This window comes from Brachypodium distachyon, chromosome 4 (assembly GCF_000005505.3).
Source record: "Brachypodium distachyon strain Bd21 chromosome 4, Brachypodium_distachyon_v3.0, whole genome shotgun sequence".
NCBI lineage: Eukaryota > Viridiplantae > Streptophyta > Magnoliopsida > Poales > Poaceae > Brachypodium > Brachypodium distachyon.
In genome coordinates this window covers 24,141,691-24,202,638 of record NC_016134.3, presented here as the reverse complement: position 1 = coordinate 24,202,638, position 60,948 = coordinate 24,141,691, and the positions used below count along the sequence as shown (strand labels likewise).

Sequence of the window (60,948 nt, the reverse complement as noted above, 5' to 3'; positions counted from 1 at the left end):
AACGTGGACAATTCGAAAGAGTTACGCTTATAGATATGCAAAGACTTGCATATTTATATATGTAAGCCTTTCGGACGGGAGACGCATAGGGTTACGCGACTTTGACATTTAAACTACAAGTGTCATCGGCTCGATGGCCGGGACAGAGCAAAAGGGGAAGGCGCGATAGAGGGAGATGCTCACCAAGCTAAACCGGAGACGAAGTAGTCGAGGTCGATGTCACCTACATGAGCATGAACATTTTATAAGCATATAGTTATACAATAATCAAAAAATCACCAACATTTATCTAACTAAAAGCTAGCATATCCAAATACTGACTATAATAACTACAAACTATAAATGCACAAGATTTATCTTACAAGCATACAAGCTAGCAAATTTATCAACCTAACACAAGCATACATGCACATTCACAACAATTTATCAAGCATACAAGCATACATGCATGCACATTCGCAAAGAATTATCTTACAAACTATACAAGCATAAGCTACTATATGCATACAAACAATATGCATATAAATTAAGCTACCATATGCATACAAATTAAGCTACTATAGTTACTATATGCATACAATTAAGCTATTATATGCATACAAACTATAGTTATGCATACAAACTATACAAATTAAGCTACTATATATATGCATACAAACTATAGTTATGCATACAAACTATACAAATTAAGCTACTATATATATGCATACAAACTAAAGTTAGGATTATACATTTTATATGCAAAAATAAAAGAAAAAAATTGCCTGCGGTTGGGGAGGCGGGGAGGGAGGGTGGAGGCGGGGGCCGACGGTGGGGGGAAGCGGGGCCGGCGGGGAGGGAGAGGGGAGGCGGGGGCCGGCGATGGGGGGAGGCAGGCTCGGCACGGGAGGGGGGAGGCGGGGGCCGGCGGGGAGGGGGAGGGCGGAGGCTGAGGCGGCGGAGGCTGAGGCGGCGGCGGCTGGCGGGGAGGGGGGGAGGAGTCGGTGGCGGGGGGCGCGGGGGGAGGCAGGGCCGGCGGTGGGGGGAGGCGGGGCGGGCAGTGTGGAGGCGGATCCGGCAAGGGCGGGGCCGGATCCGTCCGCGGGAGGTAGGCGGCGACGAGGAGAGCGGCGGCGGGCGAGAGAGGTGGGGAAAGAGAGAGCCCGGCCGGGTTTTAACTAAAAAAAAACTAAAAACCTTTGCCGGCGGCCCGAAATAAAGCCGTCGGCATAGGTCTCTTTGCCGGCAGCCCTTACTAAAGCCGCCGACAAAGACCATTTTTCTTTTTTTTTCTTTCCTTATTTATTTACTTCGCAAACTTGGGATTTCTTGCCACTTTAATTTGTCTTAATGTTTTACTAGGAAATGTGTGCAAGGAAAACAAAATTTTTAACTCAAGTCCTCGCTAATTTCAGCTCCGTCGATTCTAAATCAGACGTCACCCTCTCCTGCGGGCCTCGTGACGTCTGCGGGGTAGCTTTTCACAAAAACTTGGGTTTTCATGTCACTTTACTCTATCATAGTGTTGTATTAGGACATGTCAACATGAAAAGCAAACATCTACCCAAGTCCTCAAAGGATTTTGCTCCGTCCGTCCGAATTGCGACTTTTCCCCCCCTAAGTCCGGAATGTTCGTGCGGGTTAGTCTAGTTTGTGAAGGAAGTGCAACCTCAGATTCTTGGATTGTGTTTTCCTCTTAACACCACCTTTATGTACCCATTTGATGACATCATCCAAGATTTCAAATTCTGTAGACCATTCGTTGTGTGATTTGAGGCATCGGCCGATCCTGCGGGCCTCGTGGCGTCTACGGGGTAAATTTTCACCAAAACATTGGTTTTCCTAATGTTTTGCTCTTACTTAGTGTTCTACTACCACATGGGCACATGTAAAACAAAAAATCTACCCCAAGCCCTCATAGAATTCTTCTCCCTCGGTCCGAATTGCGTGTTTCTCTCACTCTAGGGCTTGGGTTTGAATGTTCCTTAGTGTTTTGTTACTAGCTTTTCACCAAAACTTGGGTTTTCATGTCACTTTACTATATCATAATGTTTTATTAGGACATTTCAACATGAAAAAGCAAACATCTGCCCAAGTCCTCAAAGGATTCTGCTCCGTCCGTTAGAATTGCGACTTTTCCCCCTCTAATTCTAGAACGTTCGTGCAGGTTAGTCTAGTTTGTGAAGGATGTGCAACCTCGGATACTTTGATTGTGTTTTCCTCTTAACACCGTCTTTATATACCCATTTGATGACATCATCCAAGATTTCAAGTTCTCTGAACCATTCGTCGTGTGATTTCAGGCATCGCCCTCTCTTGCGGGCCTCGTGGCGTCTGCGGGGTAGCTTTTCACCAAAACTCGTGTTCTCAAGTCACTTTACTCTACCTTTGTGTTGTACTAGCACATGGGGACATGAAAAACCAAAAAGCTACCCAAGTCCTGCAAAGAATTCTGCTCCGTCCGTCCGAATTGCGACTTTTCTACCCTAAGTCCGGAGCTTCCGTGCGGATTAGTCTAGTTTGTGAAGGAAGTGCAACCTCAGATACTTGGATTGTGTTTTACTCTTCACACCATATCTATGTACCCATTTGATGACATCATCCAAGATTTCAAGTTCTCTAGACCATTCGTCGTGTGATTTTAGGCATCGCCACCTCCTGCGGGCCTCGTGGCGTCTATGGGGTAGCGTTTCACCAAAACATTGATTTCCTGATGTTTTGCTCTTACTTAGTGCTCTATTGCCACATGTGCACATGTAAAACAAAAAATCTACCCCAAGCCCTCACAGAATTCTTCTCTCTCGGTCCGAATTGCGTGTTTTCCTCACTCTAGGGTTTGGGTTTGAATGTTCCTTAGTGTTTTGTTACTAGCTTTTCACCAAAACTTGGGTTTTCATGTCACTTTATTATATCATAGTGTTATATTAGGACATGTCAACATGAAAAAGTAAACATCTACCCCATGGACCGACTAAATTATGTCCCGTCGGTATGAATTGAGACTTTTCCCTCAAGTGTGGAACATTGATGCCCATTCGCTAGTATTGTTTGCAAAGGAAGTGTCACATCAGGGCGATGGATTTGATTTTACCATTAACACACCCTTCATTTACATATACATGGCATACCATGCACAAGGGGAAAGCCGGGAAACCATTTATTTCGTCATTTCATGCGTCGATGAACCGATCGTAACCAATTAACTCACAGCCATGCACATTTATGATTTTGGAAACTAAATTTTATAAGTGCAAATTGGGTTCAATCTAAACAACAATATATATTACTCTATGTGTTTACAATATGGTTGATTTACATCACAACCAAACAAAAAAAGGAAAAAATAATATGCTTTGCCGGCGGCTAATATTAGAGCCTTCGGCAAAGCATCCTACGCCGGCAGCTATTTATCGTGGCCGCCGGCAAAGGGTTATTTCTTTTTTTTTGGTTCCGTTCAATTCGAACGGGGGATTTTTGGCAAAAAAAAAAATTTGGGCTTGGCCTTCCACACGGCCGCCGGCAAAGAGTAATTTTCTTTCTTTTTTTTCCGTTCGCGCCAGTGTCCAAATTTGAATGCGACGCGCGGAAAAAATTTGGGCTTTGCCGGCGGCATTTCTCGATGACCGCCGGCAAAGAATTTTTTTTCTGCCTGGCGTTTCGCCCGCCGTTTACCGTGCACGCGGGCCCACGTGCAGGGTTTTTTTGCCGTGAGCTTTTCTTTGCCGACGGGCTTTCGTAGGCTTTGCCGGCGGCCCATCCTATGCCGTGGGCTTTTCCGCCGGCCCACGGCATATCAGCTTCTTTGCCGGCGGCCTGATAGAAAGCCGCCGGCAAAGAGTGTTGCCGCAACGCCACGTTTTCCGGTAGTGCTCTGCCGCCTCGATCCAACGCCTGGAGCAGCGCCGGCGGAATTCGCTCAGCTGGCCGCATCAATTCTCTGCACGCGCGCTCCTTCCTGGCTCCCCTCTTGCCCTTCGTGCTGCTGCTAGGGCATAGCCATGACACCAAAAAGAACAATAGGCCCATCTGCTCCTGATCTCCCCCTCCCTCCTGATCCTTGCACTGGTACTTGGATTTCAAGGTCTCAGCCATGGCGCTGGACTTGCTGTATGTGTTGAGGAATTTCTACGATGGATAGGAACAGATAAGGACAGGCTTATATTTTCTTTCACTTTTTTAGTTCAGTCGGTTTGCAAATGACGTGGCCTCGTTGCAGCACGGTGGCTTGTTCTCAGGTCGCCAGCGCATGCTAGTACTGTCCGAAGCCTCGGCTACAGGTTATGTGAAAATCAAGCTGGTTCCCCCAAATTGATTGCTACTGTACTGGCAAAAATGGCAGAATATTTCCTGGATTTATCTTATACTTCAACCTGTATAACGCCTATGTGACACGCAATTTAACCTAATTGACGACTGTTCATTTACTTGTACATGCTGCTACTTTTATTATGCCATTCTAATTTAACTTAATTTCAAATGCTTACGAATATATGCCCGGTATGTTCGCAATATATGCCACGATCAAGTCTGTAACTATCTAGCAACATGGCACGACAAACACCATCAATGTATCGATAATACCACTAATTACTATAACGTGGGTGCTAATGATTACTACCTTCTTATACCGTGTTAAGGATTACATGACATATTCACGTACATGAGTAAAAATGAAATGCATAAGAACCAATAGTCCACACACATACGGATGGTTATCACCAAGTTCATGGTTCGACCAACACTGCCCCTAGCCGGTGTATCAGACCAGTGCTATGGTTAAACCTAAATAAAATATATTTAAATAAATTAGAAACGGAATTTTCTAGCTCATCTTTTCGCTAACTAAATATATCTCGAGTACTTAACTCGATAAATTATCTTTGTAAAATTCCGGGATTTTACACCAGTGATTATTAATAGTGTACAATTTCGTAAGTCATTTTTTCCCTCTCAGCGTCTCACCGTGGATGAGAAAAAGAATCCGTGGTTCAGTACGCTGAAATCCTAACGAAGAAAGAGGAGTTGTACACCCAGATGGCTGACTTCCAAAGGAAGTTCAGGATTCCTGGGAGGGTAGGCTGGCAGGATAGGATGCTCCTGCAGCAACTTTCTGGACACGTCAAGGCTAGACCTGATGATTCACACCGGTAAAAATCATCTGTACAGCTATGTGTCATCTTTCTTTCTTTTTGTATTTCTGTTTTCAGATCTTATAATCATCATCTGATGTCCTGCAGGCTCCTGCATCAAAGATGTCAAAGCCGACGTCGGTTTTTTACGTTTTCTGGGGGCGCTGTATTTTGTCCAGGTGTTTCCCGTGGGTTTGGGTTGGTTGACGGAACATCCTGAACCAGCTAATTTACTGCTAAATACAAAATAAGTGTTGTCGATTTTTTTTACTGCCGTACAAATCACGTAAATAGCTATTTTTATACTCATTCCATCTTCTCAAGCAAACACAAAATGGAACCATTCCGTTCTATTACGTCAACCAAATAAATTCCACCGTCATTCAATCTCCTCAACCAAACACCAAACTGAAAACCATAGGAATGAAATTCCACCCCATTCTGAAACCAAACACAACCTTAGCCTTGGGTTTTGGTGGGTTGAAGAAGCGAAATCAATGAAGTCAATATCTTGTCTGGCAGATGATAAATATCATGTTGTGTTGATTGACTTTCAGAAAACTAGCTAGGAATTGTGCTGGCATGCACTGAATTTGAGTATGCATGAAGGTCATTAGTACTGCTCTTGTGTATTTATATATGTGATCCTTGGTCGCATGACAAAAAATGGATGTATCTATTTCTAAAAAGTGTCTAAATACATGTAAAATTTCGACAAAAATTATGAAACGGAGGGAGTATAATTATAGATCTTCTGACTGGACGTACGGAGGACCCTGATATTAAAAACGTACGGATTATTTCAACTCATAGTTCTTGATTGTTTCGGATTATACTTTGTCCAAATTGTTTCTATTCACATTCTTTGCTTACGATCGTAAATTCTGTGTCAGCTGGGAAAAAATTATCCCGAACCATGAACCAAATAAGTCCTTGAGTTTTCAGTTTGGCTAAAAGTAGGGTCAAAACTGACGAAACTTGCTGTCCGTCCCGTAAAAACAAAAAGGGAGTGAAAAAAAATATGGAAACCGAAATGCGTTGAATGGAAATATAACCAGCGGGCCCGTAGAAACAAAAAATTTCTTTTCAGCACGTAAATGTAGCCCACTTCATCAGCGTAACGGTTCAAGTTAAAGCCACATCCCTGTACCTAACTGTGATATCTGCCTATCCGTAACTCACTCACGCCGTGGCATTCTACCGTACCAACCAACAAGCCACGACCTTGTTCACGATCCCCTCCTGTTTAGGCATTTCCAGGTCTGGCTATTCGGCCACTACGATCTCAACAATCTTGGTTAAGTCAAGCTCTCTAACTACAATGACACTATTGCGTGGTGGATTCCTGCCTCCAAGGCGATCGACAAGAACAGAAGACATGAATTTAATGGGGTGACTACTTACATCATGTGGAACATTTGGAAGGAGCGCAACAGGCATATTTTTCAAGCGGTGGCCGCCTCGGCTTTTGCCGTCGCCATGATGGCCCTTGACGCTATCGACTCTCATAAGCTTGCTTTCTCTCCCGTGACAGCGTAGTCGGGTCGGTTCGGTGTTTTCTCTGCCCTATCGGTCAACTGCGCTTGTTCCGATGGGACGGCGGTTTCTCTCTCATTTTTGGCTTTGCCTTGTGTTGAGACCTCGGTCTCTTGTACATATACTTTCTTCTTTCTCCTAATATCGCATGGCAGAGCTCTTGCCTTTCTCGGCAAAAAAAAGGTCTGGCTGCTTCTGTATGATTGGCTCTGTTTTCTGATGTATGATACTATATTCGTTAGGTTGCAAAAGTTTCAAGTGTAAGCACGATAGTATACTTCATTATGTAACTAAGATATATGATAATATATGTAGTGCTCTTGACGAACTGAACAAGTTTGTCGATTTTTGGTGTATTTTCTTCTGCATTGTCCATGGGGTTTTTCTGTTTTGACAAATATTCGCTTTTGTAACCATGTCCGCACCGAATTCATATTTGCTTTGTATTGTTGTTCTAAAAAACAACAGGAGTACGGGGTGCCAATGCTCAATGTCACAACTGCGAGAATAATATGTAAGGGGTGTACGTCGGCCTTATAGCGAAGGTCGTCGTACACTTGAGACAAGTTGACACGTCGATATTTTGTGAATATGTTCGGTCGACCCTGCGGGTACGACTTAGTCCAATGTTAGGAGAGGCTTCGAGAGGGTCATTAGCCAAGTGGTTGGGCCGAACTCGTCTTCCCAAGTCACCTATGGCGAGAGATCTCTAGGGGCCGCCTCGGACTTGGCCCGAACTTGTCTTCCCAAATAGCGAGGTTGGGATACCCTCGAGACTCTAACCCGATCCCTCTACTTCGAGTCGAGGTCGTACTAGACGGCCCGGAACCTCGAAACTAGGCTTCCCAAGTCGCGTCCCCAAGGTCGAGTCGAGACTAGACTCGACCCAAGCACTCGAGAGCGGGCTCCTTGGGTTGCTCTAGCCCTCTCCCCTTTGATCTTATTCCAATGGAGAGTGAATGATACATGCCCCATGGGGGGGTATTTATAGACTAGGGTTCCATGACAAAAGATCATGGCAACCCTTGAGGGAGAGCGAAAGTGAGGGTAAGGTGGTAAATTTACTCCTAGATCTTTCTTGGCCCCTACTCTAGCTCCTTTGACCATGGCATGGGGGGCTTGACCCTTTGACTCCTTTGATCGGTGCTTAGTTGGCATGGCTATGCCTTGTTGGCAATTTGACCGTTCTTTGGGATTCGTTGACTTGGTCGCCGCCACGTAGGATTGCGGCCCGGCCCATGTAAGGATTTTATTATATTACAACAGTAGCCCCCTTGAGCCGGAGGTATTGGAAATGCCTTCGGGTCAACCCCAATGATGATGGCGTGCCGAAGTTTTTCATTCGATGCATTGAGCGTGGCTCTCCTCGGGGTGAGCTACCGGCTAGGTAACCTTCCTCGAGGAGGAAGATAGACCTAGGTGGGCCTTGTTGCACAAAATTTGCGGCTTTGTGAATTTTGACGCATTCCAAGGGCTCTTGTGAATTTTGACGCATTCCAAGGGCTCTTAGGAATTTTCACAAATTTGCGGCTTTGTGAAATTTGCGGAAAATTATGGTCTTGGAGTCTTCGGTGCGGTGAACCACCGGCTAGGCTGGTTTGTCGGTGAGAAACCAAGCCTAGGTTGGTTCCTTTGCGAGGCTTCGCCGGTCGTGGGGTCTATCTCCGGGGAAATAGACACTTATGAGGTCTTCCTTGCGATATTCCGAGGTTGGGGGACTCCCTTTGCAAGATAATTAAGCTGCAAGGGATTTTTTGTGAATTTTTGGCCTTCCGAGGGCCTCGGCGCGAAATTCCTGTGCCGCCAAGGGGTAGCTTGAGATTTTCCGCGTCCTGGGGGGTTTTTCTGTGAAAAATCCTTCCCTTGGGCCGCTCAACGCACACTGGAACGCTCCCGGGCCACGCTCGGCTTCATGGGCCTCCTAGGCCTGCGGGCTGCGCCCGACCGGGCCTGGGACGCTTCCCCCCCACCTTTTTTTTATCTGCGTGATGTTGGGCCGGAGCCCACTTAACCTTGCCGGCCGCATACCGGTTCGCTGGGTTAAGTGGCCGCATCGGACGGACGCGGGCGCGTCTGAGCCCTAGATCGGATGGCCGGTGCTCTTCCTCTTCCTTTGTACAGGACCAAAACGGAGGCCGTCCTCCCTTCTTCTTTCGTAGGGGGCACCGATGCCAGGGATGACGCCGGCGGCCATGGGGCTCGGCCAGGACAGCGCGGACCGGTCCCGGTCGGCCAAACGGCCATTTCCCGTCCTTCCCCTCTACTTTTTCCCTTTTCTTCCTTGCTTTTGCCTTGGCTTGGCACAGAGCCTGCCCCCAAGCCGGCGACGTGTCGATTTTCGGGTGGTCGGACCCGGACGTCGAGGGGGGCCATTGGCCTATAAAATGGAGCTGATGGAGACTTGGGAGGCCATGCCCACTCCCGTTTCCTCCCCTTCCGATGCCGAAGACGAGCTCGGCGGCACCCGAAGGACGGGACGGGACCGGTGGCAATTAGGAGCTCCTTGGGAGCGCGTAGCCCATCCAAGAGGTCGGCCAGCCCGCCGCGGGTGTTGAAGATTGTTAGAGCTTCGTGGGGGTCAAGCTTCCGATGGGCGTCGGGCTTCGAAAGCTGCCGGCACTGCTTGCAGTTCGAGCCTCGTCGCGGCAGCGCATGGGTGCTCCTGTGTCCCTGTCGGGGTGAGCCGTGGCCGCGACTTCCTCCTTGCCGCTGTAGGACGCCGTTAACGTGAGCTTCGGTGAGTCGCCGGCCGGGCGTTAGGGGCGCGAGGGCCACAGTCGTCGAGCATCTTGTGCGCGCACCTAGAAGGTGCGGCTAGATAGCCGCGAGTGCTGCGTCAAGGCATGTTCTAGGTGCGGAGGTCGTGGCGACGGCGCGCATGGGCATGGCCACGACGCCGGCGGGCCGTCACGGCACCGTGGCCGGCGGGGGCACGTCTGGGACGCGCATGCTACGCCGGGCACGCTAGGCGCGGCGAGGGCATTGCCAGGGAGCGCAAGGCTCATGCCGCCTGGGCACATGGTGCATGCGCGGTGAGGGCGTGTGAGGCGCGGGGCGACAATGCTCGGGACACGCCGGTTGCGGCTGGTGCCGAACATTGAGGGTGACGCGGGCGAGGGGTTGTATGGGCGCCCGGGGAGTGCAGCTGGGGCGAGCTCGGGGCGCCCGGTCGTTTGGTCAAACACCTTGTGTGTCGCCTTCGGGCTTTTCTCTGCTCGCCCTTTCTTTTTTGTTGGACCGTCGCTAGAGCTGGAGGGCACCGGGCCTTTGGACAGCTTGGCGGGGAGCGGGGCTCCCATTTTGTCCATGCGCCTTGGGCTGGCGGGCTGCGGGGTTAGCCGGGCTCCTTCCCCCTTTCTTTTTTGTTTTGCCACTGGGGTAGGTCCGGCCGGCTAGGCCGCACTCGGGCTTTGGCCTTCGGGGGGATTCTCTCCCCTTTTTTTTGGTAAATGGCGACCGAGCGTGACCTCGCGACGTGGATTTTCCCTAGTTGCTTTCCCTAGGAATTTTTTTTGCAACTTGTACTAATCCTTTGGCGTCTTTTTGTAGGCGAGATGACGGGATCCGACGTGGAGCGTCGCGACGGCGCTGGCGGGAGCGTCGAGAGGGAGGCTTCCCACGGGAGCGGGGGCGAGGCGCGGACGTCGGGAGGCAAGCCGCAGAGGTCGAAGAAGGTCACCCGCCCGAAGAGAGGACCTCGGCCTGAGCCATTTCCGGCCGTGCCGGGACGGGTTCCCGACATCCTTCCGGCATCGGTGACGACCGAGAAGGACTTGTCGGACCTTGTGGAGGCGGGCTACTTCCGCAAGGGCCTCACCTCGCTTCCTAACGAGGGTGAGCTTCGGCTGGAGCCGCAGAGGCGTCGAGGCCATATCGTCGTGTTCACCAGCCGGTTTCACGTCGGACTGTGCCTGCTCGTACACCCGTTCCTACTGGAGTTCCTGGATACCTATGGTATCGAGCTGGCGCAGCTGCTTCCTTCGGCAATCCTACGTCTGAACGGGCTTTGCGAGACCGCTTTAAGGGAGCCTCCGACCATGAGGTTGTTCTTGTTGCTGTTCACCGAGAGCACTTGGAGTGCTTTTGGGTCGGTCGCCGTGAGGCTCCATCTTGGCTTCCACGACGAGTTCCCCCTGATGCCGGTGAAGAGCACGGTGCACCTGTTCGACGGGTGGGACTCGCAGTGGTTCTTCCTTGACGTTTCGGAGACGAGCTTGCATCACTCTGGCAGGCTCCCTCGACACTCTGAGCCTAGGGGGCTTTGGGATGTCGTCCGTCCCATGGGCACGTCCTTGGTCGAGGAGTGGGAGCTTGCCGGGATCAAGTCGGCTCGTTCGGAGCGTTGCTTCCGCGACCTTCTCGAGGAGATGGTGATGGCGGGCCGCTTCATGATGAGGGCGCGACCACAGGCGGAGCTGGGGATCCCCTTGGCCTTCCGTCACCCACGCCGCGCGGCTAAGCGTGAGTTTCGCGATACTTGAGTCGTTGCTTCAGTTATTCTTGTTTGCTTGACACTAACCCTGGCTAGTGCTTGTGCTTGTTTTTCAGCGGATTTTTCTCGAGAGAAGGCGGTCGAGTGGGCTTCCCAGATGGTCGGGCCGTACAACTCGGTGGAGCATCGGGCTTACGTCGATACCATCAGCGAGGGAGGATGCCACAACGTTGTGGCGGCGTGCTTCGACGACTCGGTACCTATACGCCCGGATCCCAAGTTCGGGAAGCTCATCAAGGCCGGCGAGCGGTACTCTCGTCTTGCGACTCTGTCGATGATCGCCGTTGGTTCTCACCTCAGAGATACTTGTGCCGAAGGTGAATCCTCAGGTCGTGCTTGGGTTGGGTGTGCCGGTGGCCCCAATGCCCAAGATCCCTCGTCCTCCGAGTTCACGCAAGAGGAAGGCTCCTTCTCCTGACCTAGCCGACGTGGCTGAGTCGAGGTCTCCCTTGAGAGAGTCCATGGACATACACCTAGCCGGGAAGATCGACATTGAGAAGATCCTGCCTTCGTCGCCTCATGACGTGCGGTTTCACCCGGAGGACTGGGCTTCAACTTGTGGTGGATACCTCCTCGGAAGCCAGTGGCGCGGTGTTCCGGTGTTCTCTTTGGCTCGTGGGCCTGTGGAGGAGGAGCTTCCCGTCACCGGTGAGTGCACGCGTGTTGAGCGTTTTAATTCCCTTTCGGGAATGTTCTCACGGGGTTTTCTTGTCTTGTTTCAGGTACGGAGCCTGCGGCGCCTATTGTTCCCGAGGCCGAGCCCCCGATTCCGGAGGAGGGAGAGGCGCTTCCGAGGACCGAGGGAGGAGTGAGAGATCCGCTCGAGGCGTTGGAGCTTGTGAGTCCGCTTTCCTCGTCTCCCTTCTTGCTAGGTCCATTTTGCCGGCCAGCGCTCACGATTTTTCTTCCTTTGCCAGGTGAGAGGCTTGGTCGAGGCCGTGGGCACTCTTCCCGCTCTCAAGGCTCAGCTTGGGGTGCTTTCGGTGGCCTTGGATGCCGAGACCTCGAAGGCCACCCTTGCCCTGAGTGAGTTGGCTTTGGAGAAGGCGCGGCGGGAGGTCGTCGAGGCTGAGCTTTCTCGGGTGTCGGGGGAGCTTGCGGCCATGGAGGCGAGGGCTCGCCTTGCCGAGGAGGGCCAGAAGGATGCGATCGCGAAGACCCGTCGTGCCGAGGAGGACTTGGTGGTGGCCGGCCTCAACGTGGAGCACGCTCGAGCGGAGGTTGCCTCCCTCAACGCGGAGTCGGAGGATGCCGGGTTCGGACCGGTGTTCGCCCCTCGTGCTCGCGCCCCCTCGGATAGCCGTCCGGAGGTGGTCTCGCTCCTGCTCGCCCAGGCTTCAGAGACTCGAGAGATGATACTTTGTTTGAAGGGCTCCCCTCAACTGGATCTTCCCCCGTGTCGTACGACGGATGAGGCGAGTAGGGTACTTACTTCACAGCTGGAGCTCCTTGAGCCCGCCGTGAAGAGGTGCCTCCTGAGTATGAGTGCTCGACTTGTTTCGTCGGCAGTCCCGGCTGTCCTGGACGGTGGTGCCGGGACGAGTGGACTTGAGGGTGTGATGACTCACGGGGCGAAGAAGTTTCTGGCGGACCAGGGAGCTTCTCTTCGCGCGCTGGCTCGACGCTTCGTGCATTGCCTTGAGCCCGCTCTTCAGGAGAGCGACGGTGGGGCTTGAGTCTTGTTGCCTTTCTAGGCAACAAGGTATTCCAGTTGCTTACTTATGCGATGTTGCATATCCACTTATGACATAGCGTCATCATAACTTGCATGTTCTAGGCTTAGACATAGAGGTTGTAAGGCAGCTTTTTTGATGTGTTTCATGCTTCGCTATGTAGTCAACATTGTCGGAAATGTCAACCTAGCTCGGCATGTATTTTCTTATGTTTTCACCATGTAGCCAACATTATCGGAAATGTTAACCTGGCTCAACATGTGTTCTTGCGAGTACTATATTTCCTTCTTGGCGAAGTACTATATTTACTCAGTTTATACAGCACGCGATCGTTCGCTATGATCACACTTTTGCGTAATCAATTGATGTCGTCGTTGGGATACGACTTGGCTTCGGTGCCTTAGGCCATGGTTACGAGCCACGGATCCTAGTACCCTTGTGGGGGTCGCTATCGATACGCCGGTAGTACCCTTCAGGAAGCTATGCTTTCCTGCGATTATTATGGAGCCTTAACTCGGTTACTATCATGCAGGCCCGTGCGCGACGTCTCGCACGTGGGTAGCATGGTTCTCCGAGGTAAGTAAGCTCATGCATAACTCGCTTATTTACGGTTCTCCTTAAATGCGTTTTAAGGAGCTTCCGGTCCTCGGGGGACTTGGTTCTACTTGGCGGATGGCCTCGACGCACGCTAGGATCCACCAAGGAACGAGTCACTGGTGGCGATTTATGTCCGAAGACATTTTTAGGTAATGCCTGAGCCAACGTAGGCCTTTCGGCGTCCCTTGGTGAGCGGCACTAGGGCAGCAACTCGGTTTTGGGGATCGTCCCTTCGTGACATTGCTGCTCGATGGGGTTCCCTTTACGACGGTGGGCCGCATGAGTGTCTCGTGTCACTCTTTATCAAGGACTTGTTTTTATTGATCCCTCGCTTGCTTGTCTTAAGGTATGGCCCGATGGGCACTTACAAGCCTTATGTAGACGTGGCCCCGTTGGCGCTTACGATCCCCCGAAGTTTCGTAGGGAAGTGGCCGGTTGGTCATCCTTGAACTCCTTAGGCGTAGAAACGCCGGAGTTTGTCGCCGTTCCAAGCATGGACGAGGTTTTTCCCTTCCATGTTCTCGAAGTGGTATGCACCATTGCCCAACACCGCGGCGATGCGGTATGGTCCTTCCCATTTAGGGTCAAGTTTGTGCTGGAGTTTTGGGTCGACGTTCTTTTTCAGCACGAGGTCTCCTTGGGAGAAAGCTCGTTCCCGCACCCTCATGTTGTAGAAGCGTGCGGCGCTCTGCTCGTAGATGGCGTGCCTCATGAGGGCTTTGTCACGAGCTTCTTCTCCAAAATCGACGGCCGTCTTGGGATGCTCTTCATTTTCGATGAAGGCGAGTGCAGTAGCTTCTTGGAGTCTTTCGACCCGAGGTGAGCGGAACTCTACCTCGACGGGAAGAACTGCTTCGGCACCATACACCAAAGAGAATGGTGTTCGGCCCGTGGAACGGCTTACGGAGGTGTGTATGCCCCAAACCACGATGGCGAGTTCGTCCCCCCATGCTCCTCTTGCCTTGCTGGCCGTGTGTTCTACCCTTCGGCGGAGTCCCTGGAGGATTAGTCCATTGGCTCTCTCGCATGCGCCGTTGCTCTTGGGGTAGGCCACGGATGCGAAGTGCAGCTTGATCTCGAGGCATTCGCAAAATTTAATGAATTCCGCACAGTCGAACTGTTTGCCGTTGTACACGGTTAGCTCTCGTGGGACACCATATCGACATATGATGTTTTCCCAGAAAAAATTCTGGATGGCCTGTGACGTGATCTTGCCGAGTGGCGCAGCTTCTATCCATTTGGAGAAGTAATCAATTGTCACCACGAGGTATTTGCAGCCCCCGATGCACGCGGGGAAAGGCCCGAGAAAGTCCATTCCCCAGCGTGCAAATGGCCAAGTTATTGGATATTCTTCAGGGTCGTCACCGGCGCGTGGATTGACTTAGCCATCTTTTGGCAAGCTTCGCATCTTCGCAGTATTGCGATTGCGTCTTGCACCATGGTGGGCCAATAGAATCCCTGTCGTAAAGCATTCGCCGCGGTGGCTCTTGGCGCAAGATGGTGGCCGCATACTCCGGAGTGGATCTCCTGTATGAGCTCAGCCACCCTGTCGGGGGTTATGCACTTGAGTAGCGCGGCCGCACCCTTCTTGTAAAGGATGCCGTCGAGGAGGATGTACATCTTTGCTTTTGCAAGCAAAGTTTTGGCGCTTGGGCCTTCCGCCTCCTCGTCCACCTCTCCTTTCAAGGCACGAATGATTGGTGTCATCCAAGAGGGTGGATTGTCGATGACCATGATGGTCTTTGAAGTTTCGTCGGAGTCATCGGCTTCTTCTCCTATGGATGGGGCACGGGTCACCTCGAAGAATGCGCCGGGTGGCAGAGGTTCCTTGGAACCGGCCGTTCGGGCCAATCTGTCGGCGAGGTGATTTTCTCCTCGTGGGATGCGTCGCGCCTCCATGCCCAAGAAGTACCGTTCCATCTTGCGAACTTCTTCAATATACTTCTTCATCCTTTCATCAAGGCATTGATATGACTTGTCCATTTGGTTTATCACAAGTTGGGAGTCACCTTGGATGAGAAGGCGTCGAACACCCATGGCCTTAGCCAACCGGAGTCCGAGAAGGAGTGATTCGTACTCCGCCATGTTGTTGGTTGCGTTGAAGTCGGGGTGGGCGGCGTACTCCAGGATCTTCCCTTCGGGGCTGACGAGTACGACCCCAGCCCCAGCACCATTGAGGCGCTTGGAGCCGTCGAACCTCATTATCCAATGTGGTTCGGGGGGGCCGGCCTTGGGCGACGTCTCTTCGCGGGGGGGGGGGGGGGGGGAGGGCTAGCGGCGCATGCCACTCGGCCACGAAGTCGGCGAGGACCTAGGATTTTATAGCCGTTCTCGCGGTAAGCTCCAGCGAGAAGGGAGCCAGTTTCGTTGCCCATTTGGCGATTCTCCCGGTGGCTTCCTTGTTGCCGAAGACTTCTTTGAGGGGGAACGTCGTCGGCGCCATGATGGTGTGGCCCATGAAGTAATGACGGAGCTTTCGAGAGGCCATGAGGAGGGCGTACACGATTTTTTTGATCTGGGTGTATCGGCCCTTTGCTCTTCCCAAAGCTTCGCTCACGTAATACACCAGGCGTTGCGATCCATCTTCTTCTTTCACGAGGGTTGCACTCACGGCGACCGGAGTCGCGGCGAGGTACAGGAGCAAAGGTTCTCTCTGCTTCGGGCTCGTGAGGAGTGGAGGAGTCGACAAATAGGTCTTGAATTCCTCGAAAGCCCTTTGAGCTTCGTCGGTCCACTCAAAGTTGTTGAGGCCCTTCAGGACTTTGAAAAAAGGGAGACCCTTCCCGGCTGATCGGGCGACGAATCGTCCTAATGCCGCCATCCTCCCTGCTAGGCGTTGCACATCTTTGATGGAGCAAGGAGGCTCCATCTCTAGGATGGCCCGGATTTTTTCCGGGTTGGCCTCGATCCCCCGTTGGGAGACGAGGAACCCAAGAGTTTTCCTCGAACTCCGAACGCGCACTTCTCGGGATTGAGCTTCACGCCGTATTTGCGGAGGTTGTTGAAGGTTTCTTGCAGTTCTTCGGGATGGGTACTCGCCGCTTGACTTTTGATGACGGCGTCATCAACATAGACTTCGGCGTTTCTCCCCAATTGCCCTTTGAGGATAAGGCTGACGAGGCGTTGGAAGGTCGCACCGGCGTTCCTCAAACCAAAAGGCATTCTGCGATAGCAGAAGGTGCCAATGGGAGTGATGAAGCTGTTCTTCTCCACGTCTTCCTTGGCCGTGTGGACTTGGTGATACCCTAAATAGGCATCCAAGAAGCTTAACCTCTCGCGTCCCGCCGTGGAGTCGACTAGCAGGTCGATCCGCGGGAGAGGATAGTCGTCCTTGGGCCATGCCTTGTTCAGGTCGGTGAAGTCGACACACATCCGCCACTTGCCGTTGGCTTTCTTCACCAAGACCGGATTGGCCAACCACTCAGGGTGCCAAACTTCTCGCATGAGTCCGGCTTTGGAGAGCTTTGCAATTTCTTGCTTGATGACCTCGTTTTGCTATATGGAGAGTTTTCGGAGTTTTTTTGCTTCACGGGCGCCTTGTCGGGCCTTACGGCGAGTTGATGCTCCATGACATCGCATGAGACTCCTTCCATGTCGGAGGGAGACCAAACGAAAAGGTCGGAGTTCTCCCGGAGTAGGTCGATGAGATTCTTCTCGAGTTCGATCGAGAGGTCGGCTTAGATCTTCACGATGCGCGTGGCGTCAGTGTCGGAGACGCGTATCTCCTTAAGCTCTCCCTCGGGAAGGGGCTTAGGTATGTAGCGCTCTGGGTGATCGGTCTTGGACTCCCTTGTGCCCGAGAGCATGTGGACGCTTTTGGATGCTTCTCCCTTCTCGGCGCACTTAGTCTCGTGGCGATATAGTGTCTTCCTATCGGAGGATTGCTCACCACGGACCGTGATCACGCCTTTTGGGTCCGGGATCTTCTTGCATATGAAATTGTGGTGGACGGCAGCACAGAGGCGGTTCAAGGTCGTCCTGCCAAGGATGGCGTTGAAGGAGGCCTCCATGTCCACCACGTCGAAGCGCACGAGCTCGGTCCGATGATTAGTGGCATCTCCGAAGGTCGTGAGGAGCTCAATTTGGCCGAGCGGCTAGATGGACTTGCCTGAGACGAAGCCGGTTAGGGGGTAAAGCGACGGTTAGGGGGTAAAGCGGCTAGATGGACTTGCAAGGAACCATTTTTGTATCCTCCCTGTGGCTCCATCAGCTTTTTTAGCATGCTCAGGTACAAGATGTCGGCGGAGCTTCCGCCATCCACAAGTATTTTCTTGAGCTCACAATTTGAGACGATGGCCGTCACGAAGAGGGCATCATCGTGTGCGAAGCGTATCCCCTTAGCGTCTTCCTCGGTGAAGGAAATGGGTACACTTGCCCACTTGGGTGGTGGTTTTGAAGTGAAGGTTCCAACGACATTGACTTCGCGCGCATACTCCTTGCGTTGCCTCTTTGACCCCCGGCCTGTGGCGGAGCCCCCGAGTATCACCCCGATATGGTGAGAGGGTTCTTGAAACGGGAGGTTCTCTTCCTTGGGCGCAGGGTCGGCAAGGATGACGTTGGCGGGACGCGGGGCCTCGGGCGCCTTCTCGTCCTTGCGTCGGGCCTGCATTCGTGCTTGGAACTCTTCACGAGCTGCGATGAGGGTATTGCACTATTCGGTGCTGTGGCTTGCCGAATTGTGGATGAGGCATCTCCAGGCGCCTCCCTCGGCGGGGCGAGGAGGCTTCTTGGGTGCCAAGTCTTTTGGGACGAGTTTTGCCCTTCGATGGCGAAGATCTTTCGAGCTTGATCGCCGGGCGCCCTCTTCCGTCGCCTCCTCTTCCTCTTGGAAGATGGTGCGGATGCCTGGGGCTGATCCGATGCAGGAGTCCCTTCGGGCGTGCCGCGTGGCGTGTCCTTCTTGGCGATGTCTCCATCTTCGCCCCGAGCGTATTCTTGCAAGATCCGATAGAGCTCTTCGGTCGTCTTTGGCGGGTTTCGACTTAGAGCGCGATTCACTTCTCCTTGGAGAAGGCCTTGCATGCAAGCGTCGAGTCATCGACGGTGGGTTGGCGATTTGGCTTCGGACCTTCGCAAAGCGATGGAAGAAGCTTCGGAGAGACTCTCCCGGCCTTTCTTTCACGGCGTAAAGCTCGTGAGCTTGCACGGGTTCCTTGAATTTTCCTTGGAAGTTGGCGATGAAGACCTCCCGGAGGCGCTCCCACGAATGCACGGAATTTTTCTGCAGGTTATAAAACCAAGTTTGCGCAATCCTGGTGAGCGCAAGCGAGAAAAGGTTGCACATCTCGGTGGGGCCTCCACTCGCTGCTCGTATGGCGGTGGAGTAGACGTCCAGGAATTGAAGAGGGTTGGACTCTCCGTCGTATGGCCGTATCGTCGGTGGCTTGAACCTTGGCGGGAAAGCCGCGTCTTGGATCTCCCGTGTGAGCGGGTTACAAGATGGTCGGCCCTTCTTGTTTTTTCGGCGACGAGATCCTCCTTCGTCAGGGTCGCTCTCATCGCTAGAAGGATCACTCGGAGAGGGATCTCGGCGTCTTCTTGGAGGGTCGGAGCGTCGGCGAGGATTTCTTTAACCCCCGGCAAGGGCTCCGGACTCCGCCACCTGCTCGTTTCCGTGCACGCTGGGGTCTCGTTCTCCGCGGGGCACACCTTGAGGCGGAGTTTGGTTGCCACCTTGATCGGCCCCGGCGGGGGGAGCAAGGGGCACTTGCGGGACACTCGCAAAGCGAGGCTGGTTTGGAGCGTGTGCGACTTGGAGAGCACCGTGCGGCGGAAGTCCTCAATATGGGTGGTACCAAGGAGCTCCATGGGCGATCGCAGCAAGCGCCAATGGAGGTAGTCCCGGGTTGGAGGGGTCGTAAGCCGGGACTCCTTGGTTTTCCGACGCGGATCCCCCTGACGCCACATTGTTTCCCCTCGTAGGCTCCAAGGGCAAGGTTACTACCGGTTGCAGGGGAGGCGGCGCGAAGCCCATTGAATGAGGCATACCGAGCTTCGCGTCCCTTGCGGGGGTGGTAACCGCGAGTAGCTCGCCGATCCTTGCCGCCACGTCGGTGAGGACCAAGGACCGCCTAAGACGGTTCCGAGTGCTTCGGCTCCTTCGGGGACGGCCGGGAGCAGGGGTGCGGCCACGACCTCCATCGTGGCGCCCATGCTTGCGGCGGCGGCCGGATTGGTGAGAATTTCTCCTTCCTCGGGAGCCCCCAAGACGCTTGCTTTCTTCGTTTGTAACCGTGTAGATTTCGCGGCAAGTTGCACACCCGATGAAGTAGCCTTCATCGGTGCCATTAAATCTTCAATTGCGGCGAGGGTTTCCCACGGTCGGCGCCACTGTTGTTGTTCTAGAAAACAACAGGAGTACGGGGTGCCAAATCTCGATGGCACAACTGCGAGAATAATATGTAGGAGGTGTACGCCGGCCTTATAACGAATGTCGCCGTACACTTGATACAAGTTGACACGTCGATATTTTTTTAATAGGTTCGGTCGATCCTGCGGGTACGACTTAGTCCTATGTTAGTAGAGGCTTCGAGGGGGTCGTTAGCCAAATGCTTGGGCCGAACTCGTCTTCCCAAGTCACCTATGGCAAGAGATCTCTAGGGGCCGCTTCGGACTTGGACCGAACTTGTCTTCCCAAGTAGCGAGGTTGGGATACCCTCGAGACTCTAATCCGATCCCTCTACTTCGAGTTGAGGTTGTACTAGACAGCCCGGCCTCGAAACTAGGCTTCCCAAGTCGCGTCCTCGAGGCCGAGTCGAGACTAGACTTGACCCAAGCACTCGAGAGAGCGGGCTCCTTGGGTTGTTCTAGTCTTCTCCCCTTTGATCTTATTCCAATAGAGAGTAAATGATACATGCCTCCATGGGGATATTTATAGATTAGGGGTTCATGACAAAAGACCATGGTTACTCTTGAGAGAGGGGGAAAATGAGGGTAAGGTGGTAAATTTACTCTAGAGCTTTCTTGGCCCTACACTCCTTTGACCATGACATGAAGGGCTTGACTCTTTGACTCCTTTGACCGGTGCTTAGTTGGCATGGCTATGCCTTGTTGGCAATTTGACCCTTTTTTGAGATTCGTTGACTTGGCCGCCGTCACGTAGTATCGCTCGGTTCAGGTAAAGATTTTATTATATTACAAGCACTTTGTATTTGTTTGTGGAAGTATCTGCTTTGTATTTGTGTTTGTGGTTTCTCTTAATTTTGTTCGGATAAAATGTTGCAGAATCGTTATAAATCTTCTTCGAGAAACTGTAGGTACTTAGAAGGTGGAGGTACAGGTGGAATAAATCAGCGAATTATCCGCGATTGGGATACCAACAAGTAACCGAATGTATTGAAATCGCAATAAGCTGCATGTCAGAGGACCCAAAATCAAGACCTTATGTATGGGATATTGTCAGGACTAGCAGAATACGCGCGCTTCGCTGCGCTGTGGACACACTCAACCAAAAGAACAACGTACAATTCTTTATGTTCCCAATCCCTCCATGTTCATAAACGTTTCATACAGATCTACACATAGTTTTTGACATACATCATACATTTGGAGACCCCATATGATATATTTGCGACGAACAAATGGATACATAGAACAACTATACCGATTGATGCCACTTATGGACCACTGTATCTCTATTTTTAACATTCAGATTTTGCAATGAACATACATATTTGCCTTTTGGAAGCGAAGCTCTCTGGTGTGTGTAGCAGTATGGCTAACAGCGTATGGTTGTTCATCAACTTTTTCTGGGCATGTTGTCAAATAAATCGAAGCCACTGCAACGGTCTGGAGATCGGTCTGTAACTGAGAGAACACTGACCTTTTCCGTGAATAATTTCTTCGAGGTTCTAAACAAAACAAAAAAACTCTTGGTCACGTTAAAAACCAACGAACAGGATCAATACCGTGTGACAGATATATTGACAAATCTTTGTTCCAGAGAAGATTATCAGTCCGTCTACGCCATATAATTCAATTAGTATTATGATGGGAAACCTCACCTTTTTAATGACCTTTTACAAAAAAAAATTGAGGGGATAATGACCTTTTACATGTGCCCCATGCAACAGCACAAGCGTCCATGTCTCACAATATCACTTCATAAGGTTCATGTCATATTCATAAAAATCATTTTTTTAGTTTGAGTGTCTAAAATTAATAAAACGATAGTTTGCACTTGATCTCCATTCCTGCTTATCAATGTGCTTTACCAGGAAATAAAATTGTTTGATACAACACTCCGGGTGACAATTTGGTCAATGGCTAATTGTCTAGCCTCTTATGCATGGAGGATTTTTAAGACGCACCTACAATTATTGAAGAGAAGTCACTATAGTAAATGTGAAAGAACATGGAGGCATCTGCTTATGAGTTAAGGTACAGAAATGACACTTTGCTGAGAAATAAACAGCACCAACAAAAAATAGGTTGTAGTGTTGACAACATCAAATGAGTACACAGGAATAACGAAAAACAGATTCTCGTGCTGATGAAATAATTAAAATCATGACAGCATCAAGTATAGTTTACCGCTATCTATAACTACACATAACTACGACAAATACCACAAGAAAAAAAAATCTAGTTTTCAAATATGCATATGACGATTAACTTTGCTTTTCTTACAGAATTAAGTCAGGAAACACAGACATAGACTCGATTCAACTGAACATACGGCTTCAGTACCATTTAGCCAGTACATATAGATAAAAACCTGGCAGTTGTCACATTTCATGGTCTGAATTGAACACAACAGGGAATTGTTTTAAAAGAACATCAAATTCTCTGCTTCGCATGTGCTTGTGAATCTCATAAAAAATATCAGTAAAAATTATTACTGAAAGTGTGTATATGGTTGCATGTGGATAGGTAATCGAAACAATAAACTCACAGCATACATATACATGGATAGGTTCTTTTTGTGACTTGCTCCAGTAATCCGACAAAAGAATGGAACAAAGGATAGGGAGTGACCGAACCTTTTAGTTCTAGTTGATCATGTATTCAGACTTGCATGGTTCTGACATGCCCTTCTTCCATGTTACTGTAGGACACATCCAAAGCACTCATCAAATTGAATTGATAGGTAAAGGAAAGGATTAAATTATACGGCAAACAACTCTAAAAGAAATCACTGCTAAATTTTCTCTAGAACAGTTCCGAAGTAATGGCAGCCAGTAACAAGCAAACCCCAAAACTGTAATTAACTAAGAAACCCTGGTCTAGCAAACACAAAGTGATCATACGAATCAGGAAAAAAAAATGGAGCACTGCACATGGAGATTCAACTCAAGAACTAATTCCTTGGTTGTTTAATAGAGATGTATATTTAAATGCTGGATGCATCTTTTCATCCTTTCTACTCCGTAGTTTCTACAAGATGTCTACGACAGCTTTAGGAAAGTGCAAATATATGTAAATAAATCATTTTTGTTGACTTAGAGTTTAAATTCCTAATTCATACTACTTGAGAACCTTTCCACTAATTAAAGATACTCAATGGTAATTTTAGATGTCAACCTTGGAGCTTACAACTCAGGCGAGCCTGGTATCTGTCTCATTAGAAATGGAAGAAAGTATGAACAGGAGGGAAACATACCCAACTTGCCCCATATATGGTCGCCGAAAGACAGCAATCAACTCAAATCAGGACGGAAATTTATAAGAGATTGATCCATTCAGTTTAGGAAATGCACAAAGTCCAATGTTAAAAAACAATTATGGCTCTATTACCTAACAGCAATGATCAGAAGCAACACGTTAGGACTCTAGGGAACCACAAAAATTAGAGACTAACGCAATAGAAACCAAAACTTGAAAGTTACCTTCCTGGATAAACGAATCTGGTAGAGTGAGGGGAGCAGAAGGCTGACGGCGAGTCAGGTGAGGAGAAGGCTCTAGGGCACTGAGAACCCTAGTATGACAGGACACAATCGATGTGTGGTAATCATGGATGAGCGGCCTTTTCCTTCAGCGGGTAGAGATGAACCGGCAAAGGAGGAAATGTGGGAGAGCACAGCTTACAGAAGGGCCGAAGCCCGCGGAATCGGGCAGGGGGCGGCGCCCGTACACAGGAAGGGGAATCGCGATGGGTTGGGCAGTGCCCTGGAGCAGGGGATCGGGCAGCGGAGCGGCGGCGGCCGGCGGAGGCGACCAGCGGAGGAGAAATGCTTCCGGCGTACAACAAACAAAAGCGGAAGCACACAAGTGAGCAGGAAGAATAAGACCACGGGGAATAAAATGGGGCTGAATTAAAAATGCCAGCGCACGACACCACGCGTCCTCCTGCATGCATGCAAACCGACCAACCGACCAGGCAATATGGCACGCGCCCGCGAAAAAAAAACTGCAGCTACAGTAACCGGCGGTGGCATTAACCGTAAATATATCGTTTGCTACAGTCCCGGCTGGGAGAGCGAACAAACCACCGGGTTTAGGAGAGTTATGCTCAATGCTATGGAAAGTACGAATGAGCACATCAACAATGTTGATGAATCTACAGTTGGCCCTGTAAGTTAATTTCTAATATATCAATGGCACTATTAGCTTATATAAATACTTCCTCTGATTTTAAATTCTTGACTCAAATTCATCCAAATATGAATGTATCTATTCTTAAAAAGTGTTTAGATACATGCAATATTTCGACAACAATTTATAATCGGAGAGAGTATTTCTGAAAATGCCGTAATCTTTTCGTTCAGATGAGCCCTTACCCATGGGAGCTCCTTGAGTTTGACGCCCTAGAGCTGTGTTCCCCCTTCGAGCTAAACAAGCAGATACCGTGCTCACTTGAGCTAACCAACGTGACAGATGGTAACAGTACCTTTTCTAGTCCAGGATGCAGTTTTCTGCCCAGGAGTTGCACAGTTTTCTAGTCCACGTCAAGTTCTTGTCCAGTTTTGCACCCAATGTGAATCTGCGAAAATATCTCCTTACTCCGCGTTGTTCATGGATCTGCTTCCTGTGTTTCATTGTGCTTGCAATTTCGATGCAGCCAGAGATTTATCTAATTGCCTGATGTGTAAATATGATCAAAGAATCGCTATTTGTGTTTTTCAGAACATCGAACAGATTCCACGTGAGAGCCATGGCTGTATGTAATTTATACATGGGTGGGTTGGTAATCTCACCGTACACAGGTTATACACCTTCAATCAAACAGGCAATGAGCTCATCTCTCGGCCTTCCAATAAAAAAACGCACCCTAGTTCCAGATGGCAATGTCGAATAATGGATACCATTCTTTTCTTTTGCATGACATGACTCTAGCCTTACAACTTAGGATATATCCTCATGTAGACCACACATCAATTCTACAAGCAGTTTGTTGGCCAAGAAGCAATGAGACCATGATCATAAGAGCAGCAAATTAATACTAACGACAATGGACCAACAGTACAACATTCTTGTCAGGCATGTCGGACAAATTTTAGATATTTATGCACATGAGCTACGATTGTAGAAATCCTCAAACAGGAGGACGGAATGGCTCTCTCTGCAGAGAATTTATCTTTAGTCCAGCTTCTCCAGTTCGCCCATCCTTTCTATGATTGCCTGCAAGAAAGGTATTAGGTGATAAGCATAAACACATCCGGTATTTCAAGTCAGCACAAAGTTGACTATTCACAGTTTTTCTTAGGATGCAGATCAATGCCACTATTAATTTAAAACACAAAAGGAGCAAAACACCCTAATCCATATTAGTGTTGTTTCTTTGTGCCATCCAGTGGGGCATGCCGCTAGTGCACCCTGTAAATTAGGTCCACATAGATTCTTGTGGGGTAACTGCTTTGCACTGGTGGCTTCATGAGGATGATCCACATTGTCCAATGGTGGCGGCATAGCCCTTCGTCTCCACTAAATCCCTAATTCTGTACACCTGAGTTCTCAAACTCTCCAGTGGTCGAATCCTGATGCCAGGAGCAGTGCGTGTCCTAACGCTCCAGCATGTACTGCGAAGAGCTCCCTGGGTAACCCTCTGGCCGCCACACTTGACACTACTTATTGGAATCTGCCCAACGATGTTGCTTCCACAGCAGGCCACGGTAGCCAAGGTTTAAAATTTCGTTTTGGACAAAATTTCGGTACTCACCGAAATGATCGAAAATTCAGGATTTTCAGAAACTATTTCAGATTTCAGTGTTTGAAATTCCACCAAATATTTATCAAAATTGTAGCAGAACATTAATTTGCCTAGCACAAGTTCATTATTCAGTTCTCAATCAAAAAAGAAAAACGGCATATTGGATTTATGATAGAGCAAGTTTACATAAGCTATTTTGCGTCAGGCTCCAATTGTAGTCAAACCGATTTTTTTATCAAAAGGCTAAAATTTCTTCAAGGCCTACCAAAATTTCGGAAATTTTGTTGAAATTTTAAACCTTGGCAGCAGCAGCTTCCCTCCCTCCCAGCTGGTGTGTTGTTCCTCTCTCCTTCAATTGTGAGGGCCTTGCTTATGAAATGGATAACGCTTGCTGCCATAGCAGCAGGATGGGCTTCTGTCAGTATCTCATTCGATTGCCCCATCTCCATAGATATGCAATAGGCATAGGTAAGAATGTCGATATCAGTCAGATCCAGACTGATTGTCTGTATCAGTAATGGCCATGTTGATGATGCTATTATCTTGGTATGTAATGAAGTTTGTACGAGTGCTTCTGAGACTTGGTTCTTCATCTGCTAAACCCAAGGGAACTCCAGTCTTTTTCATTGATCTTGTCTATCACCTATTACTCTATATTGCATTAGCTAGGTGGACTGCAAGCCTGCAAGCAGGCAAGCAGCCATGCTTGGCCCATCAGACACATGCGGCAGGCTGCAGGCAGAAGCTTTGACCACCGAAATGGTTAGCAGACAGTGTAGCGGATTGCGGACTGGCAGCGTCCGCCCCACTTGCACCCCTACCGAGAACGAAACATCACTAACTTTGGTCTGAAATGATTAGAAAGATATACTACAAAACATAATATGGCCTGAATTTGCCTAAAGAACCAAAGTACCAAAGTACGGAGCAGACAAGGCACATGCTAGATGATCTTATTTGTAATAGTCCCCAGCATTGTATGCTTATCGCTTAATGGAAAGAATACAACAGGAGGAACATCAAATCAAGTGAATTCCCAACTCAAGGAAACTCAGAAAGATTATGAAATCTACTGGGCTTATTTTATCATAGGACGCTTAAGATCAGGCTGAAAACTAATACCACGACAACTCAAGGCAGCAAAAGGCTGCGCCAGGTTTCCCTTTAGAACTAATTGGGTACTATTTTCATCTCCATTTCATCGCTAGAACGTTTTTTAAAATTGTAAAACTGATATACCATTTATCAGATCCACACTCTAGAGAATATACATTACCTTTTTGCTTGTCTCCTGCAGCTCCCCAGCAAGAATAAACTCATCTAATATCAGGTAAACCTAGAAGAGAAAGTAAGAATAAACTCATCTAATATCAGGTAAACCTAGAAGAGAAAGTAAACTGAGAAGGTACACTACAAACAACAATATCAATTATTGAATTTCTTTTAACAAGGATGCAAGTAGTATATAATTAATAGTTAAATTATATTCTCTTTTAGACAAAAGGGCAAAAAAGATGGTACCAGCTAAAGAGTGCCAAACCCTGATACTACCCGCTGACCGCTGGCAGTGAGATATACACTTATACAGCAAATATATACAAAGCAGAAACTAACAGTGGTATAGCTTGTAGTGAAAGTTTGGGAGGCAAACCAAAAAAGTTGTTTTGTGTAAATTGAATTTCAGTGAAGAAATGTTTCAAGACATGAAAAAAAAAAGATTTGAGAGTTCTTGTTTACACGCTCTACAGTTTAAGCCAGGTGCATCATAAGTTCATACATTTTGGCCACTTCAACAATTTGTCACTCCATAACCCTCACCAATTCGTATTTTACAGTTGTCTTGATTCAAACTATCGGTGAACATACTGGCAACAAATATGCGGGTAAAATACTACTGCAAAAGTTATGAACAAAGCTTACTAAAATTAAATCTCAGAAATATATTAACACTTCCAAGATATACGTTTTTTTTCTTTCTTTCTTTTTCATTTAGTTAGCAGGATTTTAACAAACCATACCCCATCAGACTGAACTACTATCCCCTCCAATCGAAAGTGAATCGGTACATGCAATGCTAATTCCAGTTGTGAAGAAGTTTGTTGATAACAAAATAACAACTTTATTGGTTGGCCAGAGTGTGTTCTTTATCTAATGCATAAAAGGAAAATCATAACAAGGCCATAGGAGAGCAGTGGAAGGGTAAGCTAGTGGATGAGAGAAGTTACCTTGTGAAAATTAAATACTAAATCAAGCTCACATACATTGCTGAAGAAATGGTCCAATATTTCAACAAACAAGTGGATGCATTCCAAGTATGCCAACTCATTGTCAGTGATATCCACACAAATTGCAAAAAATAGTCCAGCATATCTCCTGTAGATAACTTTGTGGGTGCGAAACTGCATGAGCAAAATTCTACATGAGTTGACAAGGAAAGTGGGGCGACAGCCAAATTAAGAGCTCAAGTACCTACAAAAACAATATGTAACTTATTTATGTCAAATACCAGGTTTTATAGCATAAAACCAGTCAGCACACTAGAAAGCTATACAAAGCCAGGCCTACTACGGGTACAACCTCTAGCAATGAATTTGAGTCAAAATGCTCATAAGAAATCAAGTTTAGTTGGAGAAAAATATAAGACATGTTTTACCATGTTAAATATGTACTCCAGTCATCATCTGTCATACCAGATTTAAATATTGTACATAGCCGAACATGAACTAGTCAGCTGACTCAATGTTATCTCATATACCAAGTCCAATTTCTCTAATGGGTACTGACTAGCCATAAGACATGCCTTCAGTCATTGTTTTCAATGAAACAAGAGAACAGGGTTGGCCATGTCTTCCTCACTCTTAAGTATCAGTTTGTGGTTGCTGACTTGTGCTGTGATGGAACTATTTTATAATCTACTGTAGAAAATAGCCACGAAGGCAGGAAGAAGTTGGTTAGCCAAACGGAGAACAGACCAAAGCTGGTGGGGCAAACAGGATTATGAGAATCCATCTCAATAGCAAACGCAGCCTAAATCCAGATAAAGTAACACATGTGTGGGTTTGAGCAAAGCTTCATTTATCATGATCTTGTTCACATGCACCCATATAGGGAACAAATGATCATATTCCTTGATGGGAAGTCAATAAATCTAGCAGGTTTTAACAAATCCAGTTATAACTTACACGTACCCAACATAACATTGGATTTCCCATAGTATGTCGATCTTAAGTATAATGGTTCGTACGCATTTCTCCATTTTTCACAAACTAATATAAAACAAAAACATGGTTTCTCAAGAGAAAACATAAAACAAAATCATGTTTCCAGCTAGAACGTCTGACTATAGCAAATCAGAAACATGCATACTGCATTGCATTTATGGCAAGGCTGCTAGACATCTGAAATGTATTTTGGTGCAATTTTCTACTCCCTCCGTTCCTAAATATAAGATTAAGTTTGACTTAGGACAAAGCTAGAAAATCTTATATTTAGGGACAGAGGTAGTAGTTATCAACTGGGAAAGTTATTCGCTTATTGCTATGCCACTGGCTAAGGAACCTGAAAAGTAACACACGGAATAGTGGTTATATCTTAGGGATCTCTAATTCAGATGTCATGATCCATAACATGAAATCTTCTACTTCCTCCGTCCAACAAAGGATGTCTCAACTTTGACTAAATTTGAATGCATCTATACACTAAGTCATGTCTAGATACATCCAAATTTTGACAAACTTGAGACATCTTTTGTTGGACGGAGGGAGTAGTTGATTTTACATATTTTTCTCTGTTTCTTGGGATTTTGCGGACCACAGTATGTTCTACAGCCGACATATGCAAGATATGGTCAAGAGTCAAATGCTAATCCCCCAATGACCATTCTGATCAAGTCATTAGAGATAAAAGAAGAAAAAAAGCAAGAAACACTGGTATAAATACATTTAGGACATACATCAATTTATATACCACTCCGGTACACAATATATGGCGTTCGCATATCTAGGATGTGGCAGATCATGCTTGACCTACGTCTAACAGAATAAAGCATGGTCAAAATCCATCCAATTATTCATCTTTTTCGGCTCCTAGCCACTGCAGATATTGGAAACAAAATGGCAGTCCAAACTTTAATCGCACTAGAATGATCACCCTCCTTTGCAATATTTATATAACAAACTAACAACAAAGCACCAAAAGAAGACCTTCAAACTTGAAAGAGCCTCTTTCTAGAGAAATATCACTTAGGTCACTCAATTCCCATAAATTCTCTATCTTGAACTGCCTAATTTCTTCAGCACAAAATGAACAAAACAATTAATTGTTTCTCACTCTCATCCAAAAACAGCTCGATAAAGTCTGCCCATCTCACACAGAAATGGTCACCCAGGCCACCTACCTAACCATTTTTCTCCGAAAGAAGGATTGCACATTAGATAGCACCTAAGTATCGAACCAAAATCAAGAACTGAACATACCTCGACAAAGTTGGTGAACTTGGGGTCCCGGTTGACCACCAGCCGGTGCACCTGCGAACCAGCAAGAAACAGAATCAAGAAAACAAAACGCGGAATTGGACCAAACTAATCTTGATTCGCGCATTCCTAACCTCGCCCTCGACCTTGTGCTTCTCGGAATCCTCGAGCGGCACATAGTATTTGGCCAGGCGCGTCTTCCCCTGCCGGTTCTGCAGCAGGATGAACCGGATCTGCACCGCAAAATCCAATAAAAAGACGAATTTTCAGCAGGATTGGGTGAGATGCAAATCCTGAGAGAACGGAGGATGTTGAAGTGATTGGATTCGCATTACCATATCGAAATCAGATTAGGAATCGGGTTGGGTTGATTTACGGAACGATTTTTGGGGGCAGAAACAAAGAGCCTTTGCTTCGCTTCTGGGGTCCGTCCGGGGAAGGCTATATATTTGGGTCCAATTTGCGAAAAAAAAAACATAGACACATCATTTAAATTAAAAGTTGAAAACCGGGTCTAATATACTATCAAGTCTAAAACATAGTCTAAAAACGACAGGTGTATATCAATTATACAATTATAAAATTAAGCATTGTCTAATATTGTACAACTATTGTGAACATCTATTGTACGACTAGAAAAACTTTCAAAAAAGGCCTATGGACATAACAGAATAGTACACCGTGAAACACCTTTTCGTGTGGTGGTGGAATTATGTGTGCATGACTCTACCCAACATGGTTCAAATTTTGATACTCACAATATATTTTAGTGGTTTTCTCTACGGTCTTTCCCTCAAAAAAACATAACAAAATAGTACAGATCACGAATAGCAAAACAGATCTAGCGTAACGATTCTAACTCTCCATGGCTAGTTACTTTATTAATATTTGCTAGATTTCGATTCTAGACGTCTTTACACTTAAGGGCATCCGCAATGGTAGAGTCAATACTGACTCTTCATGAAATTTAGAGTCGATGGTAAAATAACACGTGCAATGGGTTTGTGTTTTTAAACTTACTCTAGATGATTTGTTAGCATTAAATGCGATGTTGCACAATGGTTAAAAAGCCGACTCTTAGCTAACTCTAAGCTGACGCTTAGTCAAGTCTGACTCTTCATGAAGAATCAGTTCTCTTCTCTCTCCAATTTTCTTTTCTTAACACAAGCAAATTTTAATAAGAGTCGGTTAAGAGTCAGTCATTGCGGATGTCCTAACTACTTGTTAGCGTACACTCGGCCCTAGCTCAGTTTATGTGTATACAGGCCAGTACGAAGCAGAGATCCCACTTCATCCCAAAAGCCTAACTCAGCACTCAACCTACGTTCAGACGTTTATGCGCGTACGGTCCAACTACATAGAGTTCACTCCATCCCAAAATCCCGGACTGGAGAGAGAGGAGGGAAACTCTCCCTAATATGTTGGTCGCAACCTCTCATAAGTAAGGTGGAACTAAACGATGAGCAGTCTCACCATCCTATAGCAGTCCTGAAACTACTATATATACTGACTATTGTATCAACAACAACAAATTACAATATCCTTACTCTTACCCACAATGAAAATACTTACCGTTAATGTCGGTATCTATTTACTTCCTTTGTTCCTAAAAATAAGGCATATCTTGTTTCCTCTGACCGGATCTTTGACCAAGATTACTCTATGAATATGTGACTTATGATACGAATCATATCCATAAACAAGTACTTTTGAACAAACAAGCAATGACACCAAAAAATTTCGAAAAAAATATATAAGACTACTTTTTGGACAAAGGCTCAGTCAAATGAGACAAAATACATCTTATTTTTAGGAACAACGAAGTACTACGGGACAGACATACAGGATATGGACACTTGGTACATTTGCTATTGTACATTTGCTATAGTAATTTACTCCCTCCGTTCAGGCATATGTAAATGGAAATGTACCGGCTACATGTATGTTCCTTTGCGCTAATGGAGAGGTAGAAGTTCAAGGAATAACTAAAAGCATCATGCTTAATTGTTTGAGTATTAAATTGGCTGCAAACCAAATGTAGATTGAAAGTTTGCCAAAAGATTGTCATCACAATGACTGCAATCGAAACACCATCTATCTATTTGTCAAAATTTTGGTCTCAAAATTTGCTAATTTTTTGGTGAGGCTAGTTGGGGCTCAAATGAAACACACCCCTAGTGTGCTGACACCAAATGGGCAGAAGATGAAAATCATGAATACGTGTAATATGTGTTGTGCATTCTAAGCATTGTAGAAAAAGTTATATTATGAGCCTAAAATGAGAGTCCGGTTGGGAGTTAAAAAATATGTTAAGAGTATAAAATGGTGAAATTCAACTCATATGGTAGATATTTTTAATTTATTTCTCTATTTGACTTTTGACACCGTCAATGTTTGTAGCTCATCTTATCTAAATTCTACGTGTTATTCCGTTACAACGCACGAATACAGAGAGCGCCCGGCCATAACGCAAATGTCAACTTAGCTTATAGATATGAACTTACGCTCAAGCGAAAACACGAGGCATCGACTGACATGGCAACACATTGTATAATCCACTCTCCGTGACACGAATTACACACACAGATCAAGTTCTTTTATCGGCGTTTGACAACGGTCGCCTCAAATACACGTCGCTACGCAATGCATAGAACGTAGTAACAAAAGCGTACGCCTCCAACGGAAAAAAGAAAAAAGAAAACTAGCTTGAACAACACTTGCAAGGCGTCCCCTTCGCAAACGATGTCACACCTCTGCCTTGGTCGCCTCGACCTCCGAGGCCTTCCCACCCACGGCGGCATCCCCCTCCTCCCCGGCGATACTAATCACGCGCGGCTCCTTCCCCCGGTGCCCGGCAACCTTCGGCACGGTAACCGTGAGCACGCCGTCCTCGAGCCGCGCGGCGACGCTGTCCATGTCGGCGCCCGCCGGCAAGCGGAACCGGCGCCAGAACCGCCCCGCGGCGCGCTCGGCGCGGTGCCACCGCTCCCCGCCCTCCTCCCGCTTCTCCTCCGGCTCCGGCCTCCGCTCGCCGGAGATCCGCAGCACCCGGTTCTCCTCCACCTCCACCTTCATGTCGCCCCGCCTCACCCCGGGCACGTCCACCGAGATCACGTGCGCCTCGGGGGTCTCCTTCCAGTCGCACCTCGCCAGCGCCAGAGACGGCGGAGATCTGGGCGCCGCCAGCTGCGGCGTCGAGTGCTCCAGCACCCGGAAGGGGTCGGCGTCGAGCATCAGGTCCCATAGCCCGGTGGCGCCGCCGTAGGGGACCAGCGCGGCGGCGGGAGCAGGGGCCATTGCGAGAAGAAGAAGAACAGCCGCCGTAAACAGAGCCTGCTTGTGCTTGGCCAATGGAGCCATGAATTGTCTGTGTACTTGTTCTGTGCCTTGATTACTTGAACTGTTGGATCAATCGAATGCGTTTTGCTTAATTTGCTCGGCCGTATTATAGCTTGGCTTTCCTGAGATCAATGCTGAGCGGGTTCGCGAGCAATTTATACATGGCGTGAGGTGGATTTCGGTGCAGCTTGAGGCGATCGATTCCGAGGAATCGAGAAGAAGAGTCTCGACAAGTCTCTCTTCTTCCTCGGGCCCTTGGGCCATGTTGACCCTGGATAGCTACTTGGGCCTAAACAGACCCTGGACTTCCATTTATCAAATTAGTTTTATTTACTTAGAAACCTATGTTAGATTTATTGGGTTGCAGATGTTGTTGCAAATTTCCATAAACTCGACCAAATTTTAAGGAAAATGACTTCGAACAAAGGTGAATTAGAAATGGACGAACAAATGCAGATATTCAACGGGTGGTGGAACGGAAGGAGGCCGCATCCTGGGTCGATCCTGAGCGCAGAGGCTCATCCGGCAGTAAACAGATCGCCCAGAGATTCAATTGTACATGACGGCATGAGCTCTTCACATCTTTTACAGCATCACATCAGCAGGTTTTAGGCAACTAAATAGCAACATGTAACAATAAATTGGTAGCATAAGCTACTCACTTTCCCTTTGTTATTTGACAAGAAAAAATGATTGGTACGGTAACCAAAATGATGTGTAATGACTGAAGAAATGCTGCTGTCAAAAACATAAATGTAAGAGTAACTATCGACAAGAAATGATGCACTAGAAACCTAGAATAAGTCTGTCCGATCAACTCATTAGTGCTGGGCAAGGGACGATTACACATCCAAACTTCTCTATAAGAAGCATAAATTGATCAGATTACAAATTTGTTGACTCTGCATTCCCATGGCCGGTTTCGCTCAGTGACCAACTTTGAGCTCTACCAAGTTACTGTATCGACGAAGCCGCCATCTCGCGTCATCAGGCCTGGCTCGGTTCTGGACTAGAGGTTGCAAACATGACTTATGACGATTGGCTATCTTGCGTTCTAAATTTTGTAACCATTTTCGACATCCCAAGCAACAATAGTTTAAAGAAGTCCCTGATTAAGATGGCTTCAAACGAGTCTGTCGTTTTGCCTGAAATGCAAGGAAAAATCAAATCAAGTTATGAGGTAAGACAACCCCAAAAAAATGTCTGCATAGGGATTATGATCTTACCTTGTTTCTTTTTGATTTGTCAGTTTTCCAGCAGGGGAAGAGGCCATGGCAACCTGGTGCTCCAGACTCGGAGACCCTGCAAATTATATATATAGGTAAATTTCACAGGAACTAAAAACATCCATGATAAGTAGCTAAATGCTCCTGAGGTTGTTATGGATAAAACAAATTAGACGCTCCAATTGTATCCTAATTTTGCTGCAGTTTTAGTTCATGACAAGATTAGCCGAGTTGCACTTACAGTATCCCATTTACAGTAGCAAACATGACCACCATCCCAAACCGTTTGCAACAGATCTAACGGCTCACATCACAAGGGTGGGTGCAGGGACCACCAACATCTTTATATATACTAGCACACTATCCAAGCATTGCTACAGAAAAATAGACTACATATTTAAAGGAAGTAGTGTACTATATAAAACTAGCACACTATGCCAAATCAACCCACGGTGTAGCACGAAGACATGACGGACCGCCGCTACCAATTGAGTCTTTTATAAAACTAAAGATGACTATTATATATTTAAAAGACTCAATTGGTGGCGTCACACCTTTAGACTGCATCATTTGTTGATTTGGCACAAGTTGCTCCATATGATAACGATATGGATTAAATGGCCAAAGAAAATAGGTGACAGTACAATATTCTATTTAAATATGTAGTGTATAATTTTTTTTAGTCCATAGCAACGCACGGGTACTGTGCTAGTAGGAGTAAAGACTAGAAAAAGAGCAACTTCCTAGACGCAGGTAAGACAATGCAGGAGAACATCAGGTAATAAGTTAACACAATAATCCTTACTCTAAACTGTCCTCCCAACATAAATGACTTGCAGCTAAGGAGCGAAATAAAATACGCATCAGTGTCAATTTCTAAAATTGCATCAACTGATGTGACAAGAACTTAATTTGCAACCAGACATTTAGAAAGCTACATTATCTTCTATAAAGGTTGCATGCGCATGCAGTTGTTTATTGTTTCTAAAAATCTTAACCTTCTAAGGTAAACATAAATGCTAAATTCATGCAGAAGGATAACTACATAAATAAGTTTGTTTATTACTTACACACTCTCGTTGTCACAATTTGCCGACTCATTATTGCTGTGCAAGAGGCTTGGTGAAATCACAAACCCATTCTCTATCTGCACATTCTGGCCTTTCTGTGGACCATGACTGTCGCTGATCTTTAAAGCTTTCAATCCATTACTCAAGTCCTTGTCAATATTCCTCGAGGGCACCACAGTGGCCATTGAGGACTTCCTGTGGTACTGACCACCACCAATCTGTGGCACAACTTGATTTTTCTCAGGCCTGACTCCGGGTGTATGTTTCTCAACAGCTTCGAGCCATGCACTCTCTAACCTTTGCTCCTCGATAGTTACTGGTTTTGACCGTCCAACAAGAACTTCTTGCCCTCTAGTTCTACGCATTTCTGTATTTCCTTCAGTTATGTCTCGCCGAAACTCTCCACCGGCAGCTGAAGCACTGCTGCATTTCTCCAGATTTTTTTCGATCTCTTCAGAATAACCTGAACATCTTGGTGGGTTCAGAATTTCCTTTCGTCGTTCACTGTTAGTCAAGCAACTCAAGACATCAGACTCAACTTTTTCATCCATGCCCACCTCAAGCTTGAGTCGACTAGCAAGAAACTCTGGCATTAACCCGACTATGACTTCGACATTGCATCTCAGTACTGTTTCCATTGAATTTCTAATGCTGCTTACAAATCTTTGAGCTCGAGACTTTATTGTACTGTCCTCAAATGCTATGAAAGCAAGTAAATAGCCTGAAAATGAATTTATCAAATATCTATGTTGGGCATACAAACAGCTTATATTTTTTGCATTATAGAAGAACTAGGGACAGGGACGCATACAAGAACAAAAAAGGGGAAACTCCCTGTTTGTCAATCAAGTTTTATGGCAGTTCCTTTTAAGCCTATATTTCCAAATCCTTACAAGTGCTCAACTTAACGAAGTCCAAATTTATCAAATATGCCGAATCTTTTAAGTCACAGGGTAACTAGAGTAGTTATAATTTGGACCAACTATAAAGCGTGATTGCTTAAAATGGCTGTACAAAAGTTATCAGCCTCTACCACCCACCACCCATGAAACACACTCTTTCCCATAGAAAATTCAGTAGAGGAAAGTCTATGGAGGAGTACACGTAAGTTGGGTTTAGCTACTTCACAAACAGTTAGGTGGTTTGGCTTTTAATTTTCCAGGTTTCCATCCCATGTTTGAAACATGCTTGTGTTCAATGAAATAAATCATAAATGAAGTACTACATGGATTTCATAATTTATTTTAACATAATAGAATGTGCACCACTAACACAAAAATGAACATGATCCACGCCTCCCCTACTGTTGCCTTCAAGAAACAAATGGTCCAGGTGTTCTGCCTCTGCAGCTTTTGTCTTAGTTGCAACTTGTAGGGACTAGTCTTTACTAATTCAAGCAAGTTCAGTTAACTAAACAAAAGAAGAACATGCCAGGATCTGTTTGGCCAGGCTATTGCTCCAATTTCAATTTGAAGCTAAAACTATGGAATTATGGCTCCACGTGAGAGCCAGGAACCTGGATTTGAAAGCTCTGGCAAGTCTGACGACCACAATTACTTTATTCATGAAATTGGAACTGCAAACAATAAATCTAATGCAACTTTGCTCAACTTCTTAAGAAAATTAGTTATAAATAATTATTATGGCTGTAGCTGTTGGTCAGGTTTTAACCAGTATAATGCAGCTATACTGTGGCTGCGTTTGGCTCAGGGTTAAGAGATGGTAAAGGCTTAACCCAGGACCACCTATTTTGGTGATACCGTGCTACCAACGGAAGGTCGCACTCCTAAAAGGTTTTCGAGAAATTGAGTGAGTTCAATAGATATGTGTATGAGTCCCACAAAAGTTCAAACCCAAACTCACTATACACATAGAGAAACAAAAAAAGACAAATCCAGACATGAATAGTGTCTGGAATTGTGTCTTTTTTGTCACACTACTGACATCTGGATTTGTCTTTTTTGTTTCTCTACATGTATAATGAATTTGGATTTGAAATTTTGCGTGACTGTAGACGCGTATCTTATGAACTTTCAACCTTTTTCCAATTTTTTGAAAACTTTTGGGAGCTGCTGCTGTGCATTAGCACGGTAGCACCCAAAGGTGTGGTAGCACAGGATATCTTCTCCTCGTTGGTGGTAACCTAGTTATTTTAAGTGTTTAACCCCAAACTAAACACAGCCTATATGGTCAGGCAGCTCTAGCAGACGGGCACTAAACCAGCGTAGGACCATAGGACCTAGAGATCAAGCAATGAAAGCCCGAAAACAACTAAATGATAAGAGTACATGAAAGAAAACATGATATAAACTTACCTTCACATTCTTTGATGGATGCTAGTTTCCCGTGATCAGATAGTAGCTGCTGCAATGTCTTAGAGTGACACTTCTCTATGCAGTTTCTCCAAATTTTGACAAGGTTATCTGAGCTTCCAATAATTATAGGCTGATCATCAGAATTACTTGTTTGAGCAGAATCTGGTAAGACTCTATCAGCAGATCTCGATTCTCCATAAATTAAGTTTTCATTGGGCCTCAGCCTGGAAGATGATGAAGCAAGGCCATGAGGAGTGGAGTGCCCACTGGCTGTTCTCCTTGAACCGCGAATAGTGAATAAAGGATGAGATGTCGTCCTGCTAGCAGAGGATTCTCTAACTGCTTCCAACACGGCATCACTTGTTGTTTTAGCACTTTTTTTACTGCTACTTCTTGACTGGGTTACTTCTGAATCATGACCAGAACCGAGCTGGAGTAAAGCTGCAGTGAACCATGTGGCACGCTCACTGGAAAGTCTTATCTGCTTCTCAGCATCAGAAAGAATCTTCAATGCTTGTTGCAATCTTTCCAACTCGGCATCAGTTACTACAGAAGGCAAAAGTGTGCTTAAAACATCAGATAGATAGATAGATTAGAGACCCTATGAACACACCTTTCAATAATCACTACACGTCAACCAGTTGGGAAATTAACTATAGCATTGACTCGGTTAGAGCAACAATATAGATAATGAGAGGTGGTGGTACGCAGTATATAATATATATATTTATGCATTCTTTTAGTAAATATATAGCTTTCCAGGCAAACTGTAACACCCTAGCCAAAATTTATGTTAAATGTCCAGCCCACTGCCCACCTGTGGGGTGGACCCCACATGTAATCATGTACTCCCTCCGTCCCAAAATAAGTGACGTGAATTTGTATAAGAATCTATACAAATCCAAGTCACTTATTTTGGGACGGAGGGAGTACATAACACCCCTCTTATACTTTCATAATCGCTTCTGCACATGCAGCCCATGCAGCAAGAGGGTTAGCTCTGATGCCACCTGTAACAGCCTAGCCGAAATTTTTGCTCAATGCCTACCCGGGGGGGTGGCGACCCACATGCACATAGCACCCCTCTTACGTTCGTTCTCGCTTCATGTAAAAGAGTTAACCCTGAGGTGCTATGTTTGGAACACAAGGGTGTATATGCTGGTCAAACTCTACCTAAACTAGCCATGTGGAACTAATCCCACCACACAACTATGCATGGACCATATGCGACTCCAATGTAACAGGCCGGGGAATTACACAAGCAGTTGATTTGAATGTGTATATGTTTGTTAGCACCAGGACAATTGCACATAAGTATTTTCATAATTATGGCATGTACAACTGAAAACTCAACTTTGCTGCAAAAATTACATGACAAATTTGTTTCTGTAGGAGTAGAATACATCATGAGAAAACCACATCAATATATGTTTATCATAGTTATTTATAGGAATACAGCTCACTGAGTGGCACCACTTTTATATGCCCGTTGTTTTGGAACAAAGTCTTACCTTATGCTTAATGGTAAAGAACACATGATAGGTGGATGTGCACATTGTGAAGTCAATACGATTGAGAGTCAGACATTGGAACTAGAGATGTTAGATTATAAACAAGGAAACAAGACTTCCATCAAATATGATTCATTGATCAATGATATGTTTCTTTTCTAGTTTAGCTACAGTGAATCTTGTTTGTTGAGGCATGCAACGATTCATGACATTGGCAAGCTATTGATTGCACCTAAAATGGTTGGTAGACAGTCTATATTTTGAACCAGGGTCATTTCGTGTAATTGTCATCTCATTAGCAAGAGATTAAGTACTCCCCACTTTAAAATGTCACTAACACAGTTTTGAAGGATAACTGTTACAACCAGTAACAATAGTTAACCAAAGGTATCAGTTTACTACCAGCAAAACAGACAACGGTTAACGACCTGTGAGGCATAAGGTTCATGGCAGTCTAGATTTCAACCACCCTCCACTTGTAGACACTTCGTAAGGGTATGTTTGGATGGTGGCCAAAATCTACCCTACCAAATTTTTGTCATGACCAAAATTTAGTCTTTATTTGGATGGAGCCAACTTTTTGGCAAGCCAATGCATTATTTACCAATTCTAGTTCATTTTCTTGACAAAATTGGCCTACTAGTGGACAACCAAACCTCAACAAAAAATTTGGCTAGCCAAATAATTGGCATGGGAAGCTTGGTTTAAACCAAACATGCCCTAAAGCCGCACAAAATCACACGCCCAAGTACTAAACCTGGAAAGAGTTGAGGTGAAAATTGACTCTTTTTACGTCAAACTCCAAGAGGAGCAATGCACAGTCCTAGTATACAAGATAAGATAGTGAAGTAGTTTAATCTACCAAGTCAATATGACACTGAATGCTTGCTGCTCAAGAAATGAAGTAAAGCATAAATGATCATAATTTAATAAAAGCTTGAAAGGATAGCATGCGTAAGTTGAAATGCTCACTGTTACGACCACCAATTCCTTCACCGCATGTAGGGTCAGCTAACCTATAGGTCCCAGCAATGATGTCCATTATGAGCCCAGCTAATTGGGACATTAATGCCATGGGATCAACACCAGAGTCCATCAGCTCTCTGGACCTTTTGACTGTTTCGGCAGTGTCTGATGACATGGCTATTTCTAAAAGATCAAGTAATTTCTCCTCTGAAACAACCCCAACCTGCAAAATATAATTTCAACATTGGCATGACAAATTTGGAAGGTAAACTAGTCCCTTAAAAAGAGCGGAAAAAAACAGCTTATTTGATTTTATTAGTAGTTCAAGACATTCAGTAGAATTCAATATCTGATTTTGAATTTTAGTTTGCTAAAGAAAACCTCTGATTCGGGTTTCAACTACAGTAAAAATCCTAGAAGTCATGCCAACACCTGAAGGTAATCTTGATCATCATTATATGCTAAATTATTTGCAATTTTGTTTGGACGAGCAAGTGCTGGAATATGGTTCCATAAATGAGTTCCAAGAAAAGGCTCATGCATAGTTAAGTTAAAACTGAGTGCACTATTTGCCAAAAAATATGTTCATTTTTTACAGTCTAATTGAAAGATTTTGTGAATATATCTTTTTGCCTGACAAAACATAAGGATAACACTCATAAAACTGCAGGGAAAGGGCATGGCCTTTCCCTCGAGTAAAGAAGACTGGTTCGAAACAAGAGACTTATGCAGCACATCTACGTGTTTTATGATAAGTTACCATTTATACATGTGCAAGTCTCAAAGAAAACTTCAAAGACGTAAACAATCTAGCAAAGCACAGTTGACAATTCAAAAGAACAGCCCACGGTCTAAAAACAACTCACCAGATCATTTACAAGTGAAGGTGTTATCTTCTTGCCCAGTAAACTCAGCTGATCTAACATTGTCTCTGCATCTCTTAGCGATCCATCAGAATTTAGCGCTATCAAATCTAAAGCTGCCAATTCGATATCAAGATTTTCCTTTACAGCAATTTTCCTCAACCGACATACTATGTCAATATCTTTGATCTTGGAAAACATGTATTTCTGACAACGTGATATGACAGCACGAGGGATGTTTTCAGGGTCTATTGTTATGAATATAAAGACAACACGAGGTAGTGGTTCATCAAGAAATTTCATGAAGGCTGACCAGACTTTAGAAGATACCATATGACATTCATCAACAACAAACACCTTGTATCGTGAAGAAGTTGCGGATGCTGGTATATTTTCAATCAACTGCCTAATTCTGTTTATACCTTTTCTATTGCTAGCATCAACTTCAATTAGATTAGTTCCATTTCCAGTAAAAAAGTCAGTACACTCCGTGCAGATCCCACAGGGCTTATTCTCTCCATTAGCAACGCAACTTAAAGCTGCTGAAAATATTCTCGCAACAGAAGTCTTTCCAGTCCCACGGGGACCATGAAACAGGTATGCTGGAGCTATCCTTTCCCTTATGATGGCATTAGTAAGTGATTGTATCACAAAATTTTGACCAACTATTTCATGATATGACCTTGGCCGGTATTTCTGGCTCAAGCTTCTCTTGTCTGAAACTGCAAGATCAGATCCACTAACAGGCAGAGCAATCCCATCCTGGCTTTTACAGCTTGACCACCTTCTGCCATCCAACCGGCTCAAAGCTTCTAGATCTAACTCTCCGAATATGGTTGAAACTCCATCGCTTGCTGAATCAAATGATGAATACGAAAAATGGCAACTATCACCAAGGAGTGGCTCACCCTGGGAAGATTTTTTAAGATATCCGCATCTATTGGAGCCAGATGATCTCTTCCTTCTGTGAATTGTCTGACTTCCACACAACAGGCTGCTGCCTTTTCTTCTAAGAGTATCAGATAGTGAAGGAGAACAACTTCTTTCAGATCCTTTATGTTTACTCCTCTTTGACCAATATGGGAGACCAAACCTTTGACTTCTTGACTGTGCAGATTGGTTCAGCCCGTCTTCATCAATTGAAGCAGCAGTTGTTGCATCCCATGAACCAACAGTGCTGGGATTCCTACCTCTGTACCTGTAATAAGAGCTAGTGGAGACTGGGGTGCAAGAAAAGGAAGACCCTTCTCTTCTTGCCATTTTCAGCAGCTTAGAGGGATTTGATGAGCTGAGGCATCCAGAGGCAGCAAATAGCGGTGATGTAGAGCGAGAAAAGTAGCCTCCCTTCTGAAGCAACTCATTATCCTCTGAGTAAGTCTCAGTATCCTCAGACTGCTCACCAGAGTTAACATGGAGATCTAGCAACTTTGAAACTGTTGAATTTCTCATTGCTCCCTTCTTCGAGAATGAACTCCTCTTCACCCTTCTAACAGTTCTTCTAACAGGAGTGCCTGAGTTCGAGCCTTGGACACTATATATGCTGACAGGAACTTCCAAACATATGTCACTCCTAGAATCCATAACATTAGAAATGCATGGGCTTTCCAGGCCCCAGTCTGCTGAGGCTTGTCTTTCACCCTCATCAAACTTCATCCCACTTTCACTAGATTTGTTAGAATGTTGCCTCCAATTGTAGAGATAAACATTTTTTCTTTTCTTTTCACTTTTTGGAGGCACAACTGCTGGCTCCATATTCTTTTGTGTCAAATTACCAACGATCTCATTGTGATTTATAATACTAGAAGTTGTCATGCATGATCTAGAACTCATTGGGCCCCTCCAGGATGAGCATGTCTCAGGATCACGCAAGAACCGGGCCTTTCGCAAGGCAGTAAGTTCCTTCTTTAGGTGAAGTTCACTAGGACCAGCACACCCTTTAACCATAGCTGTCATAACTGAAGAGCCAGAGATGAAGTAACAGATTTGAAGGAAGCACCAGTCTGCAGTAAATCAATAACCATAATATCAAAGTCTGAATGTCTGCTGTAACTGAGTAGAAATAGCCAAAGTATAAATAAACAATAAGTAGCACTAACCCTAAATATGCCTCAGAAATAATATGCACAAATGATGATGAAATATATCCATGAAGTGGGAAGGGGCGTAAAGTGCAATCCAATGTCAAGGAGTAAAATAATAGAACTCATGGGCTACAGAGTACAGAGAAAACAAGGCAGATCTTTCTATGTTAATATGCGAATGAAATTACTTTTTTCACCAAATAAAATCATTGACATGCCATAAAATCACAGTATTTTGGTGGCAGGTCACTAAATCTATAAATGTAGTGATGTATAAAATATGAACAAGGATATCAAAAGGGGCATCCTCCTCTATGACTTCCTAGAGATTTATTGCAGAGCAAAAGTAATACAGAGCCAACAAGCTCTACATAGGGACTGAAGAATTTTACAGGTAGAACCGAGCTGTCTAGCCTAATTTAATTTGGGGCAGCATTTGTCACCGCGTCAAATGATATAGTCCTTTTGGTTAGCTACATACCAGTAGGTTCTAAAGACCCAGCATTGCAATCACCATATCAGAATGGGTCAGTCTGCCAACAATTCACTAAGTAACTTTTCCTGCCTCAAGTCATACTGGGTATTCCAAACATAAAACTCAAGGAAAGGCAGCATATCTATTATTATAATTAAAACAATAGAAAAACAAAACGACCATGCTCATCCACACAGGCAAAATAATTTGCACCGTTAAACATCTGGCCAGCCTTAATTTTAACGGCTGGGATTAAAATCAGCTGTGATGCGATGGATCCCAGGCGACAGGACAGTCCAATTCCCACCAGTACATACCCAGTACAAGAGTTGCCCGATTTGTATAAGATTTATGATGTCTCCATGCAATGACATCACTGCTGACATTAGCAGTGAGCAATGAAGAACTTGATCTCCCTGTTTTGCTTCATGTCGTCTGGATCGCAAATTAGGTTAGCATTTGCTGGATATTATTATAAAATCTATGGTACTAGACACAATCAGATATTCTTTCATGGATAAAAAGTATAAGCCTGTTTTAATTATAGAATTTCAAAAATATTTATAAGAATAGCTAAGTTTCAGAGAATATAAGAATTACCTATTTAATTTACATACTTAACCTAAAACTGTAAGTGGAACAGAAATTAAAATAAAGTGAGCAGTTTGAATTCCATTCAATATCACATACTCCCTCCATTCCGGTTTGTTATCTCTAAAGTTGTGAATTTTCAATTGTTAGGCCCATCTCCAAATACACACTAAACTTGCCCACCATCTCCATCCTCGACCGATGCAACCGTGCAGGGGTGGCGCTTTGCTCTGTCGTGCTATTAATTCTAATTGCATGCGAGCTGGCGTCCTTTTGATTTTTAAAAGCAAAGTTTGCTGATCCAAGTGAGTATGCATGTGTTCAGTACTTGCGTGTTGATTTGTCTGGATGTTCCATCTATGCAACCTCAAAAGGTTGCTGGGCCAGCATGGACAGGAGTGGGAGCAGGAGAGGGAGAGTAACACATGTGGGCGTCAGCGATAGCCGATAGACCGAGAGACAGTTATTGCATGTTGGATCCTGAACATTTTAGAGCACTAGTCGCGCGAGTGTGCTGTTCAGCAGGCGTTTCTCGCGAGATTATCATGGCAACCGAGGAAATTATTTGATGATGAAAGCAGGGATTCTATTGGGCAGATCTCAAAACCAAGATTTCGTAATTCCACCCCAGCTTTTGCATTCGAAAGCATAGGAACAAATGTCGACATAACTAGGACAGAGAAGAGCGGAGTACATATAAAATGGTAGATTCAGAAGAATCAATGAACATATGCATGTACCAGAACCAGGAGCAAAGTATGCATGCCACTAAAGAATAATATAGGCTGATCAAGTCAAATGTGATACATGTGCAGGGGATGTATCATACAAATTAGGAAGCAAAATGGTCAGCAACATTAAACTGAAAGCAATAAAATTGCGTTGGGCAAAAGTAAAGAACCAATGCTATACCACACGGTGGGTCCACCTGCCACTCCTATGCAGCGAACATGAAGGAGATCACTGGGTGGTGGAGAAAATTAGGAGCATATAGTCTTTTAGTCATGGAACTGGCACTACATATGACACCATTTTGTTTTGCTAAACTTGGTATTTGCTGTGGGTCCAAGCTTATTACTCCCATCGGTGCCACACATTATTGATGCTCTTATGAAAACGGATTCAAGTGGCTAGTGAATCCCATCTCAATCTGAACCGTTGACAGCAAATCAGGCAGTTGGTACGACCTTAGGGAAGCGGACCATCACCACCAACTGCTTCGTTTAAAGGAGAAAAGGAACAATTTATCCAAAAGCACGTTTAGATAAAGAATAATCTTTAATACATAACACATTTTCGTAAGTCCTAAACCTTTTTAAAAAAAGGCTGAAAAGGTATAATTGAGAAGGAAATGATGGCGTTTTTTTGTGAGGCACAATGAAATAATTGGATAGAAAATAGGTCCATTCAAATTATGTTTCCATCTAACAGCTGGAGGCTAGAGGGAAGCCAGATATTGAAGCGTCGATTGGCATTCTGACCTCCTTTTCTATGATAGTCATTGGTATTTAATACCAAGATCAACACAAACAGAAGAAAGGAATATCTTTATGTTGTGTTCTACTTTAGTAATCTGTTTATCCATTCTCTTCTCTGAAGTTATATCTCCCTTAGTCTTTCTAAATGGAACACAGAGATCATTTCTTCCTTGTAGTAAGGAATGAATTGTGCATGCGCCAATGTAGGAAACATGCATCTTGAAATGAAATCCAGTGAAAACTACGGCAATTCTATAGAGAAGTTAACTTATGGTGGCTTACATCTCACCCTGGTTGTGGTTTCTGAAAACATCAGTGCATAGGGAACATGTCCTTTCAACAGTCATGCAAACTTGAGCCACCCACTTCTCCACAACAAATTAATTGAAGAAAGTATGCAACTCAGAGGTTAAACACAAGCCATTCCCTCGAATAACTAAAATGGTGCTCATTGTAAGCAAGTACGATAGCGAGCCTTAAATGAGCAAAGTGAGTAAGCAGATGTCTAACCGTCCAGGCTTTCCCCTCAAGGGAAGTAGGATACCGGCATTCTCTCCGGCAGGACGCGGTTGGTGGATCAGCGACGTGCTGCCAAGGGCTCAACTGTGATCAGTAAGAGAAGGTTCAGCATGAGAGAGCGGAGAGATGGCTGAAGAGACGAAATTTAATGAAACTACTAGACCACTTTGAGAAAGAAATCACAGCCTGGCCCTGGGATCGAATCAGGAACACTAGCATTCCCCTATTTTGATCCAGCACAAGATAAACAAAAAGGCACATTTCTATTTAGCTACGGGCAAATCTAGGCTAGAACCGTACCAGCATTCCCTCCCTGCATATTCCCCCCACTAATGATCCAAGATTGTATCAAACAAATAAACCACTCACCGGAGCAAAGCCGCAGCCAGGCCAATCCGGATCAGAGGCGACGGATATCTGCACCTACGAAGCGGCAACAGACAAGAGAAGACAACCGAAGCGAAAACGTCAAGTTGGTCCTACAAATGGTAAGAACAGATCAACAAATTTCAAAAAAGGCGGCGCCTTTAGGGCCTGGAACCTACCGGAATCGGGCGGGCGGGGCAGCGAAGCCGCGGGTTTCGAGCAATGCGGGAGATTTGGGGAGGAGATTTCAAAGATCTCCCTCGCCGCTGCGTGGAGGCTGGATTGAGCAGCACTCTTCTCCTCCGTTTCTCTTCCCACTCATGCCCTGCCCTGCGAGACTGGTTTAGTTTAATCTGTGTGCTTATTGCTTAGGTTTTTTTAACGGGGCTTGAGCTGGACACGCATGAGGCCCCCATGCGAGCTGGGACAATGTGGGGGGCGCTTGTGGGGAGTGAGAAGATTTTGCCCTAAAAAATACACACGCTTTGGTCCAAGAAGACTGCCCTCATTTCCGGCCCGCCGGACCTTTCTCTCCTCCATCCCCCACGACATCTTTTTCTTTTCTTGAAACTCCACCACCACATCATTATAGGTTCCAATTATCTTCCCAATTATCGTGCCATCATCCTCTTTTCTTGAACGAAATCACGGCGCGGTGCCAATGTGGGTCGTATCACGTACTCCCTTCCCTCAATGTAAAGCGTGTAAGTTTTTTCCACTGTTTTTCTGTAATGTAGTCTAGTTCGGGCAGACTTTGTCTCTCACTCGCCATTACCCTCTTCTATGTCATCTACTGAATCATAAACCAATCGTTGGGAACCAAATCCACCGACATGTCATCAACAGAAAGCTCGGTACCCTAAGACTATGCCTTCGAAGAGAGACGGTTGAGAAGGGACGATCGTCTTTACATCATTGTTGTCAAGTCTAACCAAACGGATCAAACATGGGATTAATATCCCTTAAACCCGTTGCTACGCTTCTGCATCGCTATTCTCGCTATAGCGACACTAAATGGTGCACGCGAAACATAATTTCTTATAGCGCGACTATGTTTTCTGGTAGAAGAATAAGTACTTTATACTACATATGAGGGGAGGGTGTGTAAGTGTGTCTCCCAGGTTTCCTCTTTTGAATAAAAAATGACATCAACATGCATTTTTCATCTAGTTTTGAGTGAGTATTTTATGCAATGTTGTTGTCCCGTGGGTTGTGGTTATTACGCACTTTGGTTCTTTAAAATTGTTTAGTCCCGTAACTATGTCTCGTATCTATGTTTATGCCATGGACGGGTCTTGTAGACGGTCTGAGAACTTTTTGGGTAAGTGGTTATGCTAAAACCTTGACTTTTGGGCCATATTTGAGAGTTTTTTTCAAAACATTATTTAAAATAGCGCACATAGCACAAAATAACATGTATAACCTCTTGAGGAGTCCGTCGCTAAATCTCATAGCACACTATTTAAAACCTTACACATGAAGCGTCAATGTCCCTTGATCAAGCCAAGATGCGAAATCATGGGTTTTCACCCGAAGGAATTAAGTGTGCTTCTTTTCGAATCCGTCATGCCACCATCCACCATATCTACCAGTGGACATATGCACTGGCACTGGCCAACTCGTAACGTATAAGGTGCCACCAGCCTACTCATATCGTGGGAAAAATGTTAGAAGGGAGTGACGCCACGATAGGTTCTGTGCTGATTTGAAGCACCCATCCCCGGATCCACGCAAAGAAGAAGACAACCGCCGTGCAGCAGCCGTTCGCCCTGGGCCTATCGCCACCTGTTGCGCCGCCGGGAAGGGCCACCTTCCCAACCCTTGTCGGTAACCACGCTACATCACCTCACACGATAGGAGGGTACAACCCGAATCCCCCACCAGTGACTGCCACCCACAGTTGATCAAGCAACGCAGAGCCACACTTGCGCCTTTGGAGACACACTACTACAAAACGGTCTATATGTAATGGTACATTAGTAACGGGTCCGACGCGACCATTACTGATGAACAGAGCGGGGTCTGCCCGTCCCCGCCCAGCCATACATCAGTGGCGGTCGCGCGAGGCGACCGCCACTGATGAACCATCATACCTCGCGAGAGACATCAGTGGCGGTCACTTACGAGTCGACCATTACTGATGAGTGATACATCAGTAACGGTCGACCTACGTGCCCGCCACTAATGAACAGAGCATAGCAGTAATGGTCGTTTGCGGCCCGACCGTTACTGATGTGTGGTACATCTATAACGGGCTGGTGTTCAGCAACCGTCACTGATGTCGCCCCTGTTATCAGTAACGGTCGGCCATGCCACGACCGACACTGATGAGCGTCGCTGTTTAAATACACTGCACAGAGCCGCAGCTAGTCATGCAGCGCGCCTTCACCGAGACCAGCTGCGGCCCCTTCTCCTCCAAATCCGGCGGAGCCCTACCGAATTTCGCCATGGCGGCCGACGGGACCGGCTGCAGGTATCCCCTCCCTCCCTCTCCCTTCTTCCTCTCTTCCCCGGCCAGCCCCCATCTCCATATTCGGCCGCCGGTCTCCGGCGAGCTCCATTTTTGAAGCTCCGGCCACCGGCGGCCAGTGAGCTCCATTTTTCGATCTCCAAGCTTTCCTCTCACTTGCGAGCTCTCTCTCCCTCCCGATCTCTCTCGCCGGCCTTCAATTTCTCTCCGAAATTCCCCAATTTCAAATTTTTGAGCTTCGATCGTCAGCCAAAATGCGGCCTCCTTGTCGTCGCCCGGAGCTTCCCTCTCGCTTGCGAGCTCTCTCTCCCTCCCGATTTTTCTCGCCGGCCTCCAATTTCTCTCCGAATGTTTCTGATTTCAAATTTTTAGTTAGCTCCGGTCAATTAGCACCTTAATCTCCTTGTCAATGATGAGGCTAACTATTTTGTTTTTTTGTTTTCTTGTGTATTGTGTTGTAGATCAAAGGACCGTTCTTGGATGTACGCCAAGGAAAGAATCAATGCTCGATGGATAACCGAATGGACGGTCTTTTTTGGAGTCGCGAAAGGTGATATGGAACGAAAAGGACTTTTGATGATGCGTTACCCATGTTGCAAAGGTGGAAACACATGCATGATGAAGCCTGAAAATGTTCAGATGCACGTGCTGTCATCGGGTTTTGTGGATGATTATTCTCGCTGGACTTGTCACGGGGAGGATGCGGTTGATGTCGGTAGCGGTAGCGAAGATGATGATGTCCTGTGGTATGATCTGGCAAATGATTCCGAGGAAGAAACAAGGGTCGATGAGGAGGCTAATGTGGAAGGTGAAGGAGCTCCACGTGGCAGAATTGCCAAATTGCTAGATGACCCGTACCTACGGGAGCAGCTGGAGGACCCCGAAGATGAGGCAGAGTCTGCTCGATTCAAAAAATTGTTGGAGGACGTAAACACACCCTTGTATGATGGAGCTGGTGAAGAAAACAACGTGCTCGAAGTGACACTCGAACTTTTGAGGCTGAAGGCAGCATCATGCTGGTCAGACAAGGGTTTCACGGGCTTGTTGAGTTACCTTGCTTCTGTTTTTCCACAGCCAAACAAGTTGCCCAAGAGCACATACGAGGCGAAGAAGATTACATGCCCGCTTGGATTGGATTGCGTGAAACATCATTCATGTCCAAATGAATGCATGGTATACATTGGAGAGTACGAGAACCATGAGAGCTGCCACATATGCGGTGCATCGAGATACAAGAAGAAAAACGCCAGAGCTGGCGAAGACGATGGGGAAGAAGTGATGAAGGGCAGGCCGGCAAAGACTGTCTGGTATCTTACGGCAGGTGGCCAAGTTAAACGTTGGATGCAGAACGTTAAGGACGCGAGGTATCTCGTCCATCACGATCCGGCGCAGGCCGCATTCGATCCTGACGGGCACTACCGTGTGGAGGAACCTGGGGTCCTAAGACATCCTGCCGATGGGACTCAGTGGAGGAACTTCGACACGGCATTTTCGGATTTCGGGGCAGAGCCCAGAAACCTGAGGCTCAGTCTCAGCACTACGGGATAAATCTTTTCGGAAACATGAACAACAAGCACAGCACATGGCCAGTGATCTTGTTTGTCTACAACCTTTCTCCATGGTTAATCATGAAGAGAAAGTACATCCACATGTGCATGCTCATACAGGGTCCAAAGCAGCCGGGAGCTGACCTAATGTGTATCTGCAGCTAGTGAAGGATTAGCTGAAGCAGCTTTGGAACCCTGGCAGAGTGGTTTGGGACGCAAACAGGAGGGAGTACTTCACGATGAGAGCAGCGCTTCTGACCTGCGTGCATAACTACCCCACGAATGGAAATACTTCATGCTAGGTGACATCGGAGAAAACACGACATCGGAGAAGTTGCCCGCTTCATGCAAAATTGTGTACATGGGCCACCGAAAGTGGTTGGATGCTAAAGACCCTTGGAGGGATGACAAGGAAAGGTTCAATGAGAAGACGGAGCACGGGACAGCGCCGAAGGAGAAGTCTGGTATGCAAATCCTCGAAATTGTGAACGATCTTGAGGTTGTCCCCGGAAAGATTGCTGCGAAGAAATATAAGGAACCTAAAGGCGTCATGTGGAAAAGGAGGTCCGTATTCTGGGACCTGGAGTACTGAGCACATTTAGAATGCCGCCACAGCATAGATGTCATGCACGTGGAGAAAAATGTATGCGACAGCGTGCTGGGGTTGCTGATGAACATTACAGAGAAGACGAAAGATGGACCCAATGCACGGAAGGACCTGGAACTCATGTCTATCAGGAAAGAGTTGTGGGGCAAAGATCAAGTGTCGGCAGCCGACAAGAATGGTTTCGTGACGGTGACCACGCGGTGTCGTCTTGCATGTTACAACCCGTACAAAGACGAGTTGCGTAGGATGTGCCAGTGCCTGCAGGGCATTAAAGTCCCATCGAACTACTCGTCAAGCATCAAGCATCTAGTTGACATGAAGAGTCACAAGCTATCTCGCATGAAGTCTCACGACAACCATGTCATACTTACTCAGTTACTTCCAGTCGCAATGAGAGGTATCATGGAGCCGCACGTAAGGGAGACAATCATGAAGCTTTCTGACTTCTTTGATAGCATCTCGCAGAAGTCAATCACCGTTAGACGATGCCAGATACTGAAGGATAGTATGATACAGATTCTGTGCGAGCTCGAAATGTTCTTTCCTCCATCATTCTTCGATATCATGGTCCATCTAATGATCCACATATGTGATGAGATCCTGTCCCTAGGGCTCTCGTTCCTGCATAACATGTATGGCCCTGAACGATACAACGGGGTCAGAAGCGGTACGTTCGTAACAGATCGTGTCCGAAAGGTAGCATCGTGGAAGGCTTTAGGGCGGAAGAGTGCATTGAGTTCTACACGGATTGGTTGGCCGATCAGAAATCAATAGGTGTTCCCGAATCACGGCACAAGGGCAAGCTCGATGGCGAAGGTGGCCTTGGACATACATACCTTAATGTCTATGGAAGAGGAAGGGAAGCTGACTTTGAAAGAGCACATTTGGTTGTGTTGCAAACTGTCGATTGCTGCCGGCCTTATCAGGAAATGCACATGGAACAACTGCGAAATGAAACCCTAAAAGAGGAGAAGTCTGGATCCACTGGGAACACAATAAAACATTCGCAGCGTGGCTGAAGAATTATTGGTACGGCAGGGAGACGACCAATGTATCAGAAGAGACGGTTGCATGTTCGTCACGGCAACCTGCTTACCACGTCTCTACTTGGCAATCATATGCGATCAACGGCTATAACTTCTACACTGCGTCTCAGGACCATAAAAGCACGTATCAAAATAGTGGTGTAGTCATGACTTCTGAGACCGCAACCGACGACAACAGCAAAACCAAAGCGTTCTTCAGCGTTATCCAGGAGATCTGGGAATTTGAGTACTCAATCATAAAGATCCTAATGTTCCGTGTAAGATGGACCAAAGGTGACAAAGAAGAAAGTCACAGGTTCACGACGATGGTGCTACCTCCTGAGATCCCTCGTGAACAAGTTGACGTGAGAAAAATCCCGGCAAGAGAGGAACCATGGGTCTTTGCTAAACAATGCAAGTAGGTTTTCTACATAGACAACCCGGCAAATAAAGGCCGCGTCGTAGTAAGAAGAGGGGAAAAAAGCATTGTTGGAGTGAACGGAGTTACTTCACAAGAAGACTACGAAGGTTTTCATGATCCGACGACCGCCGCAGATGACGAAGAAGCGGAACGCACGATATTAAGGAGGAAAAGGAGAGAGAAAAGAAGAAGTGATGGGAGCGAGAGCGAGAAAATACCACAAAAACCTTACCTCAGAAACAGTTCTGCGAGGAGTCAAGTTATGACTTACCGAAGGAAGGAGAAGCACTAGTAGTCACATTGTGAAAATGTACTCGTACTGAATGTTAATGCAAACTTTGTACTAAGTGAAATTATGTGTGATCCATGTACTTTTGTGTATGCATGTGATGAATTTTTTGAATTTAATTGAGCACAAATACTAGAGAAATGCATGAATTTATTCATCAAACTTTCACTTTTTTGTTAAATTGGCTCCTGTAATTTAAATTGGTACAATACTAGACAAATTGGTACAAAATACGTTCCTGTTATTTAAATTGGTACAAAATACGTTCCTATAATATAAATTGGTACACAACTCAACAAGTATAGATGCACATCAGTAACGGTCGGCTGGTTAACTGCCCGTTACTGATGTGCATCTACACATCAGTAACGGTCGAGTTCTTACCTGACCGTTACTGATGTATAGATCATCAGTTCGGTCGCATCGCGGCTCGCCTGTTACTGATGTGCATCCATACATCAGTAACGGTCACGTGGGAAGGCAACCGCCACTGATGTACTTGGGGGTATATAAGCGAAGCGCCGAAACCCTAGCCCGTTACTTCTCGCCTACACGTCGCTTTCCTCTAACAGACCAGCTGTGGGTGCTCCTCCTCCCCGGGCGAAGCCTTGCTGGATTTTCGCGCGCCGCCGCCTCATCCCCCGAGCTCGACGCCGCCGCCTCCTCCCCCTAGCCCGCCGCCGCCTCCTCCTCCCCCGAGCCCGACGCCGCCCCCGAGCCCGTCGACCTCCTCCCCCGAGCCCGACGCCGCTGTCGACCCCGCCTCCGCGCCGAGCCCGCGCCTGCCGCCGCCGCCCCCGACGCCATCCTCCTCCTCCTCTGCCTAGGTGCGCGCTCCTCTGCCTCCCTCTCCTCTGTTGTTGTTGTTAGAATAATTTAGGGTTAGGGTTAGCAAATTAGGGTTAGCAAATTAGGATTAGCAAATTAATTAGGATTAGTTGATGTCATATATTAGATGATTATTAGATGTTGTCATATATGGTAATTTAGCAAATTAGATGATTGTTAGGGTTAGGGTTAGCAAATTAGGTGTTTTATATGATATATACATGTTGTTGGTTAGGTGTTAGGGCTTAACTTGCTAGAGAGAAATACATAGGTGTTGGTTAGTACAATTTTATAGCTGCGAAGAAATACATGCTGCTGTTTATATGAAATACATATTGCTGTTTATATGAAATACATGTTGTTGTATAGCTACGAAGAAATACATGCCATTTTAGGTGTTTTAAATGCTACACATATATTAGATGCTGTCATATATACATGCTGTCATATATTAGATGTTGTCATATATGCTATACATGATATGGATCTTATATGTGAATTGTGGGCCCGACCATCGTGTCGGGTCATTGGAGAAGGGGCCGGCCATCGTGCCGAGGTGTACATATGCGGGTGGGTTTTTTATGCAGGTTTCGAGCTCCTAGTAGGGAAAATTTGCTAGTTTTTTAGCATAGGTCATGCCAAAATTTTCGGCCGATATATATTTGATGGTTTTGATTGCATAGGTACGAAATGGGCAAGAGTAGCCAGAAACCAGTTCTTGATCGGGAGGAGGTAGATCGTGTCGATGAAGAGTCTTCATCGGGAGAGCAAATTGCCAGCTTTGGCTCAAGTAGCCCTCGTTCAGAAGAGCACGACAACGAGCGACGGGTGGAAGAGAGTAACTCGCAGCCTTCTGAAACTCCCGCTAAGAAGCAAAGGAAGAAGACGCCGAGGGAGAGCCACAACTTGAAGGAGTTCTGTTATGTGGTCACCCGGCACTCTGAGAGAGGCTGCCCGGAGTCGCCTGAGAGGGCACAGAAGGCCTTCGCAACGACCTGTGGAGCCGTTGCACGCAAGTATTGCAAGATCACCGACGAGTGGAGTGACATCTCCCAAGTTGTTAGAGACACGTGCATCGCGGACGTTGCAAGGAGGTTCTAAGTCACCAACAAGTGGCGCGAGCGATTCCTAGCGGCCGTCAACATAGCAGTCCGCAATGGACTTGCTAATTGGAAAACCACCGCTAGAAGGTGGATGGACAAACCGTACGAGATCATCAAGAAGAAATGGCCGTCGGTAACTGATGAGGCCGAATGGGAAAAGTTCAAGAAGGAATCGTCTGACCCTGCCTTCATTGCGAATAGTGAATGCATGAGGGCGTTGCGCTTAAGGAAGCCCTTGAACCACAGGCTAGAGAGTGCAGGGAAAGAGAGGAAGAAGAAGGTCTGGCGCAAGCAGGACCAAATTCTCGAGGCGGCAGGCAGGGTGCCTCCAATGCATGACATGCTGGAGGACCAACGTGCTAGAGAATATGCACGTCAGCACATGACACCCGAGCAGTGGGCGGGCATTGAGCCAATGTAGCGGCCTGTTAAAAATTTTACGGTAAGGGTTCACGTGCATTTAGTTGTTTTTGGCGTTAATTATGACACTCCTGATCCATATAGACTCACGTCATGTCTTATATGATAACAGGAAAATGCCCACAAATGGGAGGAAAGCAAGAGGTCAGAAACCCCCGACAACTCCGTGCAGAGCAAGAGGTGGGAGTCGGCTGTGACCGCCGGCTTGCAAAAGGCGGAGCACACGGGCCGTGTTCTAGGAGAAGGCGAAGGGGCCTGCTGGGATGATTATTTCCCGCCTGCTCCGAAGCAAAGCAGGGTCCAGAAAAAGCTCCCCGCTTCTTCTAAGATAATAGAACAAGCTAAGGCGGAGGCACGAGAGCAGGCATCTATTGTGTCTCAAGAGGTGCCGCGGGAATATGCAGTGCAAGCCGTCCATCATTTGGTGTCGGCATTGGCCAAAGACCACCCCACCCTTGGCGCCATACTCGGGGGAGGAGTGGAAGGTTTGAAGAACCTCCTTCCTCCTCTTCCCCGCGAAAGAGCACCCCGCTGAAGAGCAGCGCCGCCTCTGACAAACGTATGGAGGACAAAGACACCTACACCCCAGGTTACAGCCCGGCTCCTAGCATGGACAACCCCCCGCTAGCCAACCTTCTCCAAGCGAGGGCAGCTGGGATAACGATCCGGGTCCGAGCGACAACATCCTTGTAAGCAAGCTTTTCAAACTCTTTTTCACTCCTTACCTTCATGAATAAAGATCTTACACACATATGCCTTCTTCTTGTTACGCGCAGGCACCGGTGAAGTGTCATATCCACGTTGACAAGCCTGGGAAGCCTGTAGGCGCCATTGGCCGCCTGATGCCCAGACAATCACCGCCACTGGTGCATGGCATTCTCATGAACGACGCACAAGTGAGTGTGATGGTGGACTCCGTCGTCAACGACCATCGGGATTATGCTATCCCGCTACCTCCGGAGGAAGGCGTGGATATCCTAGGCGGTTGTCCAAACTACCGAATTATGTGGCCTAAGAGCTTGGTATCTCTCTACAACCAGCGTCGGCCCTCTATGACTCCATCTCCCTCCGCCCAGAAAGGTACTTCTCATTCGCCGCTCGGCCTTTCCCCTAGGATACTTCCTCCTGTCGATGCCGGCGGAGATGAAGAGCGGGAAATGTCGATGCCTGCACAGCTCAAAGATAGCCAGACCACAGGGTCGGCACAGGCTGGAAGCGTCCCTCCCACTTTCTCTCTCTTGGGTGCCCCTGAGTCGATGGGTGGCCACAAGATCGATGACAAGTACAAGGCAGAGGAGCAGAAGGCATGGGACAGTAAGAGGAGGCATAAAAAGAGGGGACGCGGCGGCAAGACCATCAAGGAGTCCTCCACTGTCACTCAAGATGAGATGCACCATGTGCCTGACATAACTGGAGTCTGGAAGGACAATAGGCCTGACATTCTCATCAAGAACTCATATCAAGGCCAGAGATTCGAAGATGGATCATATTTCGTGGCTAAGGAGTTCGACCGGGTGCTTCTTTACTATCCTGAAAGATCGATGGTCACCGAAGATTCCCTGCGTGCCGTGTCCAGAGAGGTGCAAGAGCTTCATCAGTTCTACATGCAAGCATGAGCTGGTTCTCAACAGCATGCCCAACAGATCAATGTTAGAATCCCAAAAGACTATGGTTTCTTAGACCAAGAAACCGGGAACATTCAGGAACGTCCTATCACCTTTGGTGTGGAGTTCAACGAACTGTTCCACCTCTTTGACCGCCAAAAGCTTGATATCAACCTCTTAAGGCCGTGGTCTGCCTACCAAATAAGAAAACTGCGGCGATTGGAGGTAAAAGAAGTAGCCATTCTAGACCACGCGCTGTTCAACTACGGTGACATCGGTCTTGAGCCAGAAAAGGATGCCTCAAGAACCATGGCATCTAAATACTTGGTGGCATGTCTCGAGAAATACGCGGACGACAACTTCATCCTCTTCTTCCTTAATTTGGAGTAAGTTCAATTTTATATATGGAACCGTTTGTTTTTTCTAATTCAGTCTTTCTTCCACACCCTTAGATACTAAAGTTTGTTTCTTTTGAAAACAGAACCATTGGGTGACAATACTCATTTGTTTGCCTTGTTCCGTGGTGTACTACTTCGATTCACTGCTTCCGAAGAAGGGTGTTCGAGGTAGGTTCTGGAAACCCATTAAATCACTCATTAACACTGCTTGGAAAGTGGCGACCTAGGGAAAACTAGTTGGTAAAGGCTATAAAGACGAGCCTCACCACAACCACAGGTTCCCTTGTCAGCAACAGCTGCCCAGCAGTGTGTTCTGTGGCTACTACTGCTGTCACATCCTTATGGAGAATGCCAGCATGTTCAAGCCTGAGTGGAAGGGGTCAGTCGCGGCGATGGAAGAGTACTGTCGGCCCCGAATGACAATGGGACACCGACCTAAATGGGTCGTCTATAACATGCGAAGGGAGTTCACCCATCTCATAAACAATCAGGTCATCAAGCCTAGTGGGGACTTCTTCGAACGCGTGGAACAAGTCGTGTCTAGGGTTCACCCACGACAATAGATTCATTTGTATTATTTATATGATTCCATGAAATTTTGACACTTTGTAATTATGCTTTTATGGAATTTTGACACTTTGTAATCAATGTCGTGAAGTGAGATACATTGTATTCTTCAAATGATGTGATGTGATGCGGCTTTATATGTATTTTTCTGCGATGAGATACATTTTTCTGTGATGAGATACATTCTGTATATAATTTGTTGTGCTGTATATAATTTGTTGTGTATTTCCTATGTATTTACTGTGTTTTTAATTATTTTTTAAAATACCGAAAATGTATCAGTGTCAACCGACACTGATGCGATGCGGCGACGCGACCGTTATTGATGGTTGTACATTAGTAACGGTCCGGGCGACACACTTAACCGTTACTGATATGATTTTTCGACCGTTACTGATAACCGTTTCTGTAGCAGTGACATACTCACGACCAAGCACCACGCCAATGACCGCGCCATCTCCCCACGAGATCATCGACGAAAGAGCCATCGCCCCCACGAGAAAACCACCCTGTGGAAGACCTCATGGCCGCTTTCACAGCTGCCCATGTGGGCACTGCCTGGTATCCTTCTCAAACGACAGCGAGGACAAAGGGAATGGAAACACGTTGGCGTCGCAACGAGGGTTTGGCTCTCACGGGTCTATCTCTTTGGTCCTCCCAAACATATTAATTAAACAATTCAACTGCAACTAAATAGAGATTAGAGGTAAAAAAAAAGTAAGCATAATTTTGCTGTGTTATTAAGAATGTATTAAGTTGCTTCATGTTCTTGTTATATATACTACCAAATAATTTGTTTTGGGCCAGAAAGAAAAGAATATATGACCACTTCAACATTTCTTGGCAGGAAAAAATAATAATTCTGTGATCACTCATATGGCAAAAAGATGTACGAGACAGGATACCTGGAAGGATAAGGAGCAAACAAAAGGAGGAGACCAAAAGGAAACAATAACAGGATTTTATGGAAAAAATATTAAAGGATAAAAAGAAAGGAGAGGAAGAATTATTGACTTTCTTGGCAGCTGAATGAAGGCAGTGATCCTTCAAAATGATTAAACATGCACACAAAACAAGAAGAGAATTGGGGGGGGGGGGGGGTGGGGGGGTGTCGATGTAGGAGACCAATCCAATATCACTCAAAATTCATATACTTGGACTGGATGTTAGCTAGGCTGCTGTGCATGTAAGGTGCGGTGACAGCCATCGCCACCGGTAGCCTCACAGCCAGCCAGGCGATCGTCGTCGCCGTCGAACTCGACCCACACGGCGCTGATAGTGGTCTCCAGCTTGCTCTCAAACGGAGCGTCGCCTTCGCTTTCTTCCGCCGCTGCCTCGCCACAGCCAGGCTTATCCTCTTCACTGACCGGCGGCATGAGCTCCATTGCCGGCGTGACGACCCTGACGACAGGGTACTCCGTGACCTTGCTCGCATTGCTCTTCTTGCACTTGTGGTAGAACTCTTTGAGCTCGGGCGTCTGCGCGCATGCTTTCCTCAGCACCTCGTGGCCCGAAACCCTGAGAGACTTGCTGAGCCCGACGCTTGAGCTTGATCTTGACCTTAGCAGCATCACGTCGAGGCCTTCCTTGAAGGCGTCGTAGACCTTGAAGCTCTCACGGAGCACAATGCCGAAGGCCGACCGCGCAGCGGCGCTGGCGCTGCTCGTGTTGTTGTCCGGCAGCAGCTGGACGGCGACGTCGAGGAGCCTCTGGCACATGGCTAGCTTGAACAGGAGCGCCTCGGCAGCAGCGTCGTCGTAGGAGGAGGAGGAGTCTGGATGTTGGTCCTGGGCTGGCGGCCGGGTGGGCTCCAGGTTGCCGGCTTGGTTGATCACCCACTGCATGCGCTCCTCGAGGTAGGCCGTGTAGCCATGGAGGAAGGAGCAGGCACCCGTGGCGATGGCGACCGGAGAGCCCTTGGGCGCCGTGATGAAGTTGACGACGCTGGTGCTGGAGTCGAGGGAGGAGGAGGAGGAGCACGAGCAGCTGCACCGAGGCGTGTCGATGCGGAGGTCGCGGGAGGCCCATAGGCCGCGGAAGTCCTGCTCGAAGTAGCGGTCTCCGGCACGGAGGAGGCGGTGGATGAGAAGGAGAGACCGGAGCGCCGCTGCCGGGGTGCGGGCCGCCTCGAGGCGCGCAGAGATGCGACGGGAGAGGAAAGTGATTGCGCCCGGCGCGTTGGAGACGAGGAAGAGGATCTCGTGGACATGCCGGTCGTCGCTCCCGCTCCCGGCATCCCCGCCACTGTCGGTGCACCGTGCGATAGCCGCCTCGATGTCGGCGAGGAGCGCTCGGTCAGGGACCACCACGGTGGAAGCCTGCTTATTGGAGGAGGCACGATCCATGAGTGAACCTAGCGCTGTCCAAATCTTGCCCTTGGTAAACACCTTCATGTCTTATATGCCCTCATGAGAGAGTAGAGAGTGTAGAGAGAGGGGGAGGAGATGAGGCCATGAGATGGTGCATGAGAGTTATAGCACACTGCCCCCACTGTGCATGCACTCACTTGCAAGTGGGCCAGGAGGGATATGTAGAGAGGAGAAAAGAGCTTTTTGATGGCCATGGTCAGACTCCCCATGAGAGTACTGTCATCTTCACAGGAAATTCTTGAATGAAGCCTCTCTGCATCAACAAATCCACTGTTCGCCTTATGACTTGGGGAAAAGGAGTTGCAAGACGAAAGCTAACCCCACTACTGCGCACTAATACTATAAGAGAGAGTGAGAGAGGATGTGAAAGAAATTATATTCGGAGGTCAACTCTTGGGTGGAGGAATCAAATGCCTTTGGAATGAGGTGCCTCATGCATCAAAGGCTTCTTTCATTGGCAATTTGTTGGACAGTAGGTTTGACTCAAACAAACATGTCCTTTAGTATTGGTATGGATGGATTCCTACACATCAA

General features: G+C 46.6%; 4 protein-coding genes and 1 long non-coding RNA gene across 9 annotated transcripts; all 5 read right to left on the bottom strand.

Moving 5' to 3' along the window:
* Positions 1 to 20,857: 20,857 nt before the first annotated feature.
* On the bottom strand, positions 20,858 to 23,606 carry LOC106866642. 2 transcript variants are annotated; one of them, XR_002966099.1, is made up of 4 exons: positions 23,234 to 23,606; positions 23,008 to 23,141; positions 22,388 to 22,452; positions 20,858 to 21,256 (listed from the first exon to the last, which is right to left on the bottom strand). It is a non-coding gene; the product is annotated as an uncharacterized LOC106866642 (long non-coding RNA). The 2 variants fall into 2 exon arrangements; XR_002966100.1 differs by lacking the exon at positions 23,008 to 23,141.
* Positions 23,607 to 24,565: 959 nt separating this feature from the next.
* LOC100846755 (AP-2 complex subunit sigma) lies at positions 24,566 to 30,442 on the bottom strand. The gene is made up of 6 exons (XM_003577603.4): positions 30,302 to 30,442; positions 30,101 to 30,199; positions 29,970 to 30,020; positions 27,720 to 27,893; positions 26,771 to 26,830; positions 24,566 to 24,965 (listed from the first exon to the last, which is right to left on the bottom strand). The coding sequence occupies exons 1-6, from the start codon at positions 30,302 to 30,304 to the stop codon at positions 24,924 to 24,926; spliced, it is 429 nt and encodes a 142-aa protein (XP_003577651.1). The 5' UTR covers positions 30,305 to 30,442; the 3' UTR covers positions 24,566 to 24,923.
* A 2,050-nt stretch (positions 30,443 to 32,492) lies between these two features.
* LOC100825029 (21.9 kDa heat shock protein) lies at positions 32,493 to 33,592 on the bottom strand. The gene has a single exon (XM_003576063.4). The coding sequence runs from the start codon at positions 33,324 to 33,326 to the stop codon at positions 32,712 to 32,714; it is 615 nt and encodes a 204-aa protein (XP_003576111.1). The 5' UTR covers positions 33,327 to 33,592; the 3' UTR covers positions 32,493 to 32,711.
* A 334-nt stretch (positions 33,593 to 33,926) lies between these two features.
* On the bottom strand, positions 33,927 to 47,221 carry LOC100846453 (protein STICHEL). 4 transcript variants are annotated; one of them, XM_003577602.4, is made up of 9 exons: positions 46,946 to 47,221; positions 46,770 to 46,823; positions 46,392 to 46,484; positions 41,260 to 43,256; positions 40,400 to 40,616; positions 37,917 to 38,462; positions 35,602 to 36,322; positions 34,532 to 34,607; positions 33,927 to 34,450 (listed from the first exon to the last, which is right to left on the bottom strand). In XM_003577602.4, exons 4-9 carry the CDS (start codon positions 43,207 to 43,209, stop codon positions 34,418 to 34,420), a joined length of 3,543 nt encoding a protein of 1,180 aa, XP_003577650.1. In that variant the 5' UTR covers positions 43,210 to 43,256; positions 46,392 to 46,484; positions 46,770 to 46,823; positions 46,946 to 47,221; the 3' UTR covers positions 33,927 to 34,417. The 4 variants fall into 4 exon arrangements, with proteins under 4 accessions (XP_003577650.1, XP_024310619.1, XP_024310617.1 ...); XM_024454851.1 differs by having other exon boundaries at positions 46,770 to 46,817; XM_024454849.1 differs by lacking the exons at positions 46,392 to 46,484; positions 46,770 to 46,823; positions 46,946 to 47,221 and adding an exon at positions 46,164 to 46,209.
* Positions 47,222 to 58,951: 11,730 nt separating this feature from the next.
* On the bottom strand, positions 58,952 to 60,730 carry LOC100824725 (putative clathrin assembly protein At1g33340). The gene has a single exon (XM_003576062.4). The coding sequence runs from the start codon at positions 60,436 to 60,438 to the stop codon at positions 59,212 to 59,214; it is 1,227 nt and encodes a 408-aa protein (XP_003576110.1). The 5' UTR covers positions 60,439 to 60,730; the 3' UTR covers positions 58,952 to 59,211.
* Positions 60,731 to 60,948: the final 218 nt, after the last annotated feature.

Coding starts and splice junctions, on each gene's coding strand:
- LOC100825029 (XM_003576063.4), bottom strand. CDS start 33,326: ATGGCTCCATTGGCCAAGCACAAGCAGGCTCTGTTTACGGCGGCTGTT.
- LOC100824725 (XM_003576062.4), bottom strand. CDS start 60,438: ATGAAGGTGTTTACCAAGGGCAAGATTTGGACAGCGCTAGGTTCACTC.
- LOC100846453 (XM_024454849.1), bottom strand. CDS start 46,194: ATGTTTTCAGAAACCACAACCAGGGTGAGAT. Junction 36,323..37,916: donor ATCCATCAAAGAATGTGAAG/GTAAGTTTATAT, acceptor ATTCATTTTCAG/GCTATTTACTTGCTTTCATA. Junction 34,451..34,531: donor ACAAATCAAAAAGAAACAAG/GTAAGATCATAA, acceptor CTTGCATTTCAG/GCAAAACGACAGACTCGTTT.
- LOC100846755 (XM_003577603.4), bottom strand. Junction 30,021..30,100: donor AGCACAAGGTCGAGGGCGAG/GTTAGGAATGCG, acceptor GCTGGTTCGCAG/GTGCACCGGCTGGTGGTCAA. Junction 27,894..29,969: donor AGTTCACCAACTTTGTCGAG/GTATGTTCAGTT, acceptor TTGCTCATGCAG/TTTCGCACCCACAAAGTTAT.